The following is a 72,089-nucleotide window of genomic DNA, read 5'->3' on the forward strand; positions in this document are numbered from 1 at the left end:
GCTTTACATCCTTTCAGGATTTTAGCAAAATAATGATGGTTATATTTTGCTCATCATTCCGTTCAAGAAACAATGATATATAGTTATATTTTCATTTTCAACCTAATATAGTTATATTTTGCTCATCATTCCGGTCAAGGGCGTATTTAGAGTCTCGCCCGACCCCAAGGGCGCGGGCTCCGTCTCGCCCGACCCGAGGGCGCGGGCTCCATCTCGCCCGACCCTGAGGGTCTAGATTCGATCTACAACGGGAACACAGGCCCCACGGGGGTCCGCACCATCTCCGACCACTACGGGTATAAGAGTACGAACCCAGGGTCAAACCTCTAACACTGGGAAGGAAGCGGGCATGTCTCAACGTGACTCGTGGCCACGACGGACCATACCTGGGGACTCACGTCGCCAACAGTGTCGGGCGTGCCGGCGCTGTGCTGCCTAATCCCCGTACGTCTTCTGACAGGAGTACCTATTGACCACGTCGCCCGTCGGAACAAAGTGGAGCGCCACGACCTGCTAACAACGCCTGCGTATAGCACCAGTGATGAACAGTACCACGATGTGGAGCCGTCCCCATCATCATCTACAAGACTGGCGGGACCCGCATAAAGAAGATGAAGGACGCCGTGACCCTGGAGGCCTTCTTTTCACTCGTTTATCTCTCTCATGTAACATGCGCCTTCCCCTTCATCTATAAAAGGGGAAGCAGGACGCCTCACGGCTGGGAGGAGGGGAAGAGCGGAACCAGACTCAACTCTGTTCGATCCTTTCATCAGAGACTAGGGACCTTCTTTCTCGCCCGTTTGTAACCCCTACTATAAACTAGTGCCGGTAACACGAGCAGCAGCAGACTGGACGTAGGAACATTTCGCCCGAACCAGTATAAATCTTTGTGTCCCCCGAGCACATCATCCGGGCCAGACGCGCAAATCACAAATTTACTCGTCAGTGGTTCAAAACACCGACAGTTGGCGCGCCAGGTAAGGGCCTTTTGCGTGTCTCGTCGTCCACAAAAGGCCACGGATGGCTAGCCATGGTGTTAGCTAGGTCTCGGACGCGCACGTGCGTTTTGGGAGCCTAGATTTCTTCATCACCACAGAGGGAGAGTTGGCACGGGCTCCCGCCCCCGTCCAGCCTCTTCACTCCACCGGCCTCGACGCAATCGTCGAGGCCCTCGAGGAGCTGCAGCTTCAAGCCTCGGAGGCCCATGCCCCCATGAGCGACCAACTTATCGGCTTCGATTACGAGAAGCCGGCGCACCAGCTCGACACCTTCCTGGGACCCCGACCGTCCCGAGAGGACCTGCGCTGCCTCACCTTCTCATTCATCAACGTCATGATGCAGCTTGCCAGAGGGGAACCGCTCTCCCCGGAATACCTCACCCGAAGCGCCCCTACAACATTCTTGAAAGTGCATTTGCCCCCTATGTGGGTTTTGGTGTATTGGTGACATCCAAATTAGGGACTAATGTAATCTTAATGAGATATATCGCAGCTATTAGTCCCATGAAAGACTCAAAGAGTTGATAAAGATGAAATGGTATCCCTCAATTCTTGAAGCTGTAAAGGCGGACGAACTCAAAACGCTCTCCAAAGGTTTTAATTTTGTTTTTGAGTTTAGAATCTATCGTACTATGAAGAGGGATGCAAACTTAGTTGGTCTGAGGAAGATAGAGTGCTCATGCATTAAAATAAAATCAAAAGAGAGATACTCTAGCACTTCACGAGCACATAGAATAATTTTCTATGACTGTCGATGTCAGAAATCCCGATGTAAGTCGAAACCCCCGACAGTCAGAAGTCACGACTCTCGTCGGAAGTTCGGACTCCCAGTCACTTAGCCTGCGCAGTGACTATGGATGTCGAAAGTCCCGACGTGAGTCGGAACTCCCGATAGTCAAAAGTCCCGACCTAAGCCGGGAGTCCCGGCATCGGTGGTTCTGCTGGCCTGCTATCTGTGCACGTCGGAACTCCCGACGTACGTCAGAAGTTTCGACCATCAGAACTCCCGACCCATGTTGGGAGTCCCGATACCTGCTGCAGGCTGGCTGGGTGTTTAACTGTGCACGTCGGAAGTCCCGATGTTCGTCAGAAGTTCCGACCATTGGAAGTCCCGACGTTTGCTGGGAGTTTCGACACTGACCTACACGCACGGTCTTCTGACTCTTTGTGAATAGTGTTTTCTGTTAACATCGGAAGTCTCAAGTTTTGTGTCGGAACTTCCGATGTAGATCTGAACGGTTAGATTTTTACTTGGAGTATAAATACCCCTCTCTTCACTTCTAACCGTTACGGACTCATTAACAGCTAACCCACTTCGTTCTCAATAGCTCCCAAGCAACTAAAGCACCCCTCACCTTTCCCCTTTTACTCCAATCTTCGATTCCTTTAGGGTTTGATTGAAAGGAGAGTGGATTAAGTGAGAGCATCACTTTGGATAGCTTGAACACTTGATTTCTTCATCAAGCCATTTGATTTTGCATCTATTACTCTTGGGGCTTTGCCCCTAGCTAGCTAGGCGTTGCCCAAGAGCTTCCATCTTGTGGAAGAGCCTTGGGAAGTTTGTATCACCCTTCGATTTCTTAGTGGAAAGCTCAAGTGACCTTTGTGGTCGCTTTGAGAGAGGCAAGGAGGTGGAAAAGACTCCGACCTTGGTGGTCACCTCAACAACGAGGACATAGGAGCTCCTTAGTGGGGTTGCCAAACCTTGGGATAAATTCTTGTGTCCCGTGTGCTTGTTGTTGTGATTGTTAGAAATTACTTGTATGTGTGTCTCTTTGTCTCCCAACTTTCCATTTTAGGGTTTGGATTTGATCTACGGTTTGGAGGCATTACGGTGTCAAGGAAGTGACCCAACATCTTCACTAAACCACTAGGAAGTGAGGTTGTAAGATTATTTATCCACAAAGTTAAATTTTGCACTGCTTTTGTAGTTCACGTAGGCGTCGAAACTGCTGACGTTTGAGCCGGAACTTCTGACAATGTCGGGAGTTCTGATCCAAACACTGGGACTTCCGACAGTGACTGTCAGATTTGAACTGAGCATTTGTAGTAATTTTTTAGATACACATATTCACCCCCCTCTAGGCATTGTTAGATCCTTTCAATTCTCGTTCGGTTTGTGTAACGCCGCAAGGACCATTGGTCATCTCGTGGCACAGTGCATGCACCTGTCCCCCATAGATGACGAATTCATGGGTATGACGGACTACATTGCGGAATCTTTCCACAACCTTCTCATGGGAGATTCAGAGACGATCTCTGACTCTAACTCCAATAGGGGAAGCCATCACCCCTCGCGAGAATACTTCATGACAGGCACCCCCGAGGGACGCATCAAAAGCATCCATGAGGGAGGGCTGCTCCCACGGATGAACCCAACGACGAGGTCGAGGGAGATACGGGGGGCCCACCCTACCTATAGGTGGAGCAGCTGAGGGCACGACACAAGGAGATTGAGGACGCATGACTCCAGCTAGAGCGAGATCGTGTGGAGCTCGAGCGCGAGATCGAATGCCACAGAGATTGTGGCCATTCACGCATCGTCGCCTGCGACATAAATCGAAGGATCATCGAGGATGATGGAGGCCTCCCGCACTTCGCCCGGGCAAGCTAGAACATAGCTGCCATGGCAGCCTTGATCTAAGGGCTCCCGAAGCCCACGACACCCAAAGACCGTCGGGCCCATCATGAGATACGCACGCTGCTCGAGTGCATGGCAGTGCAGTAGGTGAAAAGCTCGCTGTCTCGGCAACACAAGCTTGATGCAAGTCAGCGCGTGTCTTCGGGATGACATGGCCAGGATGTATCCATCCACCAGGTGCCACACGATTGCAGGGGGCTTGCCGTGGTCCTAGTGCGTGAGCGTCTCGGCCTAAACCGTGATGAGTGTAACACCCTGGATGCCCATAGGTGCGGAAGAGGGGACAAGAGAGAGGAGGTTGGCCATAGGTACCACCCTCATAGGTGTGGATGCCACATCATCGGTGGGGACTGGAGCCCAATCCCCGATCTGCCGGGGTCCTAGGCTTTCGGCCGGTACATCCTCAACGCGGCTTTCCCCCCACGGTATCGACCACCGACCAACATCCTGAAATACTCTAGGGAAACAAACCTCGGCCTATGGCTCAAGGATTACTGGCTTGCTTGTCAAGCCAATGGTGTGGATAGTGATTACTTCATTATCCGCAACCTCCCCTTGTTCCTGGCCGATTCGGCACGAACATGACTGGAGCACCATCTGCCCAACTGGATTCAAAGCTGGGCGGACCTAAAGGAGATCTTTGTGGGAAATTTTTAGGGAACGTACACACACTCTAGGAACCCCTGGGATTTGTAGAATTACCGACAAAAGTCTAGGGAAACTCTCCGCGAGTACATCTGATGCCTCTCTAGGTGATGTAATGAGTTGCCCAACGTCACCGACGCTGAGATCATTGGAGCCTTCCTATCCTGGACCACCTACAAGTCCCTATTCCACAAGCTGGGATGCAAGGGCCCTTGGACCACCAAGGAGCTCCTCGAGATTGTGACTAGCCATGCCTCAAGCGAGGAGGCGGTCGGAGCGATGTTGAGGAGGCCGACACGCTAGCAAAAATGGCATCCGGCTGAGAGCCGGTGCTGACAAGCGTCTTCACCAGCGATTAGTATAAGTCCTTAGTCTGCTATGAGGAGCAGGAATAGACCAGTGAAGGGCCACCTGCCCTGGGCTGCGAGGTTGACCGATCGTCGACTCCTTTTGACCCTGAAGTCATGGAGGTTGACGGAGATCCAGTGGTAGAGCCCGACCCTCTAGATGACTGGAGGACACCTTACCTCCATTACCTCCTCTGTGAGGTGCTCCCGATAGACAAAATGGAGGCCCGGCGGCTCGCACGCCGCGCCAAGTCCTTCATCATTATCAAGGGGGAGCTATACAAGCGAAGCCACACCAAGATCCTATAGCGTTGCAATCCCAATGAACAAGGGAGGCTACTGCTGAAGGACATCCATGGTGGGGTCTGCGGACATCATGCCGCACCCAGAACCTTGGTCGGAAATGCATTCCAATAGGGCTTCTACTGGCCAACTACGGTGTCCGCCGCTGAGTAAATTGTGCGCACCTACAAAGGGTGTCAGTACTACGCTCGTCAAACTCACCTGCCAGCCCAAGCACTCCAGACGATCCCCATCACATGGTCGTTTGTGGTATGGGGGCTTGATCTGGTTGGACCCCTAAAAAAGGCGCTTGGGGGCTACACGCATCTACTTGTCATCGTGGATAAGTTCACAAAGTGGATAGAGGCACGGCCAATTTCTGTGATCAAATCTGAGCAAGCCATGCAATTATTCCTCGACATCATCCACCGCTTTGGAGTCCTGAACTCCATCATCACAAAAAATGGCACGTAGTTCATGGGGAATAAATTCCTCCAATTCTATGACGACTACCACATTCACATCGATTGGGCTACTATGGTGCACCCCCGCACAAATGGGCAAGTCGAGCACGCGAACGGCATGGTCCTGCAAGGCCTCAAGCCTAGGATTTTCAACCATCTGAACAAATTCGGTGGACGATGGGTTGTAGAGCTTCTCGTGGTGCTCTAGAGCTTGAGGATGACCCCCACCTAGGCGACCAGCTACATGCCTTTCTTTATAGTCTACGGTTCTGAAGCGATCCTCCCAACCGACCTCGACTACGGAGCGCCGAGGGTTAGGGCGTACAACGAGTAGGGAGACAAGGCGTCCCTCGTGGATGCCATGGATCTACTTGATGAAGCACGTGACGTTGCCCTCCTCCGCTCGGCCAAGTACCAGCAAGCGTTACGTCGGTACCATGGCCGCCGTGTGCGGGGTCGGGTGTTCAACGTCGGGGATCTGATGCTCCACCTCATCTAGAGCAATAAGAACCACCACAAGCTTTCTCCGCCATGGGAGGGACCATATGACATCGCGGAGGTGCTCTGGCCTGGCACTTACAAGCTCAAGACCATCGATGGCAAAGTCTTCACCAATGCCTGGAACATCGAATAGCTACGTCACTTTTACCCCTAGTCTATGCGCGTAATTATGGAAATTAAGAATGATGTTTCTAAAATGAAAAACACTTTCTCTTATCGATTTTGCTATCGTCCCCTCGATCTTTAGTGACACCTGACCCCAGCAATGGCAATGGGTCGGGCCTCACTCGGGGGCTGACATGGGTATATCTACCCATAAACATTCTCTGTGCTCGATCCTCACTTACGTTAAGATCTAGAAGCAAGGGCTACGAAAACAAACGCTGAGTAAAACTAGTCGGACTGCTAGAAACCTACGCCCTAGCGGCTACGGTGTTTTTGCTCACCAGCGTGATCAGAGTTTTTTTTGCCCGCACCCCAAGCTTTACAGCCTAACTACGGAAAGGGTCGAAACACATTAATCTTTTTATACATAAAAAAGGGAGAAGAACCAAAAGCCTGTTAAGCCGTAGCAAAAATTAAAAAATTGTCTACTTATTACAAGTTTGCCACCTGGCCTATATAACTAACTAACCCCTCAGGGGATGACCTCATCCTCGATCTTGACAGATGGTCCTGTGCCAAGGGGGCCACCGACTCCTCGATCTCCTCCAGTTCAGCCTCGGAGTAACTAGGCGCAAAGCCCTAACTCATCGTCGCCAAATCGATGTTCTCGTAGTGAGAACGAGCGAACACAAACGACCGATGAACGCCAAAGCGAAGCACGTCCCTCACAATCTTGTGCGCTCAATCCATAATCCAGACGGCGTGGACCACGATCGAGCTTGTCTCCTGCTCTAGGGCTAGCTCAAGGTTGTCGCAGACCAGCTAGACGGCGATGCGTAGGGTATCATGCTCATCGCTATCCTTTAGGAGGGAGGCCTTCACCTCACTGAGCTCCTTCTCTAGGCCACAGCTCTTCATCATCTCCGCCCCAAGCTTGTCGTCGAGACCAATCCAAGTCACATACCAACCGTGTCAAAAGGCCTACTATGGATTCTAGGAGAAAGACAACAAGGGAACCCAGAGGCTTACCATCCACGTCCGGCCAAAGCTTGCGCACCTCATCGTGCTGTTGGGTCACCTCGGCCTCTAGGTGTCGGACCTCTTCCTGGCGCTGACCGACCTCCGTGGCAAGCCTGGCGGACACGCCCTTGCCCTTATCACATCATCTCTCGAAGAATCGTGCACACGCCACCCTCAACTGCTCCTCGAAGGGCACGCCGGACAGCAGTTTGCCCCCTCGATGGGCTGAAAACCACCGCAGGTAAGAAGGGATATGTAACACCCCGGTGTTACGATCGCTTTTAGCACCGCGATTTAGGCCTAAGTAAAACTTTCAAAATGAGTTTTTTCGAATTTTTGATTTAACACATACGTGAAGCGATAAGCGAATCTTGTGTGACTTAGTTTCACGGACTCGAATTAAGCACTCAAGTTAAACTACGCCGTGTGTAGGAATATTTATGAAGGTCCGACGACGATTCTAGCAACTTTTATAAATAAAATAAAATCCATTAATAAATAAAAAGATATATATATACTCCCGTGTTTATTTGGATAAGTACGCGTGGTTGATAATCTTTGGCCTAGTGACATATTTACGTTCACATATAAACTCATTTTAGTCCCTAGGATAAATTAGTAACGTACCCGCGAAAGCAGTCGTCCTGACCGCTTGACGCTTAAATACAGTGGTCCGTTTTTCCTGCTCTGAAGTAATCCGTCATCCCAAATTATTAACATCACGTCGTGTTGTCGGATCCGTCGCCGCGTACACGGGCTCGCTGGATATCGTCGATGGAGTAGTACCGTTGTCTACCTCTGTTGTCTCGTCGCGTTATTGTCTTTGTCGCAATGCTATGATCTCATCGTGCCTGCCTCGGCTTGTCCCTGTATGCATGCGGTACCTCTGCAGTGTCCTATGTTCCTCTCCGGGTGAGGGCCAAATCCTCCCCGTCCTTCTCTGCTCTGTCTGTCTCTATGTCGAGGTCAACTATTGCAGCGTCATCCCTCCTTTTCCCCCGCGGCTGGCCCGATTCCCTACTCCAGCGTTGTCTTCATCGACTCCATCCATTTTCCCGCCCTAGACGGCAGCAGTCACATCACCGATCAATCCGCATCAGTCCTGCCTTCCCCTCCCTTTTTCTTCTCTGCGGTGCCGAGGATGAAACGACTAGCCCTAGAACGCCATTGTTGGACACCGTCCCTGCTCCTTCCTTCGGCCGTTGTGGCCTAGCTACTTCGGCCGCTCTCCGTAGTGCTGCTGTCGAGCCATTTCACCGTAGCCGCCTCCTCCACCTCGGTGTTCGCGCTCTGCACCCCAGTCCACGTTGGTGACGTGGACCAGTTTTTGCTTCACGAGCTCCCGCACCGTCCACACTAGAGTCATCGGTGTCCCGCGCCCCTCTTCTTCCTTCCCCGCTCTTCCCCTTGCTCAAGGCCGAAGCTCCGCCCCTCCTTGGTTCCAGCACGTGTGCGCTTGAGCTCTGCGCTGGCCCGTGCCTTCCCCGTGAGCGAGTCCTGGCCTGTGCTAGCCTACTCCCCGTAGTACTGCGCCCGTGCCTCCTTCGGCTCCTCGCTCCTCATCTCGCGCGTGGGCCCATGAAGCTTTGGCGCCCCTCCTCGTTTTGCTCTCGCGCTGCTCACGCATGCTCCAGCCATGGTCGCCCTGATCTGGTCTGCCCATGATTGGTCCAACTCGAGAAGAGCAGCAGGCCTGGCTGTCGCACGTGGAGCCTCAAGCAGAGCCGCCCGACGTTCCTTGCTCACCCTCTATCGCGTGACCCATGCCCGGCTCGCTCTCCTCGCCAGCGCTGAGTGCCCGGCCGGATGTGGCTCGCCCGCTGCCGTAGCACGCCATGGCCATGCCTGCAGCCATGCCTCTCCCCAGCGTAACCTCACACGAGTCCCATGGCTTGCTCTGGACAGCAGCCACTTCCGAGCGCCTGAGCCCCGCACGCCTGTGTTTCGCCGTCATCCATCCTAGCACCGCCACCGGCCAGTTTCCCCAGCCTCTGCGATGCTCTGCTTTAGAAGACAAGGTAAAGGGTGAGAAATCCAAAAAAAATAATTATATGGGGTTTCATTTGCGAAATACGCGACTTGAATAAATAGTGCCTATTGGACTACCTTTTAGTTTCAAGGTAGTACAAGGGTCGTTTTGCAAATTGCCGTCGGCACATGCCATCTGGGCCGCCAGCACCTAGTTGGTGGGCCGCGCCACTACCTACGCCTAGGCCACCCGCGCTGCACGCTGGGCCGGCCTGCTCGGTGCTCGCTAGGACAGGTGCCACTTCCACCTGGGCCGCTGCGCTCGTTACTGCACCGCTGGGCCATGTCCGGCCAGTAGACCGCGCGCTTGTTTGCAGGCCGAGCCGACCGCTCGGGTCCTTGCTCTTTTTGTGTTAGTTTTTGGTAAGTCAGTGCTCTTCCAAATTTGAAAATAAATAGTAGAAAAATCATTAAAATGCTAAACCAATTTTGTTAGTCTCCTAAAATCGTGATCTACCTAGTAGTGTATTTTGTTCACATAGACTCGGTATGTTCTTAGGGTTTCTCTTGTTATTGTAAATTGCTTAATATTGTTAAAAGGAGAACTTGTGGGAATTTCTGTGGTAAAATGGTAATAGTGTCGGGTCTGAAATTTCTACAGTAGGTTTCTAGCAATATTAGCTGCTCACTGTAATTTTTGTAGCTCTAGAATAATTAGTTGCTAGATAACTAATAATGTCCTATTGCGAATAAAGAAATACCATTGGTTTATATAACTAAAATAATTGTTGGGAAATAGTGTCATATCCGACAATGTGTATATGTAGCCAAGTATGGTTGTCGTTAGAACTAGCTCGTTAGTTTGAGAGGCGTACGTCGCATTTTACGAGTCAAGATTGCAGTTGATTAATTACATCTTTGCATTGCACCACATGCATATCATATAGGTACGATGATGGATCAACGGATCAATTGAAGGATGTTTGGGAATCCGAAGATGATGCAATGAGCTTGTTATTCAGCTGATGGTGGATGATCTAAAGATGCAGATACTAACTTTTAATATATCTTACTCAGGCAAGCCCCGGTGCATAACCCCTACTTTCCTGCAGTTTAAATTATATTTGTGCATTAAGTTTTAAGGAGTTGAATGAAACCCACTTGCATATATATATCTTTATCCTGTGAGTCTTACTAGTATGACAGGATCGTGTAGATTGCTATGCTACAGAACTCCGGTAGAAGTCGGGTGATTGCCTGTCACTCAAGAGCTATAGGAAATATGTTACTATATCATTATCACTTGGAAAATATAAATGGTGGAAAGGAAAATGGTGATCGAGCAGGGATATGGTTTGGGTATTGGCGGGTGTAAGAAGTTGTGTCGCCGTGCCTATGGGTCATAGCTTGGTTACTTCGTTTTTCCCTGTCTGGTCGGTTAAGGACTGATCATTGCATAAGACTCTAGACAGGTCACAAACTTATTATCCAGAGCACATACTTGTGTATGGGCGCTTGGAAGACTTGTTGCTCTCTTATTGTGGATCCAGCTCTTTCCGGACCGACTGTTAGGGTTTTATTTTGGTGGAGGAGGTCCTTGCACCGCACTGAGTCTGGGACTCAGGGGCGGGGGCTTGGAGTCCTAGTTTAGACGGGGACCTAGACACCCAGGACAAGAGAGTGATGGGTTGGTCCTGCTTGTGCCTGGGGTACAAGCAAGGCGTGTGTTTTCGGGGTACCTAGTTGGGGGCACTGATTCATGAATCGTCGGGATATCCAGTATGGCTTGTCTACGGTTTAGCATCGTAGTAAGAACTGAAGATGAAAGATGGAAGATGGAAAAGGAAATCTGCTTGCTTACCACCTGCTTGAAAGTAGCTTAGGTGCTTACATAGAATGGTTAGTTAATGAACCAATGCGGCTTTTAATAAAAATCGAATATAAGGACGCACGCTTAGTAATGCTTCCTGCAAATGCAATGAACCCACAAGCCAGATAGCCTTGCACATTCTTGGAGTCTTTTCTTTTCTCCTATCAGGTAAGTCTTGCTGAGTACAATTGAGTACTCAGGGTTTTATTCCCCCTGTTGTAGGTGATAGGCGGATGCTAGAGCTAACCTTTGTCTGTAGATACCTCCTGGTGGGCTCAGCGAGGATTCCTTTACGCTGCGATCGTAGTTGTTATTTATAACTCTCACCAAATGTTTTTATAAATGAAAGTTTATAATCTGTTGTCATAATTGTTATATATCAATCCCTCAACATGTCATGAATAGATATTTATTTCTGTTGTAATTTTGATCACATGTTTATATTCCACTGTACATTAAATTATTCATAACTCTGATAATATGATTACATTCCGCTGTTATAAAAATAAATGTTATACTCTGATGTACATGTAAAGTGATGTAAGAAATGGTTAAGAATGATGTAAGCTTTATTCTCTCATTTGTGATCCTGATGGCAAAAATGTGGATTTTCGGGTTCTCCCCTGGGGTGTGTCCGACGGAATCGAGTAATTTAGTGTTCTCCCTCGAGTGCTTAGTGTCTAATAGAAGACAAGCACTCCTGTGAGGCATTAAATTAGGTGATTCTGCCATAGGTGGTATCAGAGCATAAATGAGGAAATAAAGCTTCCAAATTCTTTTCTAAATTAAAATTTGACTACCTATTTTTGTAAAAAGTTAGGATGTTTGTGTGCGAAGTTATATAAGTAGCCCTATTACTATGGTTATGTATCCAGGATAGATGGCACTATGCTGACTTAGATAGGATTAATCAAGTTTCTGCAGGTACACTGACTCGTGCATAGTCCGATAGTATCGACTAGCTACAGGGAGAGAACGATGTGCCAAAAATCTAAGAACGGTTGCCCTATATGTTGGCAATAGGGAAAGGACGTATAGGACGTGCATTCATGCATATCCTGTTTGTGCATTATAGTGCTGTATTGCTGGTAGATACGCCATCCATAGGTGTCACGCGTGTTGGATTGATATCGGATTGTGCACGACTATCTCGTTCCTATTTCAAAGTTAGGTCTCACTATGGCTTCGTATTTCACGTTCGCCCATGGTTCACGCTGGTCGTGACCCACATCTCTCCGTACCCCTTTTCTGCACTCTAGTCGGACCCTTGCCCTGCAGTCGTACTAGTCAGTAATGGCATCGCACGTCGCTCGCCTCGAACGCGCGGAATTTGGTCGATTCGTCGTAGTGATCCTACGCGGGAACCCTAATGGACCGCGCTAGGACCACTGAATGCTCTGCCTTTATAAGCAGAGCCTGACTTAGCTATTGGTATCACCACTCAGCGCACCTTGGCTCGCTTAGCTTTTCCTTTGAGCCAACCTTTCTTTTGCTCAGACTTCCTTGCAACCACCGCCAAAGATGGCAGGAGCCTGGGTTAGTACCTACTGCCTGAATGTTGAGGGTTTTCCCAGAGTCCTGCATGCCACCCTACAAAAGCTCGGAGTCAGAGATCGCCCCGAGTATGAGGGCCGAGAGTATCAGGAACATGGCATCGAGCGATGTGAGGTTACCGTCTACATCGGGAAGAGTGAAGAGTTCCCCGACCTCACTAAAGCCTGGAGTGTGACTGCCACCGAGTTCAGCTTCACCGACACTTACCAGGTTGTGGCCCACAAAGCCTTGCGGTACCTCTGCCAGATCTATGAGGAGCCCATTGCCCGTACCCCCATGCAGTTCTTTCCTCCTTTGGATAAGAATCAGCGGGCATGGAGGGCCCACATGGAGGCTTTGCAAGGGCGAGATGTGCAAGAGGATAGTCCCACCGTGGTGTACTTGACCACGTACATGCTCACTCTAGATGAGCAGTACGACCGTCAAGCCTTGGAACTGAGGAGCTGCCTCCATCGAGCCGAGGAAGCCGAGATCTTCAACCGGATGCTCTAGGTGTAGCTCGCCGAAGTGCATACCAGTGCTGCAGCTGCTGAGAGCCGAGAGACTACCATGTCGGAAGCCCTAAAGGAGGCTGAAGATTGGCATATCCATCAGCTTTGGGTGGCCTATCTTGTCACCAGGGCCGAGCGGAGGACGTTGGCTACTGAAAGGCAGGATGCCTCGATCTTGAAAGGGATCCCTATCCACCCATCAGAAAGAAGAAGGACCGGTGTTGTAGCACCACCAGCACCTCCACCCTCGGAAGTGTCAGAAGAAGAGCCCGTGATTCCTCTCACTCAGCCATTGCCCCGAGAAGATGTAGATTAGTTGCCCTGGGATGCTGTACCCGTAGTAGTAGTGTTTTTCGTTGCTGTCCTCTAGTATTGTACTCTTGTCGTGGTTGTCGTCCGTAGTTGTTGAGCTCGTTCGCCCGTAGGTGAATGCTGTGTCATTAATGGGAGCCTGAATGCCTGTACTTGGTGCCCATGTACGATCATTGGAACATGCATTTTATTTAGCTCGCTGTGTTTATTGCATTCATCTACCATAAGTTCCATTAGATGTGCTTAAAGTTTTCAGGGGTGATGTTAGGTGGATTACAAGAGAAGTGCCATTCAGATACCAGCAGACCAGTCATGATTGGATAATATAGGACACTAAGTCGACTAATTGTGGATGTCCTAACAGAACACTTGAATCGCTTTAAAACAAATCCACCATTGGATTTAAATTCCTTGTCCCTTGTTGTGAAGGGAACCTTTGTTGTTTGAATTTTCCCTTGCAATACTCCCCTTACTCTGTGGTCTATGACCCCACCGCCTTCATGGCGTGTAAGTTGGTAGTAGTTGTCTGGTTAATAGCTTCTGGTGCTGCAATGACACCGAGGGCTCCCTGTGGAACAGCTGCCACATGGCGACGCTGCTCGGCACGCGCTGGTATCGAGGTTTTTTACCAAGTACCTTTACCAAGTTACCCCGCCGTACCGTTTTGTTTTAAAAATTTTCTCCTTGAAAAATGTTCAGGTGTTCAAACGGAAAATCCACAACGGGTTGATGCAGAAGTGTTCCCTCTAGTAACTGAGAGGAGATGGTTTTGGAGGAAGAAAGTATGACATGGTCTCAGTCTACATGAGAGACAGATGTGGTCAAGTACAGGGAAGAAAAAGAAGAGTAGTAAGGAAGATTAGCCTCACGTAGTCGGGAGTGATTGTAGAAGTCTGAATGGATGTCATGTCCCAAGCCCTATGTTTAGTTGACCGTGCTATGCATGTTGGGTCATTTCATTGCGTGCCCTCCGAACGTTGTCTGTATCGGGCCCTTAGCTCCCCGTTTTCATGTGGCTGCAACATCGTGCCGCACTCGCCGTCCATGTGCACTATGCGCTTTTTCTTTTCATGGCGTCCGGTCGGCTCTCTACCCCGCACCATTGTTCCCCGCACCGGACCCCCCTTCCTTCTCTTTTCTTTCTTTTTTTTGGTGACATGACCGCCCGCACGCCTGCCTCATCGAGCGGACCCCTCCCCTCTCCTCTCCTTTATTTCTCCCTCCGCTGCTCGCGCAGGAAGCGCACCATGTTTCCGACCTTATCTCCACAGCATGCACCGTCTGTGTATCCCATCCCCGCCGCATCCGCCTCCGGTGTGTTGCTTCCCCTCTCCGTTCACCTCTATAAAATACCCTTGGTCCTTGCTCTTCTTCTTCATCCTCATTACTCTCACATTCACAGCAGAGCTATGAAATCCAGTCGACGTTGTGAAGCTAGGTTCGTCAGTCTAAGGGGATGGTGTGATGTGAGAAGAAGAAAGGATTTGGTTCGTCGAAGAAGTTCAAGTTCCCTTTTGGTAGTCAATCTTAGGGTTCACGATGTTTTACTTCTCAGTCGACTGTTTCTGGATCTGTTGGACCTACACCATGTTTTGGATACTCATTATCCTATTGTTTCTCCATTGCCCTCGTCTATCTCGACTTCTAGAGTAGGTCTCGGTTGTACCGGGTTGCTCTTAACCATGTATCCCTAGATCCTCGTGTGGTAGCATTCGAAGTCGTGTAATCTTTCGTGTAATCCCTGATCTACGTAATGTAATCGCGTTTTCCCCTTCTGGTTCTTGCTTCGAATCTCAGGACGAGATTCTTTTTAAGGGAGGTTGGTTGTAACACCCTGGTGTTACGATCGCTTTTAGCACCATGATTTAGGCCAAAGTAAAACTTTTGAAATGAGTTTTTTCGAATTTTTTATTTAACACATACGTGAAGCGATAAGCGAATCTTGTGTGACTTAGTTTCGCGGACTCGAATTAAGCGCTCAAGTTAAACTACGCCGTGCGTAGGAATATTTATGAAGGTCCGACGACGATTCTAGCAAACGATTTGTTATATTAGATTAAGCATAAGAAGCAACTTTTATAAATAAAATAAAAATCCATTAATAAATAAAAAGATATATATATTTATATATATATACTCCCGTGTTTATTTGGATAAGTACGCGTGGTTGAAAAGCTTTGGCCTAGTGACATATTTACGTTCACGTATAAACTCGTTTTAGTCCCTAGGATAAATTAGTAACGTACCCGCGAAAGCAGCCGTCCTGACCGCTTGACGCTTAAATACAGTGGTCCGTTTTTCCTGCTCTGAAGTAATCCGTCATCTTGAATTATTAATGTCGCGTCGTGTTGTCGGATCCATCGCTGCGTACACGGGCTTGCTAGATATTGTCGATGGAGCAGTACCGTTGTCTACCTCTGTTGTCTCGTCGCGTTATTGTCTTTGTCGCAATGCTACGATCTCATCGCGCCTGCCTTGGCTTGTCTCTGTCTGTATGTGGTACCTCTGCAGTGTCCTATGTTCCTCTCCGGGTGAGGGCCAAATCCTCCCCATCCTTCTCTGCTCTGTCTGTCTCCGTGCCGACGTCAACTACTACAGCGTCGTCCCTCCTTTTCCCCCACGGCTGGCCCGATTCCCTGCTCTAGCGTTGTCTTCATCGACTCCATCCGTTTTCCTACCCTGTACGGCAGCAGTCACATCGCCGATCAATCTACGTCAGTCCTGCCTTCCCCTCCCTTTTTCTTCTCTGTGGTGCCGAGGAGGAAACGACTAGCCCTAGAACGTCACTGTCGGACACTGTCCCTGCTCCTTCCTTCGGCCGTTGTGGCCTAGCTACTTTGGCCGCTCTCCGTAGTGCCGCTGCCGAGCCGTTTCACCGCAGCCGCCTCCTCCACCTCGGTGTTCGCGCTCTACACCCCGGTCCGCACTGGAGCCATGGACCAGTTTCTGCTTTTCCCTCCCACGGCACCACCTCGCTCTAGAACTCTGCCTGGCTCTCCTTTGCGAGCTCCTGTGCTGTCCGCATCGGAGTCGTTGGTGTCCCGTGCCCCTCTTCTTCCTTCCCCGCTCTTCCCCTTGCTCAAGGTCGAAGCTCCGCCCCCTCCTTAGTTCTAGCACACGCGCGCTCGAGCTCCGCGCTGGCCTGCGCCTTCCCCACGAGCGAGTCCTGGCCTGCGCTGGTCTGCTCCCCGCAGCACCGCGCCCGAGCCTCCTTCGGCTCCTCGCTCCTCATCTCGCGCGTGGGCCCGTGATGCTTCGGCGCCCCTCCTCATTTCGCTCTCGTGCTGCTCGCACATGCTCCAGCCATGGTCGCCTAGATCTGGTCTGCCCATGATTGGTCCAACTCGAGAAGAGCAGCAGGCCTAGCCGTCGCACGTGGAGCCTCGAGCAGAGTCGCCCGACGTTCCTTGCTCACCCTGTGTCGCGTGACCCATGCCCGGCTCGCTCTCCTCGCCAGCGCTGAGCGCCCGGCCGGATGTGGCTCGCCTGCTGCCGCAGCATGCCATGGCCACGCCTGCAGCCATGCCTCTCCCCAGCGCAAGCTCACGCGAGTCCCATGGCTTGCTCTGGACAACAGCCACTTCCGAGCGCCCGAGCCCCACGCGCCCGTGTTTCGCCGTCGTCCGTCCTAGCACCGCCACTGGCCGGTTTCCCCTACCTCTGTGATGCTCTGCTTTAGAAGACAAGGTAAAGGGTGAGAAATCCAAGAAAAATAATTATACAGGGTTTCATTTGCGAAATACGCGACTTGAATGAATAGTGCCCGTTGGACTGCGTTTTAGTTTCGAGGTAGTACAAGGGCCGTTTAGCAAATTGTCGTTGCCACATGCCGTCTAGGCTGCCAGCACCTGGTTGGTGGGCCGCGCCGCTGCCTGCGCCTAGGCCACCCGCGCCGCGTGCTGGGCCGGCCTACTCGGCGCTCGCTGGGCCAGGTGCCACTTCGACCTGGGCCGCCACGCTCGTTACTGCGCCGCTGGGCCGTGTCCAGCCAGTAGGCTGCGCGCTTGTCTACGGGCCGAGCCGGCCACTCGGGCCCTTGCTCTTTTTGTGTTAGTTTTTGTTAAGTCGGTGCTCTTCCAAATTTGAAAATAAATAGTAGAAAATCATTAAAATGCTAAACCAATTTTGTTAGTCTCCTAAAATCGTGATCTACCTAGTAGTGTATTTTGTTCACATAGACTCGGTATGTTCTTAGGGTTTCTCTTGTTATTGTAAATTGCTTAATATTGTTAAAAGGAGAACTTGTGGGAATTTCTGTGGTAAAATGGTAGTAGTGTCGGGTCTGAAATTTCTACAGTAGGTTCCTAGCAATATTAGCTGCTCACCGTAATTTTTGTGGCTCTAGAATAATTAGTTGCTAGATAACTAATAATGTCTTATTGCGAATAAAGAAACACCATTGGTTTATATAACTAAAATAATTGTTAGGAAATAGTGTCTTATCCGACAACATGTATATGTAGCCAAGTATGGTTGTCGTTAGAACTAGCTCGTTAGTTTGAGAGGCGTACGTCGCATTTTACGAGTCAGGATTGCAATTGATTAATTACATCTTTGCATTGCACCGCATGCATATCATATAGGTACGATGATGGATCAACGGATCAATTGAAGGATGGTTGGGAATCCGAAGATGATGCAATGGGCTTGTTATTCAGCTGATGGTGGATGATCTGAAGATGCAGATACTAACTTTTAATATATCTTACTCAGGCAAGCCCTAGTGCATAACCCCTACTTTCCTACAGTTTAAATTATATTTGTGCATTAAGTTTTAAGGAGTTGAATGAAACCCACTTGCATATATATATATATTTATCCTATGAGTCTTAATAGTATGACAGGATCATGTAGATTGCTATGCTATAGAACTCCGGTAGAAGTCGGTGATTGCCTGTCACTCGTGAGCTATAGGAAATATGTTACTATATCATTATCACTTGGAAAATATAAATGGTGGAAAGGAAAATGGTGACCGAGCAGGGATATGGTTTGGGTATTGGCGGGTGTAAGAAGTTGTGTCACCACAGATGCGGGTCATAGCTTGGTTACATCGTTTTTTCCCTATCTAGTCGGTTAAGGACTGATCATTGCATAAGACTCTAGGTAGGTCACAGACTTATTATCCCAAGCACATACTTGTGTATGGGCGCTTGGAAGACTTGTTGCTCTCTTGTTGCGGATCCGGCTCTTTCCGGACCGACTGTTAGGATTTTATTTTGGTGGAGGAGGTCCTTGCACTGCACTGAGTCCGGGACTCAGGGGCGGGGGCTTGGAGTCCCAGTTTGGATGGGGACCTAGACACCCAGGATAGGAGAGTGATGGGTTGGTCCTGCTTGTGCCTAGGGTACAAGCGGGGCGTGTGTTTTCGGGGTACCTAGCTGGGGGCATTGATTCGCAAATCGTCGGGAGATCTGGTATAGCTTGTCTACGGTTTAGCATCGTAGTAAGAACTGAAGATGAAAGATGGAAGATGGAAAAGGAAATCTGCTTGCTTACCACCTGCTTGAAAGTAGCACAGGTGCTTACATATAATGGTTAGTTAATGAACCAATGCGGCTTTTAATAAAAATCAAATATAAGGACGCACGCTTAGTAATGCTTCCTGCAAATGCAATGAACCCACAAGCCAGATAGCCTTGCATATCCTTGGAGTTTTTTCTTTTCTACTGTCGGGTAAGTCTTGCTGAGTACAATTGAGTATTCAGGGTTTTATTCTCCCTGTTGCAGGTGACAGGCGGATGCTAGAGCTGACCTTTGTGTGTGGATACCTCCTGGTGGGCTCAGCGAAGATTCCTTTATGCTGCGATCGTAGTTGTTATTTATAACTCTCACCAAATATTTTTATAAATGAAAGTTTATAATCTGTTGTCATAGTTGTTATATATCAATCCCTCAACACGTCATGAATAGATATTTATTTCCACTGTAATTCTGATCACATGTTTATATTCCGCTGTACATTAAATTATTCATAACTCTGATAATATGATTACATTCTGCTGTTATAAAAATAAATGTTATACTCTGATGTACATGTAAAGTGATGTAAGAAATGGTTAAGAATGATGTAAGCTTTATTCTCTCATTTGTGATCCTGATGGCAAAAATGTGGATTTTCGGGTTCTCCACTGGGGTGTGCCCGACGGAATCGAGTAATTTAGTGTTCTCCCTCGAGTGCTTAGTGTCTAATGGAAGACAAGCACTCCTGTGAGGCATTAAATTAGGTGGTTCTGCCATAGGATACGGAGCTGAAAACGCTCACATGACCCATTTAGGCCGAGGAGTTCGAAGGTTGGCCCACCGATGGGTTCACAACTGCTCCAGGGCACCTTTAGAGTGAGGGGTGGTAAGGGATGGGCCCGCTAGCAGATGGTACCCGGGCGCGCCAGCGCCACGGGCATCCCGGTCCACGTTCGAGTCTTGGCCGGAGCACGGTCCATGGTTTTCCCCTAAAGAAAGGCAACGAGCTGACCTGAGAACTATAAGGACTGGCCACCAAGAATCTGGAGTCGGTCACCAGCTAACCCATGCCGGACCCCCGTAAATGGGATGTCGGGGCCCCACTCGGACTAGCCTGTTAATAGCTCACCGAGCACCATGATTTGTCCATTGAGGGAAACATGGCATGGCTCAACCCCTCCATTTCATCGGACAAACGCTTGAGGGAGGATGACAACAAGACGAACTAGCCCCTCGACCGGACCCCTGCCACGTGTGGGGGCTCGAGGGAAGTTGGACTCGCAAGGAGACCGAGTACGCGGTTGCATATCAATGGCAGATCGACCGGATCCTAGGGAGGGTTCGGAGTCAAGAGAGATCTCTTCCAACCCCTCGAATCCCTCACCTACATGCTCCTGAAGGGTCCGATCTCAACAGAAAGGAACCGCAACCCCACCAAGACATCCCATAGCCCGCAAGGGGTGATGAAAGCCATCAGAATACTTCCATCTTAAAAATCATTCAAAGAAGTATCCTACTCCTCCGTAGGCTCGGGGGCTACTGTCGGGTATCTGGATTAGGGATATCCAGAAGAAGGAAGGTAATGGCCACGAACGCTAACTCACCTAGATAGTTAAGGGCATATTTAGAGTCTCACCCAACCCCGACGGCACGGGCTTCGTCTTGCCCGACCCCGAGGGCGCGAGCTCTGTCTCGCCCAACCCTGGGGGCTGGATTTGATCTACAACAAGAATGTAGGCCCTACTAGGGGTCCACATAGTCTCCAACCACTACGGGTATACGAGTACAAACCCAGTGTCAAATCTCTAACACTAGGAGAGAAGCGGGCACGTCTCGACGTGACCCGTGGCCATGATGGACCATACCTGGGGGATCACATTGCCAACAGTGTCGGGCGTGCCATCACTGGGCTGCCTAATCCATGTACGGCTTCTGCCAGGAGTACCTATTGACCACGCCGCCCGCCAGAACAAAGTGGAGCGTCGCGATCGGCTGACGACGCCTGCGATGAATAGGACCACGACGTGGAGCCGTCCTTGTCATCATCTACAGGACCGGTGGGACCCGCATAAAGAAGATGAAGGACGCCGCAACCCTGGAGGCCTTCTTCTCCCTCATTTCTCTCTCTCTCTCATGTTACATGCGCCTTCCTCTTCATCTATAAAAGGGGAAGCGGGACGCCCCATGGCTAGGGGGAGGGGAAGAGTGGAACCAGACTCAACTTCGTTCGATCCTTTCATCAGAGACTAGGGACCTTCTTTCTCTCTCGCCCGTTTGTAATCCCTACTACAAACTAGTGTCGGTAACACGAGCACCAGCAGACTGGGCGTAGGGATATTCCGCCCAAACCAGTATAAATCCTTGTGTCCTCCAAGCACACCATCTGGGCCAAACGTGCAAACCACAAATTTACTCGTCGGTGGTTCGAAACACCGACACCTTTTTTCTCTTAGAGTACTCATTGAATTTTCAAATGTTCTCTAGGAACTACTGGGAATGCTCTAGTATTTGGGATAGATTAGTATCACACCAGGCCCCACCAAGCAATAAAACAGGGGGCTTGCTAGCATCCGGACGTTCGGACAGACGAGGCGTCCGGACCCCCATGCCTGCAGCCGTTTGTCACGTGGTTTCACACACCCACGTGGGGGCCAACACCGTCCCAAACATCACCAGCATCGAGAAAGAGGAGGGGGCGGCGGATGCCCAACCGGTGCCGGAAGGAGGAGGAGACACCGAGGAAGGCATCAGAAAGCAGGGAAGGAGATGCAACATTCGATCTACTTTTGAAACATCCAGATGCAACAATTGCAACATACGTCTGAAGATAGATGAAACACTTGAAATATGCATCTGAAACACTTGTAAGAACACATGAAAAGCACTTAAAGATCATTGTAAAACATACGCAACATCCAGATGAAACACTTGCAACATATGCGTGAAACATATGCAACATCCAAATAAACACACTCGTAACATACGTCTGGAAAAAACACAGAGCTTGCAACATACATGTATAACAGTTGCGACACGTGGCAACATCTTGATCTACTTTTGCAATATCTGCATGAAACACTTGCAACATACCTCTAAAATATCTAAAACACTTGAAACATACTCTTGCAACATGCACTTTTAGCACAATATTTTCTTGCTATTTCAGAATGGAGGCTCGTCGGCGCGTGGAGTTCACGGGTGTAAAGCTCGCCGGTGGCGTGGAACTCGTCGTGCTGGTAGAGAAGGTTGCGACAAGTTTGGTGGAGAAGGCCGTGGCCGATTACCAGCTCCACGAGATAGCCACCGTCGCTTCCCTCCCGCTTGCGGGTCTCCGTCGCCGTGTTCATCTCCCACGCGCCGCTCGTCCCGCTCGCACGCAGGCCTCCAAAGCCACCGTTTCCTCCCACTTGCGCGCGCCTCGGAGCTGTCGTCGCCTTGCTTGCGCATCGGCAGCCAGACACGGCAAGCGCAGTGGGTGCCTAAGGGCGGCCGCCAAATCCCTGACGTTGCAACGCTGGAGAACGGAGATGTGTTGCCATGCGCGAGGTGGATGTCGTAACTCTGCGCCTGCATTGCTGACCCCACGTCACCGCCACCGAATCTCTGATTCGCCACAGCAGCTGCTCGGATGAGCTGGGTTAGCATGTCGCCCACCTCCTTTTTTAGCAAAATCTCGGTCACCTCCTGGCTCGATGAATAATGGGTTAGGCTATCTTGCTTTAGCCTGTTTTTTTGAGGCGGTAGTCGTGGCGGCCCACCATCGAGAGCATCCGATGCGGACGGACGCCCTGTAGCAAGAATTACTGATGAAATAGAGGGAACGTAGGTCCTGATGTTCGTGGGCCACTACTAAGGCCGCTAGCTGTTGCCCCGTGCAGAGGTCGAAGCTCTTGTGAGTGAGAAATAGGCAGCAGGTAGCCCGCGCTTGCCCGCCCCTGTGCTGTGTGCTCCCCCAGACGGAAGGATTTGCACCAAACTAGCGTCCTCTGCCCGCGTTTTCGGGGGGAGGACCGGAAAGCAGCAGCTCCCGCGCCGCACGCCGCGACCACGATATTCTCCCGATCGATGGACACGCCACGCCAACCGCAAAGCTGAGCGCATCCGTAGAGAAGGACACACGTACGGGACACTGAGGCGAGCACGACGTCGTCGCACCCCGGCCGGGCCGCCTCCGTTTCAGTTTCCCTCTCCCATAAAACCTCTGAACCCTCATCGAGTTTCTGTGGACGCCACGCCACGCGACCATACGTGAAGCACGGCATCGGCGTCGCATTCGCATCTGCCGCTGGACGGATCGGAGCAACGATCGGTGGTCGGTCCACGCCCAACCGATGAATAAGATGACCGTGCTCGCCGTGCTCGCGGCCGCCGCCGTCGTCGCGGCCGCCGCGCTCCTGTCCTCCCCGGACGCCTCCCGGCGCGACGTCGCGGTGTTGGAGATAGGCGGCGGCGGGGACGGCCGCTTGGAGCTGGTCCCCGTGGACGCCGGCGCCGCGGGGCCCGAGAGCCTCGCGGTGTTGGAGATAGGCGGCGGCGGGGACGGCCGCTTGGAGCTGGTCCCCGTGGACGCCGGCGCCGGCGGCGGCCCGTACGCGGGCGTGTCGGACGGGCGCGTCCTCCGGTGGGTCCCCGGCGAGCGGCGGTGGGAAGAGCACTCGTCCTCCTGCGCGCCGGAACTGTACGTACACGTCTCCCCATCTTCTGGTCTCTGATGAATGGTTTCGTTCTTTCTTTCGTGTACCCGGCGTGCGTGCATTGCAATCCGGTTCTCTTCTTCCTTGCGATCTGCTCTCTGCTCTCTGCTCCCTCTTGGGCGGACTCGTCTGCGCTCCGTTGCAGCGAGGTACAATAGAGTTCTGGCTTTGGATTGATGGCACTGTATGAGTCAGAGTCCGGGTGGGTGCAACGTCTATCTACCCATTGACGACCATCAACCACGTCGCGCTCCTACCCTGCCCGTCCGAGTAAAAAAAATTTAACCAATCGCACGCAAGTTGCAGGAACATGTACGGGGCCGTCGGACGGGACACCCGGCCGTTCCCTCGCTCCCTCCGCAGCCAGAGCCCGGTGATTCGTGGACAGGGCAGCAGGCAGCCACGCGCATTTGCACGCCCGCCCGCACTGTACTGTGTGGATCTCTCATTTTACCTAAACAAGGGTGGCCTGCTCCTCGAGGGGAACCACCGTCTACGTCACCCGGAATTTCCTCGTCGATAAACAACCATGATTTGCTAGATCTGCTTCCAATAGACAGCCTGTTCGGGAGGCCGTATCGTATCGTGGATTATTTACTGCTGGTTGGTTTGGTGTGAGAGAAAAACACTGTTCCCGGCTAGAAATTTACGATCGTTTACGAGCAAGCGAACAGGCTGAGAATCAGCTTCTGGTGCGTTTTAGTACCTTCTGCTCCTCCCCCATATAAAACACAGCTCTTCGTATAATCTGGCTTCAGCTTCTCATTTTCCTTCCCAAATATCTACCTCGGCTTCTCCACAATCGGTGGTTCCCTCTTACCGTATCGGGAACTTTCTCTTCCCCTCTCTTTTTCTCTCGTGACTCCCTCCCCTCCCGACGTGAGCGGCGGCGGCTGGGGCGATGGCGCCGGGACGAGCGGCCCAGCGGATGCTGCAGCCGCCCCCTCCTTCTCGACGCCCCCTCCTCCACGGCGCTCCCTCCTCGCGCCGCAGGGATGCGGCGATGAACGGATGGTCGCCCTGTCCGCCGTTACTGGCCACGGCGCACTGGAGCGGGCCCTACTGGATGTCGCCGGCGCGGCTGCCCACCATGTGGCCTCATTCGTCTGGTAGTTTTCTCTCGTGCTCATGGAACACTAACCCTAGGTGCCACCCCCTCAGGTTCGTTCTTCCTCCATCTGCATATGTTGTTCCATCTTAGTTTTCTCTTCTATCAGGTTGACGCAGTAGATGATGCCTACGAATTATATTTGTTCTATTATTTTGTCGGCGCTCCGATGTATGCCAAAGATTTCATATTTACTGTATTGTTTACTAGCTCGACGTTGAATCTCTATTCGACATTTATGAGACTGCTATGACTATGCAGGTTATGGTGGATTCAGGAATTGATGCCGATTCATGTTTATGTCCACATGACTCATTATTTATTTTTGACAAAGTCTCTCATTTTTATACATGCTCAAGTTTATTTACAGTTCCCTTTGTTTTAGTTGAGGATGATGATCTGAAGGGCGATTTGAGAACCAATTTTTGGGCTCTAGGTAAAAGGATAGTGCTCTTCTAGCAAATCATATACAATATACTACTGCTATACATGTAATTTCATTTATTTATGTCTTTTTTGGGCAATCAGTTATCTACTTCGGTTGATTTTTTGGGTAACATTGCAGAGCCTACCAACCTTTACAGGTCTGGTTGAGTCAGTAAGCTTCGACATTATTGCGCTAGGTGCTGCTGTGGTAACTTGAACAATACAAATATGAAATTTTGAGGAGGGTAGGTTATAAAACTATCTGTTTCTTCCTCACAAGGATACTACAGTCATAGATGTACAGTTGTGTGATGTTGTGTGATGATGGTGGAAGATGGGTTTGTGCCCAGAGCAGTGTGGTCGTGGACCAACGAAGCACTCTACCAGCTTCATCTTTGTTCTTGGTGCCTCTTCATTCATGTAGACCCTTATATATAGTGTTCATTTTTATAGTGGTAGCTAGAGGTCCAAAATATCAGGAGCAATTAACTTTCACACTATGTCTTTCAAATGTATGTCGGATATTCTGTTCTCTTTGTCTATAGTGTTTCCATTTTTATAGTGATAGCTAGAGGTCCAAAATATCTAAGGAGCAATTAAATTTCACACTATGTTATTTGCTTATGTGCTTGACATAGTGTGTTTGCTGCACAAGGAGCACCAAAATAACTGAAACTAAAAGGTGTCATGAAGGTATAACTTCTCAGTTGTCCTCTTCACACTTAGTGATGCTACAAGTAAGTGTGCCTGTTGATTCTGATTTTTTTCTTTTGCCCTCTTAAATTCTTGGTTATTGCAGCTTTGGTGTTCTGCTATAGTTTATCTAGATAGTACTGCTGGTGAGGCGATCCATCGTTGTCATTGACCACGGCATAAGGACAGGTTAGCTCATGCTCAAACAATAATATTTAATTGTTTCAGTCCAGCACCAACTAGGTCTCACAAAATGATTCAAGTTGATGATGATGACCTTAATTTTTTTACCTGCCTAGACAAAAATATGTGCTGATTGCTGAACTAATGAAGGTTCAGATTTGGCTCTATGCTTCAGTTGCATACCTCATTAGGACATAAGTAAACCAAATTGGTATGTGTGTCACGTAATTACACTTCACAACTTATGGTCATTAATTGTTGGCACTTTCCTGTATGATTTGATATGTTTTAAATCATAGTACACATATAATTTCAATATCAATTACTTGACTGCTATACTGCTTATGTAATGACGAGCAACATTGTGATCCATTATTGTTCTCATGGTCCAAAAATAATTTTGAATTCTTTAATTCCAGCATCAGCTAGGTCTGCCAAAATGATTTAAGTTGACCATGATGATCTTATTTTTCCCAGCTACCTGCAATGAAATGGTATTGTCAATTAATGAGGCTCAATTTTTGGTCTGTGCTTTAGTAGTATGCCTCAGTCAGACATAGATAAAGCATTTTTTATGTGTATCATGGCTGCCATTTTTCACTTTCCAGCTTCTGATCTCATTAGCTAGGAAAAGATAATGCCTGCACTTCACTTCAGTCAAACATGTTTAAGTTTTGGCTTTGGCTCTTGGCATCTCCGATCAGTTTCATATGTACAATAATATTTTTTGGAAGTGTTTGGAGTTAATTAAGAAATGGAGAAATCTGTTCAGTTGGTAAGTATCAGTATGCAATTTTTAACTATAGGTGGCTAGCGTGCTTTTGTTTTCATTAACTTTGTAGAGTGTCACTAATCAATGAGTGCTCAAATAACCATATTTTGATGCTACCTATTCATTTGGTGCTTTTTTCACTACTACAATGATTTAAGATATGTATACCTCTCAAAATTAACCTATCTGAAATAATTGTAGTAGATTTTGATTATTTGAAGTTGACGTGCAGGGCCATGTAGTGGATTCTCTAGCTGTTTATATGGAACCTCAGAGATATGTATGCCTTCCAAAATTAACCTATCTGAGATCATTATAATCGATCTATAGCATACAATAAAAAACAAGGATTTAGGTTGTAGTCCTACTATTTCTACATGCATGTCATAGGGAGATGAAAAAGATTGTTTCTGTTTAATGAAGCCAGGTAACCACTCCTACAGTCCTTTTTGCTCAATTTCCTGACCTGTTGAAGAAAGGAGAGAGGTTTGGTTGATTTCACAAGATGTGTTTGGTCACGTTCTAAAATTACTGTGTGCCTTCTGATTGGCAACCGTACTGCATTGCCATATGTCGATATAGAAATTGGTCCATGGAGAAAGGAGAGAGGTCTGCTTGATTTCATAGGATGTGTTTGGTCACTTATAAAAAATATTGTGCACCTTTTGAGTAGCACACGTGGTGCACTTCCATATGTTGTATAGAAATTGGTGTCTCCATGGCATTAATTTGGACTACATAATTTCCTTGTTGATTTGTCTGACCTTTAGTTTTTTACTAATTGATTCTTGCCTCTTAAACAACCATATAGCTGTAGGGAAATATACATATGTTTACAGCATGCTGGTTCTTGAAAAAATTGCAAAGAGGGTATACAGGTTTTGGATCTGAACAAAATCAGAAGCATCAACCTTTTTGTGTTCATAGCAAGCTGAGATAGGCATCATTAGTCTGACCAATATCAAAAGTGTGATAAATTTCCTTTTTTCTCATCTGTTGCAGCAAAATTGTGACTCTTTTCGAACCAGTGAAGCTGGATATAATTCCTGGCATATGTCTGCAAGGCCGGTTTGGTATTGATTATGGATTTTTTGGTCTCCAATGGATCCTGCGGTCACGGTAAGTCTGATTCAGTACATTATTTTGTCCTATGCCTTATATATATGCTTGCTGAGTACAAAGCCATCATCAATACTATTCAGAGTTTGTATGGCATCTGATGGGCAAGTTAGTACTAATGTTTTACTGAGTACAAAATCATCATCATTGGTTCTCTGTCTTGCACTAAAAAATCATCCTCTGTGTCTCATGATTTCTTTACTTGGTGCAGGACATTTTAATTTGCTACCGATTCTGCGGTCACTATCGCATCGTATCTTTCATCTGGTCTTGCCATCGGTGTGTGTGGCGTGCCTAAAACAGCGATCGATGCGGTGAACTGTACTCATAATCATAGTCCAGCTTGGATGGAAGTCATATACAAATTTGTGGTTCCTCATCGAGGATGCTGGACTAAATCAGGTCGCGGTTAGCCACCAATACGGACGTGTGTATAATGATTGGTCTTTAATGTGTTCCCTTTTACCGATCATGTAGTGGATGATGTTCCAAGGCAGGCACATAGTGACTCAGATCCTGAGGAGCAGCCTGTGCAGGGCAAACACAGTGATGTTGATTCAGAGATTTCAAATACAAGCAGGTGTAGAGTCTGAATTTACAACTCTACAAGGTTCTACAGATGAAGATGCCCTCCTTCCATACAGTCTTGATGCAATCTTGAACCCGTACAGCGCTAAAGCCATTTCCACTCCTAGCAACGCCCCTAGCCTGCGGTGCTGGTAAGGGCCCTACTCAAGTCATTGTAGCCTTTGATTTCATCAGAGGTGCCTCTAAGTCCTGATGTGTTATCTTCTCCTTGATTGTTGCTTTGGTTTTCTTCTTCCCCCAAATTATTGTCTGCCTACACTATGATTTGATACTGCTGCTTCCTAGCCATGTGAACTCCTGCCTGAGATCATATATTTGTATGCACCATGTAATATTTCCTACCTTGCAAATGTGCACCCTAGGCTACATTCAGGATTACAGCACTCATATTCTCTCTTTTAATTGCAGTCTGGTAATTACCTTGAACTAAGCTCTGATTAACTTATTTTTCAGCAAAGAAGCTACTGAGAGGACCTCCAACCCATCTTCCACATCGACAGCAAAGGGCAAAGCCAGGAGAATGGGGTTTCAGCTTCAACGCAGAGCTTTCATGGTTGGTAAATAAAACACTAATATTCTGAAATGTTTTACTGAATCTTGCTCACTTTGGCTCAGACACCTCACCTGAATTACCACCTGAAAACAGGTCAGTTACAAGAAGACCACACGAATATGGAGTTCTGATAATCAGCATAGACCAACAACCGACCGAGGGAGCAATCTTTACATAGCAAAATCTCCATATTTAGAATCATGTATCGTTACACGGGCGCGCGAAGGCGCGCGCCCTTCGCGCGCCCTCATACTAGTAACGACACAAATCCACCACGACACCGGCCCATGCCCATCCTTCCTCCGCCATTTGGTATGGATTCTGAGGTAGCTCCTGGAGCAGTTTTTTGGCTCCCACTGCCAAACAGCCAGAAACGGACCAGCTCCGACGGAGGATCTCCGTATTTCGCGCTCTCACATGCCAGCGTCGTCGGTTGGAGCCAAAAAATCGAGCTTCGCCCGGCTCCTACTAGATGTGTGGGGCCTGGGCGGATTTGCCCCCGGTGTAAGCGTGTGCACACCTGAGGACGACGGGCGCGGACGAAGACGGCCACCGGGCACGGAGAAGACGGCCGCGGTCGCCGGTCGCGGAGGAGACGGGCATGGAGAAGACGACCGCCAGGGGTCATGCGGGACGTGGCCGCCGCTGCCGACGCATGCGCGGAGGCACCGGAGAGGGCCGGCAAGGGCGGCGCCGAGGTGCGGCCATGACCTGTGGCCGAGACGACGCCCGAGGCCGCAGAGCTTGCGCCTTTTGGCCAGCGAATAGCGAACAGCGATGAAAGAGAACCAGGGAAGCGTGGTTGGGATGAGGAGAGAGAAATAGTAAAAGATAAGGGAGGAGAAAATAAAATAAAGGAAAAAGAGAGCAAAATAAAATAAAGGGAAATAGAAAAGAAAAAAAGAAAAGGGTATCATCGTCGTTTCATCCTTTTATCTGTCAAGAGAAGTTTAACCAAACGGTTCACAAAAAGTGCTTCAGCTCCTCCAATAAATCTGCTCCACAGGTGAATCCATGACTGAAGCTATTTTGACCGGAGTCAGAGCTCTACCAAACGGGTCCGAAATATTGTGAGAGGAAAACACCGTTCCATGTCTGAAAAGTAGCTCAAAGCGAACATTGGCCAACCTTCCATGCTGAAAATGACTGTAGAGCTCATGGGGTACGGTACCTCTGTTAAGAAAGTGTCAAAGTTACCGAGACGCGTCATAGAATTGGCTTTTCTTTTATGGTGCAATTAAATTTTACTTTTCCATCGCTCGAATTATTCACAGAAAACACACTTTTGGCTCATGTAGTGCAATTTTCTTTTATTTTCTTTTCTGTTGCTCGGAAAATACGGAACACACTTTGTTCTCAAAAGGCCAAACTTGTGTTGTGACCTAATTATTAATAATTTCTTATTCAAAATATATGTGCCGTGCCTGCATGCAGGCTGGACAGGTGCAGAGGCTCCCAGGACCAAAAAAAAAAATGTGTAAGCGACGGGTCCATTAAACCACCCATGCGCCCCTAGGCTGGATCATCGACACGTGGCGAAGATAACAAATCAAGCGCTCAACATGATGCTGCGCTTGGAGCCGAGCCGATGACTGAGCCTGCACGTCGCTACGCGAGGAGCCGAGACATGCGGGGGAGGAGCCGACGTACGTTGATTAGTTTTTCTCGCCACGCGTCAGTGATCTAACGTATGGGCGCACCGGTGGTTCAATGGACCCGTCGCCCACACAATTTTTTTCCCCAGGACCCGGGCCGTGAGCACGAGTGCGGGCGCCCACTGGGCCTCAAGTTGAACCACCACACCGGGGAGCTCTACGTGGCCGACGCCTACCACGGCCTCCGCGTCGTCTCGCCGGATAACGACGACAAGGTGTCGAGGCCGGTGGCGCCGCAGTGGTGGCGGGGCACCGGCCGCACCTTCAGCTTCGCCAACGGCGTCGAGGTAGACCCGGACACGGGCGCCGTCTACTTCACCGAGACGAGCACGAGGTCCCAGAGACGGGAGTTCCTGCGCATCGTCATCTCCGGCGACACCACGGGGAGGCTGCTGCGGTACGACCCGAAGAGCGGCGGCGAGGTGGAGGTGCTGGTCGAAAAAGTTGTCCCCTTTCGAGTCTGATTCAAAAGTCGGCTCCATGAACTACAAGTGAGTGGTTTTTTTTTTGAAAAACTACAAGTGAGTGGATTATTGGACAAGACCAAACTAGGTCCCTTCTTCCAGCTTTACTCAATTTTCCCATTCCCAATCGGGCACTAAGAAATCCGCTGAAACAAATTGAAAAAAAGCAAAGGTACTGTGGAGTACTACTTCCACCGCACCATTCTCCTTGTAGCAGTTCTTCTTCTTCGACATCTTCTCTCTTTTCTGTACCCCTACAAGCATTTGGCGGCAAATCAGAACCTGTACGACGATCGACGATAGCTAAAATTACAGAACCAGCTCACGGACTCAGGAGGCACTTACTCGGCGACCGACTTACCTGCTCAGAGTAAGGCGACGACATTTGTATATGGGAACGAGGCAGACAGCGGCGCTTGACAGACGGTGCCAGGCAGCAGCGTCGAACGGCACTGCAGAGGGGATCGGACAGGCACAGGAAGTGCGAGCCGACCGTAGAGAAACCGGCGAGGCGGAGGGAGATGGCGGCACTGGCACGGCTCGGAGATGAGAGGAGGATAGGCCTGGACGAGCCTGCGGGAGACGGCGGTGCCGGAGTGGCTTTCTCGATTTGGCTGGCCCTCTTCGGCCGCAACGGAACGAGCACGGCCGCACGGGGACGGGATCAGGATCGAGATCGAACATTGGGCACGTGCTCACACTTGCTTTTCGTGGATTTTTTTTTTTCGAAATAAGAGGTAACGTTGAAAAAACGTGGCTTTTGCCACTGACCACTGAAAAAGAATGGCTTTGCCACAAACCATTATAAAAGTACGGTGATTCGTTGTTGGACACTATAACTCTTATAATATAATTTCTCATTCAAACATGTAAGTAAACATAATATCTGGACAGAAATATCTCTGCCTTCAATTGAAGGTTCCAGCAACATAACAGGTCATATTTCATCACCATAACATGCACACTACAGCACCATTTTAGCAGATCCATGAACATGACAGGTTCAAAAGAATGCAGCAGGTCCAGCCCACAAAATAACATATTCTAGCAACATTTCAGTCTTTCAAGTATAACAACAAAATATAGGCTGAATAACAGGTTTCAACCAACTAATACAGTGCATAGCCTATGCTTTTTTAGACCTAACAACTTGCAGCTTCTTTGCCTTTCCCTTTTCAACACTAAATGGAGATGTGATTGGACATCCAACAGGCTCTATGGTGTCTTCAAGTTCTAGCAACCTTTTACGGCTATAGTTGAGTATAGAAACATGTTAGCTAAATAGAAACAGCAACATGAATACATAATAAAAATCTACAAGAGTTATACCCTCTTGTCATAGGACTTGGGGTAGAAATAGAGGTGGTGAGTCTAGTTGGTGTAGATGATTCTAGTTCCAACAGCCTCCTTGTCATACTACATGCAAATACAATCATATGATATTGCATTATTACGGATTTGACAAGGGGATAAATATCTTAAATGTGCAAATTGGAATTGTACCTTCTTGTAATAGAGCTTGGTGTATGAGAACAAGTGATGGGTCTTGTGAGTGTAGCACTGTAAGTTGTTTAAATATATAAGATATGTGTAAGTTAAGTGAAAATTGATAATTCATAAAGAAGTTCAAAAAGCTTATAATGGGTCAACACATGATGGTAGTTCCTGTGGTGGCTCAGCAGCACTAGATGGCACTACTGTGACACTTTTCTTGCCTCTCTTTCTCTTTGGCTTTGGAGCAGCAGGTGGTGGTGCATCAGAATCATAGACATATTCATTGCATGTTTTTGCTATGTTTCTAAGTTGTTTGCACCTTTTGCATCTTGTGGTTCTCTTTCCAGATCCACTTTCTGCAGCTGATTTAAGCCTCCTCTTCCTTGGTCTCCCAGCTGCTGGTCTCATAATTGGAGGCCACAACTTAAATCCAAGGTTGACTTGAGGCAACTGTTTCCTATCTGCCATTGGCTTCACACACTTTTGGTATGCCTTCTTAAACTTTGCAACATAGTAGTATTCATGAACATAGCCTTCAATATTACAACCTCGAATTGAGGTGATAACACATAAGGCATGTGTACATGGCAGACCAATAACTTGCCAACGTCTATAGGTGCACTTCCTCTCTTGAAGATCAACAGTATGCCTCCAATGAACTAGATCCCTTGTAAAACCTTTGACTTCACCTAACATTTCATTATCTCTGCCACCATCTTTGTATGCATACCTCCACATATATTTTGGCCCCCTGTTTCTTGCATTGAGGTCCTTCATGATGTTAGGCAAAATCTTATCTTTAAGCTTTTTGGCATTTTTTCTTCTCAAAAACATTTTGTCCATGCATAATTGCCTTTATCCTATCCATAAGATCAACCAGAGGCAGTGATTTCTCATCCCTAATCCAGCTGTTGAATGTTTCAGCTATGTTATTTGTTACATAGTCATACTTGCTTGCTTCAGAAAATAGGTGCCTTGTCTATAGGTGCTTATGGTTTTCATGTATCCACTTCATAGCTTCAGGACATGCTTCATACATCAAATTGTAGTGCTCTTCAAACATGTGCTTTTGAAAAGCTCTACATGCTGGCCACAAGTGCTTCTCAAAGGCCTCACCTCTGAACCATTTTTGGAAGTTTGCAACTAAGTGTCTCATGCACTCCCTATGCTCAACTCCATTTTTGAAGACTTGAGTAACAACAGAATCAATTCATTTGCCTGCATCTGTTGAGATCACTAGGCCTGGAGGTGATCCAATTGCTTGATGAAGTCTCCTAAAAAAGCAAGATCAATTTTCAGTTGTCTCTGGCCCAAACACACTGTAGCACACTGGAAACATCCAATTCTGCCCATCAATAGAAGTAGCAGATGCAAGTTGTCCCTTCCATTTCCTAGTCAAATGAGTAGAGTCCACACCAAGGAAAGGCCTACAACCATTTAGAAAACCATCTACACAGGCTTTCAGGGCAACAAACATTCTTGTAAATCATATCTTCTTTCCCACTTGCTCATACTCAATATCAATCAAACACCATGGATTGGTCTTCTTCACCTCGGCCTTGAAACTAAAAGCACGCTCAAAGTTGTCATCCCACTTCCCTTTGAGTTGTTCCAAAGCCATATTCCTACCATCCCACACTAGATAATATGACAACTTCAGGTGATACTGTTCTTCTAGTCTTTTCTTTGGTTCTTTAGCTCCAATTGTGGGATCCTTTGCAAGCCAACTAAGAACCCTATCCTTGACCCAATGATTGGTTGCCATGCAGTTATGCTCAACTTTTCTAGTGCTTTGACAAGTATGCACATGAGGTATCTTTTTTATCTACACCAAATGAAAAAAATTGAAGTTGTATAAATCTGAAATTGTACAAAATTGTATACAAACAATAATGCAAGTTGCAAAATCATACCTTCCAGGTCATCCCATCCTGCAACTATGAAGCATGTATCCTCCACTTGCACCGTTCAGCTTTGTAGTAGCCTCTGTATCTTGTTGACTCAGAATAGACAGCTGCAATTTCATATTCACCCTTTATTGCATATTGCCTAATAGCCTTCTTAAAAGTATCACCATCCCCAAAGGTTACACCAACTTCTATTGTTGGGTTCTCTAAGTCAGTTGCATGGACAATTGTCTCACAATCCCGTGCATCCTCCACTACTAAGTCATCCTCCAAACCAACACACAAGGCTCTACTAGGGATGATGCAATTTCAAGAGTAGGCTGCGCAATTAACTGGTTGGCAGGAGCATCAGTGCTACCCTGTAACACACAAGTTCTGTTGTCGCCCAATATCAAGCTGCAAACAAAAATCATCCTTTATGAAAGTGCATCTAGCCCTTTAGTGGGTTTTGGATGATTGAATGACAACGTGATTAAAGGTCTAACCCGTTTGCTAAGTGTGGATAGGTAATAGGTTATCTCACAGGTACTTAATGAAGCCAAAATGATGTGTTGTTGTATAAATAATCTAGTTCAAGCACAGGACAACAATGCAAATAGAATTCCTGCAAAGGCTTATTTATTGTGGGATTTCCATAAACTATGTGAAAGCAAGCACGTTAAAAATTAATTAATAAGACATGAGGGATTGCATATGGAATGATCTCATATTTGAAGCTTGCTAAATTGAAATGAAAAAGATAACAATACAAATGAATGAATAATTCAACACAAGATGTGACTTGATGGCTTGAGATGGTGAAGATAGCAAGGAAAGGCTTTGAGGTACTAAGCAAGGGTGAAGGGCAAGCGATGGCTTGGTGGCCGAAGAACCTAGCTAGAGTGAAGAAGGAAGTACTTGCATTTAGTTGATGTACTAATCAAGCTATGATGGTCATATTGATGTGGAAGATCAAATATATATTGGACAAAGTGTTGAAAGTGACTTGATGCATTTGGAGTTATTCATATTTGATGAATGGAATCAAGTCACGTGCTCAAGATGGCTAGGCTCAAGTGAAAAAGATCAAAGTTGACATGTTGGCACCCTTACTTGATGAAGATTAAAAGAGACGGCATCAATTCAAAAGAGATCAATTCAAGCGGTATAAATTCATTTTTCCTTTGATCTTGAGTTTAATAGGTATGTCATACTATTAAGAGGGATGTATCATGTTGATAGATAATCATTCATAAGTGCTCATACCAACTCATGTGAGTTTTGAGTGTTTGAGAGACAAAAGAGCTAACTAGTTTTTTGCTGGTCTAGGATACTGGACATGTCTGGTATGTGCCCAGCCACGGTAAAATTTTTGATGTTCTCGGGTTGGTTCGTCATGAATTCTGACGTGAGTCGGGAGTTCCAACAGTCGGGAGTTCCTGCAATCGTCGGGAGTTCTGATGTCTCGTGCTTAACGGACTTGGAGAAGTTCACTGTCCTAATCATACTGGACGTGTCTGGTATTCATATGGCCAGAGCCCAACGGCTAGTTTTCAAATGAGCTGAGGGTCGGAAGTTCCGAAGTGAGTTGGGAGTTCCGACGGTCGGGAGTTCCGGCATGCGTCGGAAGTTCTGACACCTCGCATACTTTAACTCAGTGAGAGCTCAATAGCTAGTTTTCAAATGAGCTAAGGGTCGGGAGTTCCGACGTGAGTCGGGAGTTCCGACGGTCAGGAGTTTCAGCATTCGTTGGGAGTTTTGATGCCTCACAATGATACTTTACTCAGTTACCATTGGCGTAGTGCAAGTCATACCGGACGTGTCCGGTATGTATACCAGACATGTCCGGTATGTATACCAGACGTGTCCGGTATTCCAACGGCTAGAAAACGACTAGTTTTTTAAAGGGGCTATAAATACCCCCGAGCCTCCACCTTTAGAGGCTGTTGATTCTGCTGGTTGCAATACATGTTTTTTAGCCTTACAAACTCTCCCAAACCCTCTCTTAGCGATTATGTGATCCAAATTGCCAAATCCATTTGTGGGTTGAGAGAGAATTCGAAATTGAGAGCAAGCCACCACTTGAGCACTTGTGCATATTGTCTATTTCATTATTTGCATGTTACTCTTGGACTCTTTGGTCCTAGATGGCTAGGCATCACCAGAGAGCACCCGAGAGATTGTGGTGTGCCTTGGAAAGTTTGTAACGGTCGATTCCACTGCCTCAGAATCAACTAGTGGAAGGAGGAAAATGAGTTGGAAAAGACTCCGGCTAGAGTGACCTTCGTGGTACCCTCTAGGGTTGACCTTCGATGGGTCGCTCGTAGCCCCCTCAATGAAGAGTAAAACTTGAACGAGTTTGAACTTCGGTAAAACAAATATCGTGTCTGAATTTGCATTTTATTTGATATTTGTGTTGCTCTAGCTCTTGTGTAGGTTACCTGTGTGTGGCACTATCTTTAGTGGGCGCCTACAAGTTGGATTGAAGTTTGGAATCAAAAGGAGGAAGTTAGGGGTCACACTGCAGAACTCATGTATATCGGACATGTCCGGTATAACTACCAGATGTGTCTGATATTGCCTGAAGTGTTCGATCAAACCGGAAGTGTCTGGTATTGGCCCCTGCTCTATTTTTATCTATTCACTGCACTAATCGTTGTGTTGCAGGGTTGTGGCTCCTAGATTTATTTAGTATCTTTTACATACTCTGTGGCAAACTTGTGAGGGGTGGTATTACTCTTATTTGGAGTTTCCATTTTGGAAACTCCGTTTTCTAATCGTTTCCGCATTTAAAGGTGTTAATTTTTAGAAACGCCTATTAACCCCCCTCTAGGCGGCATCCTAGGTCCTTTCACTTTATCATAACCCGCACTTGCACTAAGAGCCTTCTTATATCCCAATACATGTCAATTGCATGCAGCGGTTGTTATCAGAATCAATTTCTTCATAGCTACGACTCATATTATCCTAATAGGTGACACGTAACTTATGTTTAGAGTCTAGCTTAATTTATGTACCAATGTCAAGTAGCAACTCATTCCAATTTGTGGTATCCCTGTCTAAAATCTTAGCAATGTTACAAGCATCACAGTACTCGCGCTTGCCATCTTCAGTCAATTTAACAAAAGCACCTACACGTGTAGCAAACCTGTAGGACGAATTGGGATCCATCCTACATATATAAATATGAACAGAAATATAACTTGAATGAACATGCCATATGATTTCAATTAAGGCTAGGGTAGGAGATAATTTAAATGAACCCTAGGGTACGGATAATGGTAGAAATTAGTTACCCATCGGAAACCCATGAGAGATCAGCATGCTCCTCATCTGAGCGAGTTGAGGGCGGCCGCACACACCGATCCGTTCGTGGAGACTCCATCACTGTCGCTACCTTCGGCATTGGACGCCGCCGCCGCTCCGTTCGTTGCTATAGAAAACGGGCGCTACTGCCGTTACGGGAAGCGAGCCCTGCCGTTGTCGCGTAGCCATTTACGTGTGTCGCCACCATGGCCGTTGCAGGCCGCCGCCGGCGATGGGGGAGATGGCGCGACCATTCCTGCTACTTTTTCGTGTGAGCAAGTTGAGGGCGGCCGCACACACCGATGCACGAGCTCCCGAAGTCCCGATCCGTTCTGAATTGAAGGGATATAATAAAGAGGCAAGGGCATATCCATCATTTCATGTGGCTATCCGCTAAAACCAAATATAATATGAAAAATTGGTTGTGTAGCATGAAAAGATCATGATCTCCATAAAATACCATCGAAAGTGTGCGTCCTTATAAAATACCACCAAAAGATTGAACCGTGAACTAAAAATAGCATTCCGTTAAAATAAAGCGACAGAAGTGATAGGACTGAAAGTAGCCTCCGTCACATCGTCACGCCCTTATGAGTTGTTCTTGTAGATGCTCGCCGCGAATAGGAATGGCTCCTGTGGCACCATGTGCCGCAGCGCCCGTGCTTGCGCACATCCTTGCCATCCCGGCTCTCGCCCCACCCGGTCCTGCCCCACGCCAATGTCTCTCCCCAATCCTGATCTATGTGCCTATAACCTACATGGGATGAAGGAGAAGGAGGGCCCCTATAGCGAGATGTCCTCAACCGCATTGGCGACACCAAGGCGCTCGGTAGCTGCACCCTCGTCTCACGCTGCTTCCAAGCGCTCGTGCTGCTCGTCGACTCTGTCTTCATCCGCGTCAACTGCATCATCCCGATGACCCGCTGTCCTCCTCCTTTGTTGTACCAGGCTCCCCGCCACACCAGGCGCTAGCTGTGGGAGCGGCACGTTCATGCACATTGTGCGCATCCTTGTCGATGGCATCGCCATGCGCTCGGCTAGATCCTATCCCATGCCACGGCAGGTGTCTCCTGGCGCTCCGAGCCACTGCCCGCGCCCGTCGCGGACGTCTTCCACCAGTCCACCACTCATGCTCTGAGGGGTTCGCTCAGCTGCGGTGCCTACACATCGAGCTAGCACTGACGATGGCATGCTTCTAAAGTGGAAGGCCAACTTTGGCTCCACCCTTGGCAGCTACGTCATCCTCGGCGCCTCGTCGATCTCATCCAAGCCGCCGATAGGGCCATGGTCCGGCGGTGGCAAAGGCGATGCGCTGCTTCTGGCCACCAGAACCTGCTGTTGGACATGTGCTTCTTCAACTCAGCAAGGACATGTGCTTCTAGCCGCTGGAACCTGCTAGCGCTGGTGTAGCGGTTCTACGAGCCCACGTCCTGGCGTGTGCTCCTATAGTCCGGTCTAGCAAGGACGTGTGCAAGCACAACCTACGAGCGCTGCACGTGGTGGTGGGGTGTCGTAGGAGCCATTCCTGTTCATGGTGAGCATCCGTGACAACATCGTGTACGAGCGCGATGGGGGTTTCCGTCACTTCTGTGACTTTATTTTAACAGAATGCTACTCTCAGTTTATGATTCAATCTTTCAGTGGTATTTTAAGGAGCGCTAAACTTTCAGTGGTATTTTACAGAGATCGTGATCTTTGGATATGAAAGGATCAAGATGCCCAAGAGGGGGGTGAATTGGGCTAATTCTAAATTTCTTTACAATAATTAAACCCTATGGTTAGCCCACTTCACCCCTTGTGTCTCGAAAGTGTTTCTAATGTTCTACCGCACAAAAAGTCTTGCAACCTAAGTTCCAATCCTACTCTAGCATGGCAATTCTATGAATGTAAAGACAAGAATCGAATTGCTCAAAGTAAATGCTCAAAGTAAAGAGAGAAGGAGGAACGCGGCGATGTTTTGCCAAGGTATCGGAGAGTCGCCACTCCCCACTAGTCCTCGTTGGAGCACCCGCGCAAGGGTGTAGCTCCCCCTTGATCCGCAAGGATCAAGTGCTCTCTACGGGTTGATTCTTTGACACTCCATCGCGGTGAATCACCCACAACCGCTCACAACTTGAGTTGGGTCATCCACAAGCTCCGTCGAATGATCACCAAGCTCCCAATCACCACCAAGCCATCTAGGTGATGGCGATCACCAAGAGTAACAAGCATGAACTCTCACTTAACCACGACAAGCCTAATAAGAAGGGTGGATGCACACTTTGCTACTCTTGCTTTCACTAATGAGGGCTCTCTTTTGGATTCTCAAATCTCAATCACCTCACTAGGACCTTGCTCTTCTTGGCACTCTCAAGGGTGTTTCTTAGCTGTTGGAATGAGCAAAAGTGATCCCTTGAGTGAATAGAGGAAGTATTTATAACCCCTCATTCAAAATGAATCGTTATGTGCCTCTACGGGGTGACCGGATGCTCCAATCAGTTCTCCCTGAAACCCAGTGTTTAAGTTGTGACCGGACGCAGGACAACGTCCGATCACGATTTTCCCTCTCTGGAACCTTACTAGAGTCGACCGAACGCTGGCACCCAGTGTCCGGTCGCTCACCTCTCAGCGTCCGGTCATACCAGACGACTTCACCTTGATCAAATGAACTGATCGGACTCTGCGCCAGTGTTCGGTCACACCGGAACCAGCGTTCGATCAGCATTTGACCCTCCATTCACTTCTAACTCGCAAACATATGTGAATGAAGTTTGCTCCAATTGATCTAAGGGTTGTTTTGGAGCTACCTAGTGCTAGTTTTGACAAGTGTGCACCACACCTAACCCACTAGACTCACCTAGGTCAAGCTATCCGTCCATACCCCCCTTAATAGTATGGTCAAAGGAAAAACAAAGTCCTTAACTACTCTAAGTATCTCTTCAACATCAAACGACACTTAGAACTAGTCCATCCTTAACCTTGTCGTCCATCCTTTGAAAACCAAAACGATTTCCATCGTAGGAGCATGACACCCATGATTGCCCAATCACTTGCCATTACCATGGCCTAACTTAATTGCATCTGCAAAACACACATTAGTCACAGTAATCTCGTATTGTCATTAATCACCGAAACCCAACTAGGGGCCTAGATGCTTTCAATCTCCCCCTTTTTGGTGATTGATGACAATACCACCTCAAGTATGTGAAAGAGATGAGGTTTTTAACATGCTTGGTTCATATAAGCTTTTGACAATAAGAACAAAAGAGTTAGGCAAGCTTATATGACCCAAACCAACATAATGTACTCAAAAGATATGAAATAAGCATGAGTACAAGTAATAAAGCTCATTTGCATAGGAGTAAAACACGAAAGCAAAGCAAATGAGCATAACAAAAGTGATATGACATATAAATAATTCAAAGTAGAGAGCACACATGTCAAATATCACGATCGTGTAGATATCACTATCACATAAAAATAGTTCGATGCATAAAAGTAAACACATAAATGGATAATAGTGTATCACACATAAAAAGCCAAATATTATAGATAAACTCCCCTTAAATGAATCGCTCCCAAGTCTAACATACTTGATCCCTCTCCCCCTTTGGCGTCAAACACCAAAACCTAAGGGTCGGTCGGTGGGGCTATAGCGGATGAGTCAGGCGCTGAGGTGCGAGGAGCGAGCTAGAACAGTGTGCCATCATAATCTGATCCTGAGCTCTGAGTTGTATGACCCTCTATAGCTGGAAGCAACGCTGAAGCGGTCTAGGTCAGATCAGGGACTGGAGCGGTCTGAGACTCTGTAGGTATGACTGACGCAGATGGCTCTGATGATGCAACTAACGAAGGGAGCATCTCTGTAGTCCCGATAATAGGTGCATCTGTGGAAGGACCTAGGACATGTAGATATGACAGAGTGGGCTGCCCTATCAACTCACTGAAGGTAGCACCAAGGCTCCTAGAGACTGTAGTATCTAGCACAAGCAGCGAGGAAGTCTGAGCTGGTGTGAAGCCCATCTGAAAAGGTGTGAACTGCGGGGCTGGCACTGGTGAGGCAAACCACTAGGACACCTGCTCTGTAGGTGAAGCAAACTGAGTGGCAGTCTGTCCCTGACTCTAAAGCACACTGGGCTGTACAACTAGAGTCTGTGAAGTGGTGGCAGGCTGACCAAGCTGAGGTGTATGCTGTGGCAATGGAGCTCCAATAGCAGAGATGACATGCTACATAAATCTGAGTAACTGCTGCTACATGAGATGCTACTGTTGATGCATGGCCTACTGCTGCTGCTGTATAGCCTGCTGCTACTGCTGGATCACCTGCTGCTGTCGCTGAAACTCATCCTGTCTGGCCTAAAACTATGCAAATGTAGTAGCGGTCTCCTAGGCCTGGCGAGCCTGATCCTGCCTCATCCGCTCAAGGATAGCAAGTAGAGCGGGGTCTATCTGTGGTGTAGGTGGAGCTGAATTGGAGCTATCAGCCTCATGATCATGTCGTTGTGGAGGCATCTGAGGAATGTCTTGGTAGTCATCATCAGTACTATCACTAGGGTCGCTCTAGACCATCCCCTCCTTCTGAGCATCAAGCTGCTCCTCCTCTGTAGCTGCTATGCCCCTGATGGTCTCATCCTACTGGGCTGCAGTCTCCGGCACCTCTGGGCGACGACGTGGCTGGCTAGGTGTCCTCACTACACTATGGCGGAGCATCTGAGTCATGTTGTATGCAGGGAACTCTATAGTAGCACCACTATACTCTACTAGCATCTTAGGTGGCCTCACTGTAACTGCAATGTGAATCAGAAAAGTAATCTAGTGGGCATAGGGAAACTATCAGTGACCTCTGAACCCCTCTGCAATAGTATCCTCCATCTCTGATAGTAGGAGATCCCAAATATCAAATACAGTCTGCTGCATCAGAGAGTTCAGTAGCCATAACTGAATGCGAGTCAACCCCTCGCGATATCCCATTCTTGGAAGCAGGGTCCTTCTCATGATAGCATCAAGCACTCTAGTTGTAGGAGTGAGGTCACTAGGTGTCCTGCTCGACCTCTCGCCGAATGGCTCTGTGAAGCAATGGTGGACCAAATCTGTATGAGGCACCATACCACCATGAGGGCATCTAGGAGTCGTTGTCTATCCATAGCAAACCTCATGTAGCTAGACGGGCTGGTCCTGAAGCCTGAGAATCTCCCTGACCCTGAAACTCATCAGCCTATAATCTCTGCCTCTGAATGCAAAGTGTATAAATCTGTGCTACGGGTCAATCCAAAGTGTAGCATAGAACTCATGGACCCAAGATGGAACATATAAGCCTATCCATCCGAGTAAGTCTGTTAGCCCTGACAAGTAAGATAGGTAAGGGTGAATATGCTCTCCAGCTGCTGCTACAATGGACTCAATGTTGCACACCCTCTGAGACCTAAATGCTGCCCCACTGTTAAGATATGCATTATAAAAATCTTCCTGTAGTGGTGTGTAGAAGCCCTCTAATACACGCTCATCCCACCTCGACAGAAACCACTCCTTGAACTGAATGAACCAAAGCTACTACACCTGCTTAGCCATGGCGGCCCTCAAATCCAGATGAGTCAATGGAGGCGGACCCTGTGGTCTAGGAGGCGGACGAGAACCCCTCCTCTATGTCTCTGCCCTTAGTGTCACCTAGGAACGGGTATGACCAGAGTGGCATAACTGTGGCTAAGGTGCCTGCTATCTCCTCTGACTACACTCCCTCCTAAGTCTGCTCTATTTGTTGTGCCTGTTGCTGTGACTCCCCCTAAGACTGACTCTCATCTATAGCAACATGCCGTCCTCCAACCATGGCTGTCCTAGCTGGACCACCATGATGACGCTCAACCTCCTGGACAGTGGCCCTCTGAGCTGGTGAAAGCTGATCTGCAATGACTACACCACTTCGAGCACCTCCTCTCTCAGTAAGCTCTACGGCGGCTGCAACTGTGGCTGCTCTCGCTGTATCAACATCTGGATACTTGCGCTTTTTTGTTGCAAGCTTCTTCATCGCCTTGCCTTTTGCCTCAGAAGGCAGGCGAGGCGGGGGCCTTGAATCCTCATCACCGGGACCACCTCCAACATTCTTGACATGAGCCATCTGATGGAGCTGAAAAGAACAATTGCACTGATAAGAATCAACTGTCAACTGACACTTCCGAGGCTTGGCCTCGATCCATACTCATGAGCTTGGCCCTGAGTTGACTGACAACTACCAAAGAGACCTCAGAAACACCGACTCGCTCCACGTTAGAATAGATCAGATTTATAAATAATTACAATATATCTAGAGATACAAAACCCTAAGAAGCAAGCATTAGATACGGAATTGGAAATGAGGGCTTGCTACCTGATGAACTAGCGAACCAAAGAAAAAGGAATGGATCACGGAGAACCATTGGGTTGGCACTATGAAGCTAGGGTTTGGGTTGCGCTGGTTGGTGAGGCAATGAAGCACTAGGGCACGAGCTCGGTGGTGCGGCGGCGGTGCTGGAACAGGGCATGGCGGCGCTGCTACGTGGCATGGTAGTGAGGAGCAATGTGGGCGAGGCGACGCGGGCACGGCGGCACGTGGGTGTGGGGAGGTGCGGCTGTGTAGCTCTGGCTGAGTAGCGCAGTGTGGCGGCTCGAGAGGCGATGTGAGCAAGGAGCGGCACTGGCAGATTCAGTGGCTAGGGCACAGGCGCGAGCAATGGCGAGCTCGAGGCGAGGCGGTGATGTCGGCGTAGGCGGAATAGGTCAAAGGCACGATGGTGGTTGGATTATATGGGTCCCCGTGACGGAATAGAAATGGAAAGAGATAAGAGTTCGAATCCTGCATGATTTCAATTAATCGGACGCTCCGGTGGCAACGATCGGACATTGCCACCTAGAGTCCGGTCGACTCTAGAGAGGTCCAAATCCCCTGGAGCCATGACTGGACATGTCCGATCACAACTGACCGGACGCAGCCAGAGTCCAGTCCAACCTATCTCCATCGTCTTCGCTCGACCAGACGCAGGAACGCCATCTGACTAGACGCTGAACAACAGAGTCCAGTCACTCCATAGCAGCAACGGTTCACCTCCTGTGAACTGACCGAACGCTGGACTTTAGAGTCCGATGTAGCGTCCGGTCACTCTTTTCTAGCAAATCTTCAAAGTTCCTTCGTGCTGCCTGTTCCCAATCAAGTCCCAACTTCAATAAGATCCAAATAAACACCAATTGGGACTGATGTGAGTGACCTCTCTCAAACCCTCAAATTTTTCAAAGTATTTTGCCTTAAGCTATAATTCTTTTTAAGAAAATAGGCAATAAAAGGGTGATTGAAGAGAAGCGACAAAACAATATTCATGCATATGCAATGTAATACTTAAAAGTAAATCTAGTTGATTGTCAAGTTTGATCCAAGGTTAAGCTTCTTCACACGCTTTACGGCGGTTATCTTAACCATGTTAGACAAACCCTATATGTATTACCAAAGATTAAACATGTTGTATATTACAATGCAATGCAAGGGACAACACAAGCTCATTTTCTAGTGAAGTTGCTAAAATCAAGAACATTGAGCTCATTCCACAATTGACAAAAAGTCGCCTCATCTAGTGGTTTAGTGAAGATATCCGCCAATTGATCCTCGGTCCTTACACCTTCTAATGATATATCATTCTTTGCAACATGATCTCTAAGAAAGTGATGGTGGATATCTATGTGCTTGGTGCGAGAGTGTTGAACTAGATTATTTGCAAGTTTTACTGCACTTTCATTGTCGCACAAAAGAGGTACTTTTTCTAGAACTACACCATAGTATAGCAAAGTTTGTTTCATGTAAAGTATTTATGCACAACAAGCACCCACGGCAATGTATTTTGCTTCGGCGGTGGACAAAGCCACACTATTTTGTTTCTTAGAGGACCAAGACACAAGTGATCTACCAAGCAAATGGCACCCTTCAGATGTGCTTTTGCTATCAACTTTGCAACTGGCATAATCTCTAACAGAACTGACCAATTATACGAGATTAAGTAAGGAAATCTTCTGCCAAAGCAGATAATTTAGCAAACTTAAGCCCGTATAACCCGGTAGTCCGTGAAACCATGAAGGATTTCAAACCAATCGACATACAAACCAAGATCGTACAAGTTTAGCAAGTACCGTCACATGTTACATAAAGTTCGTAATGACAGTTGGATATATCAGAGTTTAGAATATAAAGTTATTACAAACCAAGTTCAATCTGAAATAGCGGAAGCAAATAGTTTTAAAGCCACACACACTTTTAGTTCAGATACAATGCCAGTAGGTAGTCATCTCCAATAAAAGCATCAGAAGAGAGATACGGAGTGACCATTACCCTTGGTCCTAGTTGTCACCCATCGCTGGGTACAGGCAGTTAATGCAATAGCCGTAGTACATTTGACCATCTACAACAACAATGGGAACAACGCCCTAAGTACGAGAAGGTACTCAGCTAGACTTACCCGTCTTAAACCAAAATAAGCGACATCAAGGATTATGCAAGGCATTCTTTAGTGGACTAGCTGACTTGTTTGCGAAAAGCATAAGCTATCATGAAGAAACCATTTTAAGTACTTTGCATCATCTTTATTATGACCTATCCATCTTGGTAAGCACCTGTACTATAGTAATCACTTGATTAACCAATAACATCCAGTTATCAATTTAGATTTAGCATATCCCATACCATCCAGATAACCATCATTGTTCCATAATAATTACTACGATGCCGTAGCTCGAGTCAAGTGCTCACTATCCAGGAGCGATGGCGATTCGAATCGATTCCTAACCAGCTGGTGATTTATTCCTCACACAAACCATGCTTCCCCTGCCAGGGTAGCTTAGATCACCAAGGACACTATTCAGGTAGCTGCGGGACAATCTGGAGCCGCAGTACCCAGGGACCGCCTGACTGCCAGGAATTAGGGTGCACCTACCCTTGGGCTCACTCTTCGCGTCCCTATCATACCCCCATCAGCACCAATATGCGCACCCATGTAGATCCCGGCCCAAATAGTGTCACTAGCTTCGCGGTTGAAAGGTACTTTATTCGGCCAGCTAAATGTGAGGCATGCGTTCAACATGACAAGAGGGACGAGCAACGATCAGTCCTTAATCGACACAGACGGAAACTAACAGCACCCCAGAACCCTATCTGGTTGCCTCCAACTTTTTCTGTCCGGTCTCCAATTATCCATCGCACATGGTTAATTCCAGGATATCATTCTTTCTATAGCTAAATTCTTCCAGTAACCACCTATAATGTAGGTGACCGGATATCACCGATTGCTACCGGTCTAAGCGAGGCTAAGTAGTTATTCGATCCTGACCTAACAGGGTAACAAGGTAATAAGGTAGGCAAGGATAGTAATAAATGCATCAACGGTTTCAATCAACTCCTACAACTTAATGCAATAATATATAAACTCATATATATAGAAAGAATTGCTTTTATAAAGTAGGAGACTTAGAATGCTCCGGGGCTTGCCTTGTTCGAATGAACTAGGTTGATGATCCACGCACTTGGGGAAGTCCTCTCCCGGGTCCTCTTCCTCTGGCACCTCCTGTGCCTAGACTTCTTGTGGATCTGTCCCGGTCTGCTCTTCCTGAACTACTGCTAGCAACTCCTCCTATGATCCTGTATGATGCAGATGTATGAGTGCTAATGCATAGGTGCATCGAAGAGATGACATGTAATGATCATGATGTAGAAAATGTAGATGAACATGTTTAACTTTATTGGACATAGTAGAAGTAAAGCCCTTCTACAAGGTAGCCAATATCATCCAAGAACATGTACTACCATACTACTACTACAACCACTGTACTAACATGCCAAGTCACCACAGCAATCTAAGATGCTTCAAAGATACACCAAAGCAAACATTATTAACTAATCATGCATTAAAGAAGATTTGTTTATTTCATTTTAAACTAGGGCTACAACAGCAACATATATTTCTGGTGCTCATAAAAATCTAAGAAAATTACAGTAGCATAGTACTACTCTAAGTAGACTACCATAAACTTTTCATGGCATTTGGATAAGTAAATAGCCTACACAAAAATGACAAGCTATGGCATAATTATGAGCATGAAAATACTTTGTACTATGAAAGTGTCAAACAATAGATTTGGTATTTTTCCTATGTTCTACACAGTAAACAATCACTGTATAAAAATTATCATACCCTGGTTTTATACAATTTTTGCCCTCTATTAAAATAACAAAAATCATCAATTAAAAGCACTTGAACTACACCTCAATATTTCTCTACAGAACATGCATGGCATATATTTTTCACAGAAAGTACATCTCAAGAATAGATCAACCAAATTGGACCCATATTTTTCTGATACATATAGGATTTACTAAACATTTTACAAGTAATCAGCAATATCAAGAATTAAATAAAACTCTACATTAAAGTATCTCAAAAATGACATGCAATATTTTTATCATGTAGATCCGGTGACAAGGAACACAACAAAATTTGTTTCATCAATTTTGGAGCAAGATAACTTGAGATATACATTTTACAAGCTTTTTAATCCATTTTTGAAATCATTTTAGAAATCCTTTTCTTTAAAACCGGATCTAAAATGCTACGGGCACCCAGCTCCGTGCACCTAGATCTGGACCCAGTCACTGCAACTGGGCCCCGAGAGCCGACCGGGTCCCATCGGTTAGCCGCATGGAAGCAGGGGAAGAGGCTCCGCCGGTCGGAGCTCACCAGCGGCGAGCCTTCCGGTGGTGCCACCGGCACCAACAGACTCCTCTTCGCAGCACGAGCTCGGCAAGCTAGAAAATGGCAGCGCGGATAGGCGCTAACCACCACGGTGAGCTACGCCGACGAGCGGCGGAGCTGCATGGCGGCCTCACCGCCGTTCGTGGCCGCGGCAAGCCTAGGCGAGGGGCACGTAGCTTTGCGGTGCCAAAGAGAAGCCGAAGTGCTTGAGCAAAAGGGGAAAAGAGGAGGCGGAGCGGGTCACCTGCGTGGGCACGAGCTTCGGCGAGCTCGGCCATGGCGGTGTGGAGAAGAAGATCAGCCACCATAGCCCCTCACCTTGACTACGGTAGCCGCACGCGGGCGCAAACAAAGGAGCTTGACGAGGCGGAACTGCTGGCTAGAGGAATCAATGAAAGAGGCGCGGGTGGAGGGGCACGTCGCTGGCGAAGCAGCGGCGGTGCTCGGTGGTGAGAGCTCCCATGGGACTTTGAAAAAGGAGAGGAAGGAGGAGGAGATAGGATGGAGTGTGGAGCGGGGTGGCGTGCGCGCGGTCGGACAGCCATGAAGCAGCGTGGCCGGTCGGAACGGCGCAGACCGATGGTGCCGCGCGGCGTGCTCGCCGGCGCATGGCCACCATGCGGCGTGCGTGCTCTGGCGCCGAGCGGGCGTGGGCACGGTGAATGGGTGAGGCATGGTGCGGAGGCAGGCCAGGCCGGCCTGCATGGCTGGGCCGAAAGGGAGGTGGCGGCCCAATAAGGTAAAAATGTGAGTTTTCAAATTATTTTCTATTCCTATTTCATTCAATGCAAATTTTGAGCAATTTCAAAGCAGTTTCAAACTTTGGCCCAAAAATAAAAGTTGCTCAAAAATTTGTTCTCTACAACTTTTATTTTATGACCAAAGTCAAATTCGAATTAGATTTTGAATTACAAAATTAAAATCAATATTGATTCCAAACCCTAATTTTGAAGAATTATTTTTAAAAGCAAAATTTGGCAAAAATTTAAATATAAACTTTGCTCCAAATTGTATCCTAAATATTTATAAGCTATCTTAGTGATCAAACCAAGAAATCATATCACCCAAACATGAGCATGGCATTTCAAATAGTTTAAACATGATGAATTTCAATTTAATTTCAGCACCACATGAAATGACACTTCCTTTCTTTAGAATGGAATGCATAGATGCTGCTTATGCATAATGAAATGATGATTATGCTCATGAGATGGAATGTTAATGCATGCTTAACACCGAGGTGTTATAGCCCTCCCCACTTATAAGAATCTCATCCCGAGATTTTGAGTTACGAACCATTTGTTATAAAAATCCTTATAAGCATTTTGCAGATATTCTCCTGTTTCCCACATCGCATCACCATCATCATGATGACTCCACTGTATCTTATATGTTCTCACCACTTTGTTTTGAGTGACTCGGTCCTTAGTGTCCAAAACTCAAATCGGTTGCTCACGGTATTCCAAGTCTGATTTGAGCTGAATGCTCTGAGGTTCTGTTCTCTCTTCTAGAACACGCAAGCACTTCTTCAACTGTGATACATGGAAGACTGGAAAGATCAAACCCATCGCTTCTGGTAACTGTAACTTATAAGCCATGGGACCCTTCTTCTCTATGATCTTGTACGGTTCTACAAATCTAGGAGCAAGTTTTCTCTTTATTCCAAACCGTTGTACTTTCTTCATTGGAGTAACCTTCAGATAAACGTAGACACCTACCTCAAACTCAAGCGGTCTCCTTCTCTTATCGGCATAACTCTTCTGGCATGACTGTGCCACTTTCATGTTTTGTTGGATAATACGGACCTTTTTCTCAGCCTCATCAACAAAATCAATTCTGTAAAACCTTCTTTCTCCAGGCTCAACCCAATTCAATGGTGTCCTACATTTCCTACCATACAATGCTTCAAATGGAGCCATCTTGATACTCTCTTGGTAACTGTTGTTGTAAGCGAACTCTACCAAAGGTAACCATGATTCCCATGAACCTTTAGACGATAACACACAGGCTCTAAGCATATCTTCTAGAACAGCATTAACTCGCTCTGTCTGCCTATCTGTCTGTGGGTGGTAAGCTGTACTCTGAATCAAGCTAGTACCCAAATCTTTATGAAGATGCTCCAAAAAATGAGCGGTAAACTATGACCCATGGTCAAACACGATAGTCTTTGGTATACCATGTAATTGGATAATCTCTGCAATGTACTTCTCAGCATACTGAGGTGGTCAAAATGTTGTTTTGACTGGTAAAAAGTGAGCTGATTTGGTAAGGCGATCTACAATTACCCAAATCGAATCATTCCCCTTTTGTGTGGTGGAGAAACCGGTGATAAAATCCATACTTATATCATCCCATTTCCAATCTGGTACTAACAAAGGTTGCAACATTCCTATGGGTCTCATGTGAAGAGCTTTCACTCTACAACACATGTCGCAACAAGCAACATACGCTGCAATCTCCTTCTTCATCTTCGTCCACCAATAATGAGGTCTCAATTCTTGGTACATTTTGTTACTTCTAGGATGGATAGACAGCTTAGAGTGATGAGCTTTATCCATCAATTTATTCTTGAGCTCTCGATCTTTAGGTACAACTAGACGGTCCTTAAACCATAACACTCCTTGTTCATCCATTCTAAAGTGCTTGGACGGTTCTTTCTTTATTTTCTCCTTAATATGGAATATTCCCTTATCTGTTTTTGACCCTTAATGATCTTGCTTTCCAAGGTACAACTAACATGGATATTATGCAACACAGCAAGATGCAACAAATTGAACCCATCTTCAAACAATGGTTGGACAACAAGAGAATGTGACTTCCTACTTAAGGCATCTGCCACAACATTTGCCTTTCCCGGATGATAGTGCACATTCAGATTATAATTCTTTATTAGCTCTAACCATCTTCTTTGTCGCATATTCAACTCAGACTGAGTAAATATGTACTTGAGACTCTTATGATCTATAAAGATATTGCACACATTCCCAAGCAAGTAGTGTCTCTAAATCTTTAGAGCATGCACAATAGTCGCAAGCTCTAAATTGTGCGTAGGATAGTTAACCTCATGCTTCCTCAACTAACGTGAGGCATAAGCAATGACCCTTCCATCTTGCATCAGAACACATCCTAAACCATTCCTTGATGCATCGCAAAACACATCAAATGACTTCTCTATATCCGGTTGCGCCAGAACAGGAGCAGTGGTTAGCAAATTCCACAAGGTGTAGAAAGCTGCCTCACACTCCTCTGTCCAAACGAACTTATGATCCTTTTGTAGCAAACTTGTCATTGGCTTGGCAATCTTCGAGAAGTCCGGTATAAAACGATGATAGTAACCGGCTAATCCAAGAAGACTCCTAACCTCATGAACTGTGCTTGGTGCCTTCTAGTCCATAACCTCTTGTACCTTACTAGGATCCACTGAGATTCCATTCTCAGATAACACATGACCGAGAAAAGGAACTATCTTCAGCCAGAACTCACATTTACTAAACTTAGCATACAGCTGGTGATCTCTGAGTCTAGTCAAGACAATTCTTAGATGCTCTTCATGATCTTGTTTGTTCTCTGAGTATACTAGAATGTCATCAATGAACACAATCACAAACTTATCCAACTCCAGCATAAAGACCAAATTCATCAGATACATAAAGTATGCAGGAGCATTTGTCAAACCAAAGGACATGACAAGATACTCGTACAAACCATATCTAGTGGAGAACGCGGTTTTGGGTATATCTTATGGTCTAATCTTGATCTGATGGTACCCTAATCTCAAATCTATTTTGGAGAACACCTTGGCTTTTGACAATTGATCAAACAAGATATCAATCTAAGGTAGAGGATACTTGTTTTTAATTGTCACCGCATTCAATGGTCGGTAGTCCACGCACATCCGTAAGGAGTTATCCTTCTTCTTCTTCATGAACAGTGCGGGACATCCCCATTCCGATGAACTTGGACAAATTAAACCCTTAGTCAACAGATCTTGGAGTTGTTTCTTCAACTCGGCTAATTCATTTGGAGGCATCCGATAAGGCCTTCTTGAGATCGGTGGTGTTCCAGGGATTAACTCAATGGCAAACTCAACATCTCTGTCCGGTGGAAGACCGGGTAACTCATCTGGAAACACGTCCGAAAACTCGCACACTACCAAAATCTTGGCTAGAAGAGTAGTTTGGACTGCATAAGTTGTACTGGTCAGATCTATTCTCCTAGGTAAGGTTACTTGAAATGTACCTTCTCCAACAGGTTCTTTGAGAGAAATGCTTCTTCCTCCAACATCAATTACTACTCCCATCTTAGTCATCCAGTTCATTCCTATAATCACATCCAGAACTAGCCCTGGCATAACTATCAAGTTAAGCTTGTACTGCTTGTTTGCTATACTCAGGGTTATCCCCCAGATTATCTAATTAGTTAACAGATCAGCCCCAGCTGAACTGATCCGATAAACACATTCCAATTCAACTATCTTTTGCTCATACTTTCTTGCAAATGCTTGACTTATGAATGAATGCGATGATCCAGAATCAAACAAAACGACTACAAGATGATTGTTGATAGAAAATATACCGGCTGTCATAGGCTCTCCTTCCGGGATGTCATCAATGGTGGTGTGGTGCACATGAGCTTGGTACTGATTCTGCTGCCTCTTGGGATATGGGCAAAACTTCACAAAGTGCCCAGTTTGATTGTAGTTGAAACACGGTCCTCTTACTTGAGTAGTAGCTCCAGATGAACTGCCTTGTCCGGTCTTGGCTTGTGGCACCGCCATCTTGAATGGCTTCTGGTTCCTCTAAGGTTGCTGGGCATTCTGATTCCTCTATTGGGGGGCCTAAACCTTGCACCAGGGGTAGGCGGACGATACGCAGAATGATTTGCCATTAGGGCCCTTGGCTGGGATGGACCTGACTCAAAAGCCCTCTTGCGAGTCTTGGATGTAGCATATACATTGTTGTTCTTTTCTTGCTTTAAGCAGTCACTAACAAAGTCATTGAAACCAGTTCTTGTGTTAGTACCCACGTGCTTCATCATCTTGGGATTCAGACCTCTCTTGAAACTAGCGATCTTTTTGGCATCGGTATTCACCATGCCAGAGGCATAGCGACTTAGATTATTGAATGCATGTAGATACTGGGTCACCGTCTTGGTGCCTTGGTTCAGTGCTAGAAATTCTCCAAACTTCATTTTGGTCAAACCCGGTGGAATGTAAACTCCAGGAAAAGCCTTCATGAACTCCCTCCAAGTAATGTGGGCATTGGGGGGAAAAGTGGTGTGGTGGTGCTTCCACCACATTCCTGTTGGGCCTTGTAGCTGATGAGCGGCATACTTAGTTTTCAACACTTCTGTCATCCTTGGAACATGAAACTTATCTTCCATGGTGTTTATCCACTCTTCCGCATCCAATGGCTCTGCCGCTTCCTTGAAAATTGGTGGTCTAGTGTCCATAAAGTCCTTAAAACTGCTATGCTAATTCGCTTCATGTCCACCTGGGTTTAACCCACGGCGGGTGTTGTCAGCAATATGGCGCAATGCAGCTTCCATGTTCTGTTGCATGCCCTCCATGTTGCGTTGACTTCCAAGGAACTATGCGAAGAACTGTTCCATGGTGTACGGTGGAGGAGGAGGTGGTGGTGGTGGATCATGGTTCTCATTCCCAGTGGCACTGCCACCTGCCTCAGTCGCGTCATACACGGTACGGCGAGTGTTCGGCATCTGCATATTTCAGCAACAGTAATTATTAGGCGATGTTGTAGAAATTGTAGGTGAATGAAAAATTATGCCGTACTGAATTCACTGGAGAGAATAAATTCATACAATAAAACAGGGGCACAATAAGTCATTCCAATTAACACAACATTACTAATTTGATTACTTAAGCGCACACATCGCGTCCATTACAACCAAATTGCCAGCATACATACACTGGACTTTTGACGTTCAGATATCGCCACAAACACATCCAAGTTTTCCAACATTACATCAAGGTCTTAGTCTTTCTACTCATGATTACATGCCAGACATGTCAACCATGCAAAAGGTCGTCGCAAACAAAACCCTAGTAGCTAGCACAACAACTACTAGCCTACTCATCGTGGTCGCTGTCTAGGTCGGAGATGTCGACATCGTCACTATCTACATCATCGTCGTCATCATCAGCTGGTGCCTCAAGCTCTTCAGGATCCTCGTCCCCATCTAGATCCATCTCTGCGGCTCTAGGCGGAACGTAAGGGTGGAGCTAGTTATTCAGCTGATGAACCTCCTCATGTAGGTTGTCATTGTACTCTTCTGCATTGGCCAGCTGCTGCTCTAGCTCAACCTGTTGAGCTCTCAGAACATCTTCTGCGGACCAGGATTCATTCCTCTGGTGGAGCACATGGATCAACATGTGCTCAACATTCCTATTGGCGGTGGTCAGACGCTCGACCTGCTCTCTTAGTGCACGCACGTCTCCCTCATAGGCTCCAGTCCTCTGGGTCGCCCGATCCCTCTGACGAGTCAACTGAGCCTCTCAATCTCGGTGTCATGATCCCTCTGAAGCTGACGTCGGTCATCGCGGGCATGACCAAGAGCACCAGACACGCGTCTTAGGCTACCTTCTACTCCATCGAAAGCCTTCATCACTGCAAACATGGCGCTCATGGCAGGGTTATCACTGTTCTGTCCTTCTGCTGCACCAATCTCCAGAGATCTTCCTCTTGCTTGCTGCCATGAGTCAGTGGAGGGGTTGCCCCTCAGAAAGACACCAACTAAAGCAGCTGCCAACTCCTGAGGAAAATGATCCATGATATCCCTTAGTATCCCAAAGGCTGCCCTGTTAGCTGCTTCTTCAGCGGTCCTGCCAGTTGACTCATAACGCCAACCAGTCCACTCAGAACCGTCACCTCGGAGACGAACAACGGCCTCCATAGTAACCAAGAGACCTTCCCCCAACTGCTCATTTATCCAGAAGTAGCGGGGCTCCATTCCATCAGGATAGCCTACATAGCTGAGCACTCTCCACAAGAGTGTAGGCATCCCAAACTCTCCAAGAAATGTGTGGCGCTGATGGGTACGTGGAGCAAGCTGATGGCGGGGAGCTCTGCCTCCGGTGGACTTGCGAGCGGTCTGTTTGTGCGTGCCATCTGTAGCAAATTTGTTTTATTACTCACGTGAGAACAAGGTTAAGTTGTCATTTTTATCAAAATGAGATAATCAACTTATAAGGGGAGGAACAATGCCATGAATGATATGTAACAACATGATGCATGCACGTTCCATATATTCTCACAAACTTAGGAAAAATAACAATTGCTAGCGGCATAGACGGTGGCATACAATGGTCTCTAATAAACATAGCTAATATGTACTACACGACAGCGCTATTATGTACCTGCAAAAGATCCACTTTAGCCCAAACCCTGACAGTATGAAAAATATGCACGAAAGCAGTAAAGTAATCTACTTGTTCTACACGCATCCCTAGATACACGTACAACGGTAGCAACTACCCGAACCATCGTCCTATCGACGGCATCGTCACCACAGGACGGAATTTCCCCACACATTGGATACCTTCATACAAACACGCGTATGGCATGTAAATAATCTGGCATCATATAAGCACTTCCCTAGATCGGCAGTGTATCCAATCATGCTCTCACAACTCTCACTTACCGAGGCGTAGAGGCAATGGATCCATACATTACCACTCAAGTGAATGGCACTCATACAATAGCACGCCGTATGAGCAATGAGTTAGAAATATGATGCAAAGACCCCCAAGTCAGTACTTAAATAAGTCACCTAGAGTCCTTAACTGGGCATAAAGGATATGACCACTGGCACCCTCTTAAGTTTTTAATTAGAGGTTGAAACACCTATATACTATAGTTCGCAATTAGTTTTGTAACACAAAACCCTTTTGTTTTAAATACATGCATGAACAGTAACCTACTAAACCTTGCTCTAATGCCAGCTGTAACAGAACCGACCAATTATACGAGATTAATAAAGGAAATATTCCGCCGAAGCAGATAATTTAGCAAACTTAAGCCCGTATAACCCGGTAGTCTGTGAAACCATGAAGGATTTCAAACCAATCGACATACAAACCAAGATTGTATAAGTTTAGCAAGTACCATCACATGTTACATAAAGTTCGCAATGACAGTTGGATACATCAGAGTTTAGAATATAAAGTTATTACAAACCAAGTTCAATCTGAAATAGCGGAAGCAAATAGTTTTAAAGCCACACACACACTTTTAGTTCAGATACAATGCCAGTAGGTAGTCATCTCCAACAAAAGCATCAGAAGAGAGATACGGAGTGACCATTGCCCTTGGTCCTAGTTATCATCCATCGCCAGGTACAGGCAGTTAATGCAATAGCCGTAGTACATTTAACCATCTGCAACAACAATGGGAACAACGCCCTGAGTACGAGAAGGTACTCAGCTAGACTTACCCATCTTAAACCAAAATAAGCGACACCAAGGATTATGCAAGGCTTTCTTTAGTGGGCTAGCTGACTTGTTTGCAAAAAACATAAGCTATCATGAAGAAACCATTTTAAGTACTTTGCATCATCTTTATTATGACCTATCCATCTAGGTAAGCACCTATACTATAGCAATCACTTGATTAACTAATAACAACCAGTTACCAATTTAGATTTAGCATATCCCATACCATCTAGATAACCATCATTGTTCTATAATAATTACTACGATGCCGTAGCTCGAGTCAAGTGCTCACTATCTAGGAGCGATGGCGATTCGAATCAATTCCTAACCAGCTGGTGATTTATTCCTCACATAAACCATGCTTCCCCTGCCAGGGTAGCTTAGATCACCAAGGACACTATTCAGGTAGCCGCGGGACAATCTGGAGCCGCAGTACCCAAGGACCGCCCGACTGCCAGGAATCAGGGCGCACCTGCCCTTGGGCTCACTCTTCGTGTCCCTGTCATACCCCCATCAGCACCAATACGCGCACCCGTGTAGATCTTGGCCCGAATAGTGTCACTAGCTTCACGGTCAAAAGGTACTTTATTCGGCCAGCTAAATGTGAGGCATGCGTTCAACATGACAAGATGGATGAGCAACGATCGGTCGTTAATCGACACAGATGGAAACTAATAGCACCCCAGAACCCTATCTAGTTGCCTCCAACTTTTTCCATCCGGTCTCTAATTATCCATCACACATGGTTAATTCCAGGATATCATTCTTTCTATAGCTAAATTCTTCCAGTAACCACCTATAATGTAGGTGATCGAATATCACCGATCGCTATCGATCTAAGCGAGGCTAAGCAGTTATTCGATCCTGACCTAACAGGGTAACAAGGTAATAAGGTAGGCAAGGATAGTAATAAATGCATCAACGGTTTCAATCAACTCCTACAACTTAATGCAACAATATATAAACTCATATATATAGATAGAATTGCTTTTATAAAGTAGGAGACTTAGAATGCTCCGAGGCTTGCCTCGTTCGAATGAACTAGGTTGATGATCCACGCACTCGGGCAAGTCCTCTCCCGGCTCCTCTTCCTCTGGCACCTCTTGTGCCTAGACTTCTTGTGGATCTGTTCTGGTCTGCTCTTCCTGAACTACTGCTAGCAACTCCTCCTGTGATCCTGTATGATGCAGATGTATGAGCGCTAATGCATAGGTGCATCGAAGAGATGACATGTAATGATCATGATGTAGGAAATGTAGATGAACATGTTTAACTTTATTGGACATAGTAGAAGTAAAGCCCTTCTACAAGGTAGCCAATATCATCCAAGAACATGTACTACGATACTACTACTACAACCACTGTACTAACATGCCAAGTCACCACAGCAATCTAAGATGCTTCAAAGATACACCAAAGCAAACATTATTAACTAATCATGCATTAAAGAAGATTTGTTTATTTCATTTTAAACTAGGGCTACAACAGCAACATATATTTCTGGTGGTCATAAAAATCTAAAAACATTACAGTAGCATAGTACTACTCTAAGTAGACTACCATAAAATTTTCATGGCATTTGGATAAGTAAAATAGCCTACACAAAAATGACAAGCTATGGCATAATTATGAGCATGAAAATACTTTGTACTATGAAAGTGTCAAACAACAGATTTGGTATTTTTCCTATGTTCTACACAGTAAACAATCACTGTACAAAAATTAGCATACACAGGTTTTATACAATTTTTGCCCTCTATTAAAATAACAAAAATCATCAATTAAAAGCACTTGAATTACACCTCAATATTTCTCTAGAGAACATGCATGGCATATATTTTTCACAGAAAGTACATCTCAAGAATAGATCAACCAAATTAGACTCATATTTTTCTGATACATATAGAATTTACTAAACATTTTACAAGATATCAGCAATATCAAGAATTAAATAAAGCTCTACATTAAAGTATCTCAAAAATGACATGCAATATTTTTATCATATAGATCTGGTGACAAGGAACACAACAAAATTTGTTTCATCAATTTTGGAGCAAGATAACTCGAGATATACATTTTACAAGCTTTTTAATCCATTTTTGAAATCATTTTAGAAATCCTTTTCTTTAAAACCGGATCTAAAATGCTACGGGCACCTAGCTCCGTGCACCTAGATCCGGACCCAGTCGCTGCAACTGGGCCCCAAGAGCCGACCGGGTCCCACCGGTCAGCCGCACGGGAGCAGGGGAAGAGGCTCCGCCAGCCGGAGCTCACCGGCGGCGAGCCTTCCGGTGGTGCCACCGGCACCAACGGACTCCTCTTCGCAGCGCGAGCTCGGCAAGCTAGAAAAGGGCAGCGTGGATAGGCGCTAACCACCATGGTGAGCTATGCCGATGAGCAGTGGAGCTGCATGGCGGCCTCACCGCCGTTCATGGCCGCGGCAAGCCTAGGCGAGGGGCGCGTACGCTTTGCGGTGCCAAAGAGAAGCCGAAGCGCTTGAGCAAAAGGGGAAAAGAGGAGGCAGAGCGGGTCGCCTGCGCGGGCACGAGCTCTAGCAAGCTTGGCCATGGTGGTGCAGAGAAGAAGATCGGCCACCACAGCCTCTCACCTCGACTGCGGCAGCCGCACGCGGGCGCAAACGAAGGAGCTTGACGAGGCAGAATTGCTGGCTAGAGGAATCGACGAAAGAGGCGCGGGTGGAGGGGCACGTCGTTGGTGGAGCAGCGGCGGCGCTCGGTGGTGAGAGCTCCCGCGGGACTTCGAAAAGGAGAGGAAGGAGGAGGAGACAGGATGGAGTGTGGAGTGGGGTGGCATACGCGCGGTTGGACAGCCATGAAGCAGCGCGGCCGGTCGGAACAGCGCAGGCCGGTGGTGCCACGCGGTGTGCTCGCCGGCGCATGGCCGCCACGCGGCGTGCGTGCTCTGGCATTGATCGAGCGTGGGAACGGCAAACGGGCGAGGTGCGGTGCAGAGGCAGGCCGGGCCGGCCTGCGTGGCTAGGCCGAAAGGGAGGTGGTGGCCCAATAAGGTAAAAATCTGAGTTTTCAAATTATTTTCTATTCCTATTTCATTCAATGCAAATTTTGAGCAATTTCAAAGCAGTTTCAAACTTTGGCCCAAAAATAAAAGTTGCTCAAAAATTTGTTCTCTACAACTTTGGTTTTATGACCAAAGTCAAATTCCAATTAGATTTTGAATTACAAAATTAAAATCAATATTGATTCCAAACCCTAATTTTGAAGAATTATTTTTAAAAGCAAAATTTGGCAAAAATTTAAATATAAACTTTGCTCCAAATTGTATCCTAAATATTTATAAGCTATCTTAGTGATCAAACCAAGAAATCATATCACCCAAACATGAGCATGGCATTTCAAATAGTTTAAACATGATGAATTTCAATTTAATTTCAGCACCACATGAAATGACACTTCCTTTCTTTAGAATGGAATGCATAGATGCTGCTTATGCATAATGAAATGATGATTATGCTCATGAGATGGAATGTTAATGCATGCTTAACACCGAGGTGTTACATAATCCGAATCAGAATAGCCAACTAATTCAAATCTAGCTCCTTTGGGATACCAAAGGCCAATGCTTGGTGTGTGCTTAAGATACCTAAGAATTCTTTTAACGGCAATCAAATGAGTTTCCTTAGGATTAGCTTGAAATCTAGCACACATACACACACTAAACGTGATGTCGGGCCTAGATGCGGTTAAATATAACAAGCTACCAATCATAGAGCGGTAGAGAGTTTGATCAATCGTGTTACCTCCCTCATTTAGGTCGAGATGTCTATTTGTTGGCATTGGTGTTTTGATTGGCTTACATTCATCCATCTTGAATCTCTTGAGAAGATCATTTGTATATTTCTCTTGAGAGATGAAAATCCCTTCTCTTATTTGCTTAACTTGAAAACCAAGAAAGAATGTAAGCTCTCCAATCATTAACATCTCAAACTCCTTCGACATCAATTCACCAAACTAAGAATCTTTATTTGATGATCCAAAGATGATATCATCAACATACACTTGACAAATGAAGATATGTCCATCAAGCTTCTTGGTGAATAGTGTGGTGTCGACCTTCCTAATGGTGAAGCCCTTCTCAATGAGGAAGTCCCGAAGGCGCTCATACCAAGCTCTTAGGGCTTGCTTAAGCCCATATAATGCCTTGGACAACCTATAAACATGATTAGGATATCTAGGGTCTTCAAACCTAGGAGGTTGATCAATACAGACTAGTTCATTAATAAAGCCATTTAAAAATGCGCTTTTCACATCCATTTGATATAGTTTCATTTCATGATGTGATGCATATGCAAGGAGGATACGAATGGCTTCTAGTCTTGCAACTGGTGCAAAGGTCTCTCCAAAGTCCAACCCTTCAACTTGAGAGAACCCCTTTGCAACTAGTCTTGCCTTATTCCTCACAACAACGCCTTGATCATCTTGCTTATTGCGGAATATTCACTTTATTCCAATGACTCTTGCACCTTGTGGTCGCTCTTCAAGAGTCCAAATTTCATTGTGGGTGAAGTTGTTCAACTCTTCATGCAGGGCATTTATTCAATCTGGATCTTGAAGAGCTTCTTCTACCTTAGTAGGCTCAAAGCAAGAGACAAAAGAGTGATGTTCAATAAATGAAGCAAGCTTTTGAGAGCGAGTCATTACTCCCTTTGATGGACTCCCTATGATGAGATCTTGTGGATGAGCTTGTAGTAGAGGTGAATTTCTTCTATCAACCACTTGAGGGGGAGATGGTGGAGCATCAACATCTTGTGCTTTTGTCACCATTTTCTCATGGGAGACATGAGTATCTTCATTTTCTACTCTCCCATCTTTTTCACCATCTTGTGGCACATTTGATGAAGAAGGTGGATTGATCACTTGTACATCATCTTCATCATTATTAGGCTTGATGTCTCCTACCAGAATATTCTTCATAGCCTCCCTCAATGGTTCATCACCTATATTATCAAGATTCTCATGTGCTCCTTGGGAGCCATTAGATTCATCAAATTTCACATCATATGTTTCTTCAACCAAGCCGGTGGCATGATTAAATACTCTATATGCTTTGGATTTTGATGAGTAACCAACAAGAAAACCAATATCACAACATCTTTGAAACTTCCCTAGGTGTTGCCACTTCTTGTAGATGTAGCATTTGCAACAAAACGCCCTAAAGAAGGAGACGTCCAGCTTTTTCCCATTGAGCAACTCATAAGGTGTCTTGCTAAGAAACTTTTGAAGGAATAGGCGGTTGGATGCATAGCATGTGGTGTTGATAGCTTTCGCCCATAGAGCTTTGGGAGTGTTGTACTCATCAAGCATTGTTCTTACTAGTGTGATCAATGTCCGATTCTTTCTCTCAACTACACCATTTTGTTGAGGAGTATATGTTGCGGAGACCTCATACTTGATCCCAACTTCATCACAATAGGCTTCAATGTTTGTGTTGTCAAATTCTTTCCCATTGTCGCTTCTTATCTTCTTGAGCTTCACTTCAAACTTATTTCGTGCTCTCTTGGCAAACTTCTTGAAGCATGATGCAACTTCGGATTTGTCATGAAGGAAGAACACCCATGTGTATCTTGAGTAGTCATCAACAATCACAAGACAATAAAGATTTTCTCCTAAACTCTTGTATATTGTTGACATGAAAGCTTTTGTAGGATGAGTATTTGCAACTTGCTTGTCGGCTTGACATGCACTACAAAGCTTGTCCTTCTCAAACTTCACATCCTTCAACCCTCTCACCAAATTATTCTTCATTAGCTTCTTGAGTGAGCTCATTCCAACATGAGCAAGTCTTCTATGCCATAGCCACCCAAGTATTGTTTTGGTGAATAGGCAAGTCTTCAAATTAGCATCTTTGGAGGTAAAGTCCACTAGATATAGGTTGTTGTATCTAAATCCCTTGAATATTACTTGATCATCATCTTTCTTGGAAACAACCACTTCCTTCTCGGTAAATAAGCATTGAAAGCCAAGATCACACAATTGTCCAATAAATAGCAAGTTGAAGCTCAAGGAAGCAACATATAGCACATTTGAGATTGAATGATCATTTGATATTGCCACTTTACCCAATCCTTTAACCTTGCTCTTTGAATTATCTCCAAATGTGATTCTTTCTTGTCCATCTACTTCTTCATCTAGTGAGGTGAACATATGAGGATCACCGGTCATATGTTGTGTGCAACCACTATCAATTACCTAATGACTTCTACTGGTCTTGTAGTTCACCTACACACAAGAGATCAAGCTTTAGGAACCCAAACTTGTTGAGGGCCCTTCACCTTCTCAACAAGTGACTTTGCTCCCCAAATTTTCTTAGGCCTATTCTTGTTGGGAGGTCCTAAGAACATAACTTTCATCTTTCCACTAGAGTCCTTTCTAAGCATGTAATGAGCATTGAAAGCAAAGGTCTAGCATGCTTAGGCAAGGGTTGTGGTGGTGGAGTTTGGCACTCATGGGCAAAGTGACCTTCTTGTCCACACTCAAAACATCCCTTTGGCTTTGGCTTTGACTTGTGTTATTGTTGAGCTTGAGCCTTCTTCTCTTGGTTTGCCAAGTACCCAATGCCACTTCTATCCATCTTCATGACGGTGTTCATTAGTAGCTCACTTTGAAGATGCTTGCCTCTTGTGAACTTGCTCAATCCAATCTTGAGATGCTCTTTCTCCAACTTGAGCTTCTTGTTCTCTTCCTTGAGTGCATCATTATTTTTCTCTTCCTTGAGTTTCTTGTTCTCTTCTTTTAGCTTCCCATTCTCAAGAATCAAATGACCATCATGATCAAGAGTTTCTAGCACAATAGTGTTGTGGGTTTTGATCTCTTCAAGATCTTTCTTGAGCTTTTCATTACCATTCTTGAGCTTGACATACTCATCATAATTATTGGTCTCAACCACTTGCTTGCCCTTGCTACTAGAATTTTGCTCAATGCTCTCAATGATCAAATCATCACATGATGTAGCTATACCAATCTTAACAACATCGTTAGTAGCATCATGTGGCTTATTGGATAAAAATCTTGAGCAATAACAAGATTATCATGATTAATCTTAAAATTGGTATATTCTTCTTTTAGCATATTATGGCTAGTGATGAGCTCATTGTGTATCCTCTCAAGTTTATCATGTTTATCTTTAAGCTCTTTCATAGAAGATTTGAGCTCCTTGAGTTTGGATGATATAGCATCATTTGCTTCTCTAAGCTCAACACTAGCCTTTTTGGCTATATCACATTTGGCTAAAAGAGAATCATTCTTAGCTTATAGCTTGTCATTCTTAGCTCTAGTCTTTCTAATGATCTTAGTATATTGATTTGGCAATTTAACAAGATCATCATAAGAAGGTGATTCATATTCATCATCATCACTATCATTATCATCATTGTTAGCATGATCATCACCACTACTATCATCATCATTTGATATCTTGCGTTCACCTTTATCCATAAGGCATAGGTGTGTAGAGGATGATGGCGGTGATGTCAGTGAAGATGATGAAGAGTCAATCACAATGGCGGCCACCTTCTCATTATCACTATCATCATTGGATGAGCAACTTGATGAATTAATGTCCGTGAGCCAATCACCGACGATGTATGCCTTGCCATTCTTTTTTTTCTTGTGGAAGTCCTTCTTCTTGCCATCCTTCTTCTTGTATGGCTTGTTTTTCTTCTTCTCATCTTCTTCTTCATTACTTGAGTCATCTTTCTTGCCCTTGTACTTGTTCTTGTACTTATCTTTCTTAGGCTTTGTGCATTGGTGTGCTAGATGACCAAGTTCTCCACAATTGTAGCAATCCATCTCTGAGATTGGCTTCCTTCTAGAGCAAGTGAAGAACTTCTTTTTCTTGCCATCAAACTTGATGCCACTCTTGTTAAGCTTCTTTAGCATTTTGGCGGTTCTTCTCACCAAGAGAGAAAGACTTGCATCATCAATTTCACCATCACTTGAGCTCTCATACTCAAGCCTTGCTTTGCCCTTCTCTTGGCTAGCTTTGAATGCTAAGTCCTTGTCTTTCTTCTTAGTAGATGATGAGTCATCTTGTGGTGTGATGTTGAAGGGTCGAGATGGCGGACTAGAGGGGGGGTAAATAGTCCTTTCTAAAATTAATCGCGTCGGCTAACCGAAACAAGTGCGGAATTATAACTATCAGTCTAGCCAAGACTACACCCCTCTATCTATGTTCTCTAGCACCTTCCAAAGATACTAATTAAGCAACAAAGGTGCCGGGCTAGCTAGAGCTCGCCTAACCAATTCTAGAAGCAAGGTCACACAAACCTATTCCACTAGTACTTTAGGCAACAAGGGAGCTCCTATACAAACTAGTAAGCAAAAGCACAAAGCTATCTAAGCTTACTAGCAATGCTCAATAACAAGGCAACCAATGCCAAATTAGAGAGCGCAAATACTTAGCTATATAAACTAAGCAATGTGACTAACAAGGTTACACAAACCAAATTAGCCACGCAAGGGAGCTACTTCTATGCTACACAAGCAAGAAGGTAACTAGTAAGCTACACAAGCTAACTAATTACAAGAGCAACTACACAAGCACAATGTATATAAAAGTAATTACAAGCTTGTGTAACGAGGATGCAAACCAATGGGAAGAACAAGGTTGACACGGTGATTTTTCTCCCAAGGTTCACGTGTTTGCCAACACGCTAGTCCCTGTTGTGTCGACCGCTCACTTGGTGGTTTGGTGGCTAATTGGCATCACCCGCCAAGCCCGCATGTCGGGCACCATAAGAACCTACCCCAAAAGTGAGGGTAGCTCAATGACACACTTTATTAGAGTTGCTCTTCGCGGCTCCCACGGGGCGAGCACAATGCCCCTCACAAAGCTCTTCTCTGGAGCACCGCACAAGCTTCTTGCGGGATTCAACGGAGACCACCACCAAGCCATATAGGAGGTGACAACCTCCAAGAGTAACAAGCACCACCAGCTTGCAACTCGGTCACCTAGTGCCACTTGTTGCAACCTCATGATGTAATCGAACTAGAATCGCTCTCTCACACAATCGGATGATCACTATCAAGCATATGTGAGATGGAGGGCTCCCAAGCACTACTACACAAGTCACCAAGGCTCTAGTGTGCTCAGCACCCAGCCCAAGGCTGGCCACACACTCCTTTTATAGCCCCAAGGGCTAAAATAGCCGTTACCCCTTCACTGGGCAAAACTTAGGATGACCGGACGCTCCAGTTGTATCGACCGGACGTAGGGCCTTAGCGTCCGGTCAATGGATGCTCACCACGTGTTGCCTCCATTCAACCTCAGTCACTTGATCTCAGTGGTCAAGTGATGACCGGACGCAGCTGCTCAAACTAACCGGACGCAGCAACCCCAGCGTCCGGTCGTTTCCAGTAAGGTACCAGTCATGACTGGACGTGTCCGGTCGGTCATGATCGGACACAGCGTCAGTGTCCGGTCCTTCTCCAACTTTTCTATGTCACCTATGTCACCGTATGTCAGCCTGACCGGACACACCCTGCCAGCATCCGGTCACTTTTAGCACCAGCGTCCGGTCAAAGATCGACACTTGCGCGCTCACTGCTGCCACTGATCGGACGCAGGACCCCAGCGTCCGATCACCACGTGACTAGCATCCGGTCCACTCTATGAGACCCTGTCTTTTCTGTAGGGCGCCGGTGGCACCATCGGACTGTCCGCACTCTATGGACGGACACTCTACCAGTGGAGTTACAAACCCTTGCCTCCATTCCTTCACCGAGTTGATCCACATCAACTCCAACTTCATCTCCTTTATAAAATGTGCCAACACCACCAAGTTTACACCACCATGTGTATGTGTGTTAGCATTTTCACAATCATTTCCCAAAGGATTAGTCACTCAACTTGCCACACCACTCAATCCTAGCAACGGTGCAAGGTTAGATCACTCGAGTGGCACTAGATGACCGATATGCAAACAAGTTTGCCCCTCTTGATAGTACGGCCATCTATCCTAAACCCGGTCATCAACTTCTCTACACATCTATGACCGGTAAAATGAAATGCCCTAGGTTATACCTTTGTCTTGTGCATTCCATTCCATCTCCTCCAATGTCGATGCAACACATGCACCAACATGATCAATAATGATATGATCCACTTCATATCATCACGTGATCATATTGGTTCATCGATCTTGACTTCACTTGCTTTTCACTGTTGTCTTCGTCCATCGACGCCAAGTCTTGCTCAAGCTTCACCGCCATGCGGTCCATCACTCCAAAGCCTCCGACTTGCCCTTCACGCTTACAACCGGTCCATCAAGCTAAGTCATGTCTTGATCTTCTCCACCTTGATCACATGACTCAATGTCATGTCTCATGTGCAATGAGCTCCTTCATCATCACATGTGTGAGCTTTGCAACATCTCCAAGCCATTTTCACCTTCATGGCATATGTTGCTCACACATATGTACCTATGGACTAATCACATGTGTATCTCACATAAACACAATTAGTCCACCTAGGTTGTCACTCAATTACCAAAACCACACAAGGACCTTTCAGATGTGCATGTACATCTCATGCGCATTGATCTTTCCCAAGATTTGTGTTGGTGTAGCGGTGGAAAGATCACCTTGATGAAGCACGGTCACAATATGCCCATATTTGTCAATGGGGAGGACACTCAAGATTTTTCTTACAACATTGGATGGTTGCATTTGAGTAAGTCCAAGCCCATTGACTTCCTCTACAAGAACATTCAAGCATGAGTACATTTCATTAGCACTCTCTTTAGGAAGCATCTCAAATGAATTTAGCTTTTTCATGACAAGATGATAGCGTTTCTCACACTTGCTCTTTGTTCCCTCATGGAGCGCACAAATGTCCTACCATAGTGCATGGGCGTCTTTGTGGTTCCTCACCCGATTAAACATATCTTTGCAAAGGCCTCTAAAGATGGTGTTTCGAGCCTTTGCATTCCATTTTTCATAATTTACTTCATCGCCTTGAAGGTGCGTGGGATCCTAAGGTTTTGGGAATCCTTGTGAGGTGGCTCTAAGTATTCCAACATCTAGAGCTTCTAAATACGCCTCCATGTGGATTTTCCAATAAGAAAAATCATCCCCTCAAAGATAGGATGAGGACCATCCTCGTGAGACATCTTTCTCTAGATGGTTAAGTCTAATTTCATGAGCACGAGGCTCCGATACCAATTGAAAGGATCAAGATGCCCAAGAGGGAGGGTGAATTGGGCTAATTCTAAACTTTTTTGCAATAATTAAACCCTACGGTTAGCCCACTTCACCCCTTGTGTCTAGAAAGTGTTTCTAATGTTCTACCGCACAAAAAGTCTTGCAACCTAAGTTCCAATCCTACTCTAGCATGGCAATTCTATGAATGTAAAGACAAGAATCGAATTGCTCAAAGTAAAGAGAGAAGGAGGAACGCGGCGATATTTTGCCGAGGTATCAGAGAGTCGCCACTAGCCACTAGTCCTTGTTGGAGCACCCATGCAAGGGTTTAGCTCCCCCTTGATCCGCGCAAGGATCAAGTGCTCTCTATGGGTTGATTCTTTGACACTCCATCGTGGTGAATCACCCACAACCGCTCACAACTTGAGTTGGGTCATCCACAAGCTCCGCCGGATGATCACCAAGCTCCCAATCACCACCAAGCCATCTAGGTGATGGCGATCACCAAGAGTAACAAGCATGAACTCTCACTTGACCACGACAAGCCTAATGAGAAGGGTGGATGCACACTTTGCTACTCTTGCTTTCACTAATGAGGGCTCTCTTTTAGATTCTCAAATCTCAATCACCTCACTAGGACCTTGCTCTTCTTGGCACTCTCAAGGGTGTTTCTTAGCTGTTGGAATGAGCAAAAATGATCCCTTGAGTGAATAGAGGAAGTATTTATAACTCCTCATTCAAAACGAACCGTTATGTGCCTCTGCGGGGTGACCGGACGCTCCGTTCAAGTTGATTGGACGCTCCGGTCTGTTCTCCCCGAAACCCAGTTTTAAGTTGTGACCGAACGTAGGATAGCGTCCGGTCAGCACTGACCCGATGCGTCCGGTCACGATTTTCCCTCTTTAGAACCTTATTGGAGTCGACCGAACGCTGGCACCCAGCGTCCGGTCGCTCACCTCTCTGCGTCCGGTCATACCAGACGACTTCACCTTGATCAAATGAACTGACTGGACTCCGCGCCAGCGTCCGGTCAGCATTTGACCCTCCATTCACTTTCAACTCGCAAACATATGTGAATAAAGTTTGCTCCAATTGATCTAAGGGCTATTTTGGGGCTACCAAGTGCTAGTTTTGATAAGTGTGCACCACACCTAACTCACTAGACTCACCTAGGTCAAGCTACCCGTCCATACCCCCCTTAATAGTACGGCTAAAGGAAAAACAAAGTCCTAAACTACTCTAAGTGTCTCTTCAACACCAAACAACACTTAGAACTAGTCCATCCTTAACCTTGTCGACCATCCTTTGAAAACCAAAACGATTTTCATCGTAGGAGCATGACACCCATGATTGTCCAATCACTTGCCATTACCATGACCTAACTTAATTGCATCTGCAAAACATACTTTAGTCACAGTAATCTTGTATTGTCATTAATCACCGAAACCCAACTAGGGGCCTAGATGCTTTCAGGATGATACACAACCAATTTTCCCAATATAATAATGAGTTGAGTGTTCGGTAGCATATTTCCCATGAATTTTGATGTCTTTTGGCTAAGACATGTTTTTAGTGGTTTTTGCACAGGCCACATTCTAACGATGTCCCATGGCCAATTTTGCCTTCTTGGGAGGGACTCCTCGTCTCCGGCTGATTCTTGACCCCTCGCCTCATCACTCGATTATTTTCCTATGTCACTGTCTCTCATTTTTTTAAGTCACAATGCTGGCTATACATAAACAATAGTACAACAAAAATCAGAGGAGACCCAGAGGAACTCTCGGGTTACCCAAATAGTATGGTTTTAGCCTTTTGGGGCAACTGGATTTATCCAGTGGTGATCCAGAGGAGACATCGGAGCATTGGGCAATCCAACGGCTATACCATTTGAATATAACCATTGGATGTCAGATGGATGTCAGCAATGTTTCTCGTGTGATACTCCTTCGATGATTACCGGATATTTCCGATAGTCCCGCAAGATCTATTTTGAGGCTTGAGGCTATATATATATATATATGTGTGTGTGTGTGTGTGTGTGTGTGTGTGTGTGTGTGTGTGTGTGTGTGTGTGTGTGGCCCGCCATTTGAGAGGGTTTAGATCTTTGTGAATCCACCCACATGTATAAGAGCCAAAGTTAGCCTCCACTCACATACGCATAGTTGAGGTTGTAATTCGTGGTGAGATTGGAGTGATTTAGTATATTTGCTTGAGAGGGATAGCATCTTTGCACTAGGGGCTGTGAGCAAGCTTGAGTGCTTGTTACTCTTGGAGGTTGCCACCTCATAGACGACTTGGTGGCAAATGGCTCCGTTGAAGCATCGAAGAAGCTTGTGAGGTAGCTCTGGAGAAAGCATTTGTTCGGTGCTCTTGTGCTGGTCCCCGCTGGAGGAAGACGAAGATCAGCTCTAGTAAAAAAAGAGGTGTGAAGAGTACCAAGATGATCATCTAGCTCAAGAGGCTAGTGCTCACGTCAGAGCTCACCTTGAGAGGTGATTCAAACTTGCGGGCTTGGTGTCTAGCGGGAGGAGTAACATCCTTGGACTTGCCTCAATGGGGAGTAGATGGTTGGCAAGTCACCAAACCTTAGGGGAAAAAATCATCGTGTCATCTATTGTCTCTCGTTTGGTCTGCACTTTCCTAACATTAGCACTGTATTTGTTATACCTGTGTTAATGGTGTTGCTCTCTTGATTGAAGGCTGCCTGCCAGCCCTTTTGTCTAGAACTTCTTTGTCTCCGTTTTCCAAATGTGAACCTTCTGTTGACTATCTTCAGAAATTTACTACTCACTCCGTCCCTGAAAGAATCAATTCCTGGAGTTGTCATAAGTCAAACTTTTTAAACTTTGATCGAATTTATAGAGAAAAACATCAAGATTTATGATATCAAACTAGTACCATTAGATGTATCATAGAATATATTTTCATAATATGCTCATTTCATGTCATAGATGTTATTATTCTTTTCTATAAAATTAGTCAAACTTAAAAAAGTTTGACTTGCATGGATTCTAGGAATCGATTTATTTGGGGAAACGAGGGAGTATTGAGGTCTGAGGAACCCACATGCTTAAATTATAGTAGTAGCACTTAGTTTCCACTTGTAAAACTTCTTTTGGATAATAACATATGAAACATCCATGAACCTGAGTGTCACTACGACAAGTAATACCACAACAAGTGCTCATTCAACAATCTACGTGTCGCTGGTTGATAAGTTGTGTAACATTGTAATTTGTATATAACCACAATATATATGTATGTGTGTGTATTTGAATGGAGCCCATAAATCATTTTTGCATTGGTGCGGTGTGGCCAAATCGGCCTTCGCTGTGGAGCCTGATCCGTTGATGTTATTCTGTACGTATCGACCTCTCAAGTTAAATTCTGAAATACGATTCGCTCAATTCATTCATATATACTCCATTAGTCATGTAATATAATGCATTCTAAGAATTTTAAAACAAATTAAGAGAGAACATAAAAGACGCGTGTACCCTCATTTTATTTCCTAATCAAACTCTATCATCAACGTGATTAATGTTGATTGGTTGATAAATGGAAAGTATTTAATGTAAAATTGGTTTTTGTCATCTAGAATGCATTATATTTGTGGACAAATTATGAATGCTAGAATGCACTATATTACAGGACGAAGGGGGTATAGACACAAATACTGCCTTCTTTCCAAATTATAAGTCACGTTGACTTTTTTGTGTATATCCATTTTACTATGTATCTATACATAATATATTGTATCTAGATACATAATAAAATAGATGTATAAAAAGTGACTTATAATTTGGAAGGAAGCGTCAGTCTAACATCTACGTAGTATCCGGCAAGGAACGCACCTTTGCTTCGCCTACCTCGTTCCTCCATGGCTCCACGGGAGGATTTAGGATTTGGGGGCAGGACCGCAGGAGGTCGTGTCGGTTTCTCTATGAAAAGTGGGCCCCTGCAATTTTACGCGCTAGATTGACGGGCGTCGATTCGGGGCTGTTCGGCTGGTATTAAAGCCGGCTGATAAGCTGACTAAAGTTGTTTTGTTGTGAGAGAGAAATACTGTAGATTCTAGCTGATAAGCCGGCTAAAATCATGCCCTATCAATTTATTGTATTCTTA

General features: G+C 46.3%; 1 protein-coding gene and 1 pseudogene across 8 annotated transcripts; one reads left to right on the forward strand and one right to left on the reverse strand.

The window, feature by feature from the left end:
* The first annotated feature begins 22,805 nt into the window (after positions 1 to 22,805).
* On the forward strand, positions 22,806 to 30,916 carry LOC136483477 (protein STRICTOSIDINE SYNTHASE-LIKE 10-like). Of its 8 annotated transcripts, XM_066480560.1 has the most exons (9): positions 22,806 to 23,339; positions 24,725 to 24,899; positions 25,029 to 25,134; positions 25,528 to 25,582; positions 25,689 to 25,771; positions 27,540 to 27,656; positions 27,868 to 28,375; positions 28,698 to 28,797; positions 30,542 to 30,916. In XM_066480560.1, the coding sequence occupies exons 7-9, from the start codon at positions 28,137 to 28,139 to the stop codon at positions 30,914 to 30,916; spliced, it is 714 nt and encodes a 237-aa protein (XP_066336657.1). In that variant the 5' UTR covers positions 22,806 to 23,339; positions 24,725 to 24,899; positions 25,029 to 25,134; positions 25,528 to 25,582; positions 25,689 to 25,771; positions 27,540 to 27,656; positions 27,868 to 28,136. The 8 variants fall into 8 exon arrangements, 4 of the variants coding, with proteins under 4 accessions (XP_066336657.1, XP_066336659.1, XP_066336661.1 ...); XR_010765453.1 differs by adding an exon at positions 28,891 to 30,443 and having other exon boundaries at positions 24,725 to 25,771; positions 30,542 to 30,665; XR_010765451.1 differs by lacking the exon at positions 30,542 to 30,916 and adding an exon at positions 28,891 to 29,025 and having other exon boundaries at positions 25,029 to 25,771.
* A 1,635-nt stretch (positions 30,917 to 32,551) lies between these two features.
* Positions 32,552 to 34,335, reverse strand: LOC136479323 (uncharacterized; annotated as a pseudogene).
* Positions 34,336 to 72,089: the final 37,754 nt, after the last annotated feature.

This window comes from Miscanthus floridulus, chromosome 9 (assembly GCF_019320115.1).
Source record: "Miscanthus floridulus cultivar M001 chromosome 9, ASM1932011v1, whole genome shotgun sequence".
Classification (NCBI taxonomy): Eukaryota; Viridiplantae; Streptophyta; class Magnoliopsida; order Poales; family Poaceae; genus Miscanthus; species Miscanthus floridulus.

Excerpts from the sequence above, each read along its gene's own strand:
- LOC136483477 (XM_066480562.1), top strand. The coding sequence starts at position 28,137 with ATGATGTTCCAAGGCAGGCACATAGTGACTCAGATCCTGAGGAGCAGC. Across the intron at positions 28,376-28,697 it reads GCCCCTAGCCTGCGGTGCTG|CAAAGAAGCTACTGAGAGGA; the intron begins GTAAGGGCCCTA and ends CTTATTTTTCAG. Across the intron at positions 28,798-30,541 it reads TTCAACGCAGAGCTTTCATG|GACCCGGGCCGTGAGCACGA; the intron begins GTTGGTAAATAA and ends TTTTTTCCCCAG.